General features: G+C 44.0%; 3 protein-coding genes across 3 annotated transcripts; 1 reads left to right on the forward strand and 2 right to left on the reverse strand.

Moving 5' to 3' along the window:
• The first annotated feature begins 22,478 nt into the window (after positions 1-22,478).
• On the forward strand, positions 22,479-23,543 carry LOC119321943. The gene is made up of 2 exons (XM_037595453.1): positions 22,479-23,266; positions 23,356-23,543. The coding sequence occupies exons 1-2, from the start codon at positions 22,614-22,616 to the stop codon at positions 23,435-23,437; spliced, it is 735 nt and encodes a 244-aa protein (XP_037451350.1). The 5' UTR covers positions 22,479-22,613; the 3' UTR covers positions 23,438-23,543.
• A 7,604-nt stretch (positions 23,544-31,147) lies between these two features.
• On the reverse strand, positions 31,148-32,291 carry LOC119326693 (ethylene-responsive transcription factor 3-like). The gene has a single exon (XM_037600312.1). It carries the CDS (start codon positions 32,118-32,120, stop codon positions 31,509-31,511), a length of 612 nt encoding a protein of 203 aa, XP_037456209.1. The 5' UTR covers positions 32,121-32,291; the 3' UTR covers positions 31,148-31,508.
• Positions 32,292-32,873: 582 nt separating this feature from the next.
• Positions 32,874-43,540, reverse strand: LOC119325873 (EH domain-containing protein 1-like). Its single transcript, XM_037599592.1, has 16 exons — positions 43,235-43,540; positions 43,038-43,117; positions 42,890-42,958; positions 42,721-42,778; positions 42,553-42,605; positions 42,412-42,454; positions 42,269-42,330; positions 41,979-42,098; positions 41,741-41,843; positions 41,572-41,621; positions 34,638-34,766; positions 34,312-34,563; positions 34,121-34,200; positions 33,780-33,906; positions 33,544-33,687; positions 32,874-33,353 (listed from the first exon to the last, which is right to left on the reverse strand). The coding sequence occupies exons 1-16, from the start codon at positions 43,458-43,460 to the stop codon at positions 33,168-33,170; spliced, it is 1,782 nt and encodes a 593-aa protein (XP_037455489.1). The 5' UTR covers positions 43,461-43,540; the 3' UTR covers positions 32,874-33,167.
• Positions 43,541-60,726: the final 17,186 nt, after the last annotated feature.

A 60,726-nucleotide genomic window follows, 5' to 3' on the forward strand; every position in this document is an offset into this window, starting at 1 on the left:
GGCGGGGCGACGCGGGCCTCGGGGGCCGGCTGCGGGCCTCCCGGGCCTGGCGGCGGCGAAGTGGGCGCGCGCCCATGTGGCGGCGCAGGATTCGCTGCGGCGGCGGGGCGGACAACGTCCGGCGCGGGCGGACACGTCCGGCCCGGCGCGGGGAAGATGGATCTTTTTTTTAAAAAAAACTAGGGTTTCGGACGGGGGAAGAAGAGATCCGAATGGAGGGGGGTATAAATAGGCATAAGTGGAGTTAGGAGAGTCCAAATGAGGTGCGGTTTTCGCCCACACGATCGTGATCGAACGCTCTAGGACATGGAGTAGAGTTTGGTGGGTTTTGGGCCAAATTTGGAGGGTGTTGGGCTGCAACACCCACGAGGCCTTTTCGGTCCCTCGGTTAACCGTTGGAGTATCAAACGAAGTCCAAATGACCCGAAACTTGACAGGCGGTCTACCGGTAGTAAACCAAGGCCGCTTGGCAAGTCTCGGTCCAATCCGGAAATGTTTAAACCCCACACACGAAACAAGACTAGAAATGACCACCGGAGGAGAACGAAGCGCCGGAATGCAAAACGGACAACGGGGAAAATGCTCGAATGCATGAGATGAACATGTATGCAAATGCAATGCACGTGATGACATGATAAGAGATGCACGAAAAAGAAAACAACACACGGAGACAAAGACCCGAACCCGAGAAATAAATATAACTTAGCGCCGGAGACGGCAAGAGTTGGATACAAATATGGAAAGTATATCTGGGGCGTTACAGGCGTCCTCAAGAGCCGGGGCCGTGGCCGCATTGAGCCGGGCTAAAGCCAGGCCGACCTTGCCCTTGGATACCCAAGTCTGAAGGAGGACGGCACTGTATTTGACGACCATGATTTCACAGCCTGTGTCAAAGCTAGGGATGTAAACGGATCGGATCGGATCGGATAATTCTTTTACCATATCCTTTACCATATTTTTTGGTCGGATTCGGAGCGAAGCAGATAATGACCGGATGCGGATTTGAATGCGCATTATGTTGGACTACGAATTCGGAGCGGAAGCGGAGTAAATTCGGATCGGAAACGGACTAAAATTATCGGATGATACACGCAAAGACATGATTTATTTCTACTAAGCAAACAATATGAAAACACGTTTTCATCCAAGCGCATAACAGTAGAGAGTGGCATTTTAAATTTATAAATCACCAGTATAGCAATAATATGTAGTGCTGATAAGATGTGGATAGCATTACACATAGAGTCCAAGACAAAGGTCGTACTTAATAAATACTTAATTCAATCAAAGTTTTTATTTATTATGAAAGGCAAGTATCCGATCAAGTAGAAGCCGGTAATCATCCTTGATTTCTCTTCAACATGGTGTTCTTCCAATCCATTGGCATCACCCTGTGGGAATGATAAGAGATATTAGATGCTACACTTGACAATCAGAGAAATTATTAATACTTAGCTATGGACAATTAAGTAGTTCGAATACACATGCTTCAATTCTGAGGTGTATATATCCACATGATTAATCTGTAACTTCTTAGTGTGTGTGTGTGTGTGTGTGTGTGTATAGAGAGAAGAGAAACATCAAGCACCAGATATTGCATTGATGCACGTACTATACATACATGACTAATTCAATTATATTGATACCTGATCGGTAACTAGCAACATACATATTCAATCATGAGTACAGATGTATATATAAATGTAAATCTAACCTGATCGGCATGTGATCCGTAACTAGCAAGTAGCAGCACACATATAGAAGGCATATATTAGTAAAACAAATCCATATGTGCAAAGAGGATAGATGCTGGTAATATATACTAACATACATCAGAGAATTGTTGGTATAACTGCATACCTAAACTTCTTGCTCCTCATGCAGTTTATCAGCCTCTTATTCAAGATCCGTTCCTTGATTATCCTATGTATCAGCAGCATGAAATTTAAGGAAAATATTGTTATTACTTAAAATAAATAAAATACCAGTAATGTTCAAGAGGCAATCAGACATACTTGCATAGCTAGCCTCTCCCCTAAAGTTGAAGTACTCATGGTATAATGGAAATTGTCATCATCATTGCCAGCTTCTGCTTGTGACTACAAAGTCCAGGAAATATATTAGCATTAGATGATGTATAGGGAATTAATGATCATGAAGGCAAGTCCCTTGAAAAATTAGTAGAGCGGTAGAGAGGGCAGGGCCTTACCTTTTCGTCAAGCTGTTCCTCAAGACTCATATAGCAATAAGTGTTTCCACAACCTCCAGATCGTTCACAATAGAACCAAGTCTATCCCCTCTTTTATTGTCATTTTTCCTAGATGCAGCAACCCAGTCCTTTGTACATATTAATGCTTCTACCACATGGGGGTCGAGATGACTACGGAATGGATCAATAACACGACCACCGGCACTGAAAGCTGCTTCCGAAGCAACAGTGGATACTTGTATGGCCAAAACATCACGAGCAAGCATTGATAACATAGGATATACATCTTGATGTGTTTTCCACCATGATAAGATATCAAAGTTCTCAAAAGCAATCTTTGAAAGCCTTATTGTAGCTTCTGCCATGTACTTATCCAAGTCAGTGTCGCCATCATTAGACCCATGAGTGCCCTGCTGAGACAGAAAATAATCATCTTCATCTTCTACCATAAGATCAGTCACACCTTCTTGGGAAGTGGTAGTACAGCTAGGTCCATCGGTGCTCTTTGAATACTTAGAAGCATATGCTTGGTACATATGCTTCACAGCAATAATCAACTCTTCTACTTTACCATGATACATTAGTTCCCGATGAACCTTTCTCATGTAATGTTCAATTCCACTTCTCTTGTATCTAGGGTCAAGAAAGAAGGCAACCGCAAGAGAAAGATTTGACTTCCTCCAGTACTTATCAAATTTAGTTTGCATAGAAGCTGCCATCTTTTTAATAGTAGTATCACTACTTTTACGCCAACCAGAAATTAAAGCCTTGATCTCACAGAAGCCTTTATAGAATAAGTTTGCTGTTGGATATTGATTACCTGATAGTAGAGTAGTGAGATCATCAAACTTCTTCAAGCATCTACAAAGAGTAAGCGCCTTGTCCCAATCATCATTTGTTGGAGAAAACTTATCAAACTTCTTTTTGTCAATCTCATGCAACCTATCAAAGGCCTTCTTATAATATAGGGCATCACTCAACATGTGGTATGTAGAATTCCACCTCGTTTGGACATCCAGCCGTAGACCTTTTTCTGTGGACAACCCACACTCAGATGCACACTTATAGAATTCCTCCTCCAACTGAGGCGATGATTTTACTGCCAAAACAAATGCCTTAACACCCCAAACTGCATTTGAAATTTGATCAAGACCATCTCTAGCAACCAAATTAAGAACATGATTTGCACATCTCACATGAAAGAATTCACCATCACATACTAGAGGGGAATACTCTTTCAGTTTACTAATGACATGTTTAACACAAACTTCATTTGAAGATGCATTGTCCAAAGTAAGAGAAAACATTTTTTTTCTCAATAAACCAGCGCAAAATGCAAGCAATAAATTATCCATACATGTTAAGACCAGTATGGCGCCCTTCTACATGCATAAATTTGATGATCCTTTTCTGAATAATCCATTCATCATCAATCCAATGCACAGTGACACACATGTACCCTTTATTCTGATTTGATGTCCACATGTCCATTGTGGTGCTAAAATGACAGTTAATTGTTTTGAAATACTCATACAGCTTATCCTTTTCTGTTTCAAACATAGCCACTATTTCATTTCTAACAGTGTTACGGTTCTTCAAAGGAAATGAAGGGCGCAAGGATTTGATGAAGTCACGGAAGTATTCATGCTCAACAATATTGAAGGGATATTCATGCATGATTATTGCCAAGTGGAGCTTTCTCAAGGAAGACTATTGATCGTACTTATAAGCCTCAACAGCAACAGAACCATGTTCCTTCTTCTCTACTTTGAGCAACTGTTGGCCTGACTTCACACTATGCATCTTAATAAGGTTCAAGAAGACTGATGTCACATTCCTACTATTTCTCTTTGCATCATAAGTGCAGTACATGCATTTATCCCATGCTTCCTTAACTTTCTTGCCATCTACCACCACCATATTGAAAAACTTATCAAAATAGTCCCAACATTCTGATGTGGTCTTCTTTTGTTTCTTCCCTATAGGCTCATTGACTCCTGCATCTTGAATACCGCCCTCCAGATCAATCACTTCATTTGCAACTTCATTTCCACTGCCAATATTCAGCGGATCTTCATCTTGACTTTCAGCTGGGGGTGATACAACCATACTGTGAACTGAACCTGCACTTGTTCATTCAGATGTTAATCTTTTCCCCAATATCTTATTCAGACGATCTATAAAAAGAATAACAATACAAAAGTAATCAGTCACTTTTTAATGTTCAAAGGAATTAATATATGAGAAGGATCAGCAAGAAAGACATTAAAAATCATAAATTCAGTGTTTTGTAGTCTATTAAGATAAAGCCTACTCGACTACTACAAACTTGCCATTGTCGTGTATGGGTGTCGATCATGGCCGTGAGCAACATTGATTTTGCTCCGCGCGAATCTAAACTGAATAGTACATGGGTGCCGAAGTGAAGTGGCATGCTGTAGTTTGCCTGCAACTGAAGCCACCTTACACATGTGCCAGAATGTTTTTCTATCCTGATAAGTTGAACTAGCTGGGTGTGTCGGCTCAGTGTTTAAGTCAGGTTTGTGTTGCCAAGTGGATCTTGCATAAATGTTCAGTAATTTGTTCTATAGAAAAGGTTGGCTGAAAATTGAAGGACAAAAGGGCAAGTGTTGGCCGGAACCAAATACTACTGTCTCTTTCTTCTCCTTTGTTTTCAGTTACTCTGTTTTTCTCTGGAAGTCTGAAGCATACATCTTTCTGAAATACAGCATGTGTGTGAGTCCATAGAAAGCAGACAGAGGCAAGAGAGATTGTGAGGGTCTGACCATAAAAACATTGATTCAGCAAGACGTGTAAGTGCAAGAAGCTAACCCAAGGCCCAAGCAAGCAAGCAATCGGATTGATTTCTAGAGCTAGCTACTGTATTCATTGCTTCCAACCTGGTGAGTTTAGAGGAGTATGTGCGTACGTGCTAATGGTCACGTTCTATTGGCGTATTATTACTAATGGCGAACTGCGTCGACCGTGAACCGATCCATGGAGACCGCCATCAAGACGGCGGACGTTGACCATCATCGCTTCCGGGCTGCCGATCATGGCCGTGAGAAGCGCCGGCCACGCCCGTCGAGGCTCTATGATGTTGGCGTGCATTTTGGCGTGGTGTGGGCGTGCAACAGCTCACGGCGTCCATTGACAGATGACAGCCGGACATGATCATAGATCATCAGTGCTTTACCTTGCGCGGGACTATGTGCATCTATGAATTCACTTACCTTCGTTTTTGGCACCAACTGACTGGCCACGACCACGGGCATCTTTCACCATCATTGAACCACCGGACTATCGGAGAGATCAGAGATGCAGTCGGCGGCCGGGGAAAAGCAACAATGCAAGATGGGCAAATGGCGATGGAGAGACCGAGAGAGGGATAAGTATGCGCTATCGCCGTTGTGCTACCAATTTTACAAGCGGTGATCGCGTACGAGATTATGGTAGAGTATATCCTAGGGGCGACTGCAAGTCAACAATTAGTCAATTACTAACTTAAGTTGGCATATGGACCGGGTCGTCTCGTCTGGGTCTGGGGCTCTAGGCTTATTTTATCGGATATAATCCGGTTTTCTTTCCTCGGATAATCCGCAAAAGATAGCGGATATTCCACATCCGTTGAATACTAGGGATACCATATCCACTACCATATCCGTCGGATATCCATTGATCGAAATTCCTATCTGCATCCATATCCGGTGGTACACATAATTGCATACCATATCCTCAAAAATGGATGTGGATGCGGATTCGGTGCGGAAATTATCCGTATCATTTACATCCCTAGTCAAAGCCATACGTCCCGTGGCAACCTTTATTGGAAACGATACTGACCTTAGCAAGTATGCGCCGGCTTATGACAGTGAGAACCGGAGAATTCCAAACACTCCATATGATCAAATCAGCATGATCCCTCCAATTCGTAAGCATAATTTTGCCCCTGAAGTGGACCCAGCCGGTTTAATAGATGATGAAGCTGAATTTGAAGCTTTGAGCGGCATTGGCTAGGCCTCGTCAACTTTCCAGGACAAAACAGCCGACGGAGAAGCGGAGATGGATAACTCGGAGCCTTCAAACCCGCTGAAGGAATGAATCGCCAAGCGCCTTGCAAAAAACAATGCTTCATTTATTCAGACTCGGGGAGTCTTGTAATAGGGTAGAAAAAACTTCCCAATGCTCGTCATGCCTTCACGCATGTTCCTAGTGCTTAACACTGTCGTAAGCCGCCACTGCTATATATTTCTGGCTTTTACTTCCTTGGCGTTTTAAATTTTGCTTGTTTTATTCTGTGATCCTTTGATAATCTTTCTGGCTCATATGATGTTCACCCGGCACTTAACAACCTGGGGTGATAAATATTAAACCGGAAAGACAAAGAACATCTCATAATGCTTTTCACAAGGTCTCAGGATAATCAAAATACTTTACAGGCTTCTGATTCGGATACGATCAGTAAACCATTCCAAAGGGGTTAAGCTAAGATTCGGATACGATCATATAGCCCCCAGTGGCTTTGGCGATGCCGATCAAGTGGGTATCGACGGCTATGTTCTCTTTGGTTCGAATACGACCTATGTTTGAACAGTAAGCCCCCAAGTGATCATAAAAGTTGTTTAATGACGCTGATTCACATACGATCCACGTCAGACCCAAAGGGGTTAAGCTGTAATTCAAATATGATCAAGAAGCCCCCAAGTAGGTTTGGCAGTATGCCGATCAAGTGGGTATCGACAGCTATGTTCTCTTTGGTTCGAATACGACCTATGTTTGAATAGAAAGCCCCCAAGTGATCATGGCTAGATTCAGATATGATCATAAGCCGGACCAAAGGGAAAGCCGGATTCAGATATGATCCGCTCCCTGTTGGTAGTGTCCACCACCTTATAAAGAATACATAAAAAACATTCTTTATGGGAAAAAAGGACAGAGGTCCTGCTTTATTACTTTATATAATATGTACATCCGATTTAAACTTCAACGCCGGGTCATGCTCGGTGGTTGGTTTCTTGAGGGAGGTCATATCTGCTGGGTCAACATTGTCTTGATAGAACTTGAGCTCCTCCGCGGCACAGGCAGTCTCAGCGTAAGCCGCGTCGCCTTCTTCACATTCCAAGGCCACCTTTCGACTCCCATGCACAGTGATGGTGCCCTTGTAACCTGGCATCTTGAGCTATAAGTAGACGTAACACAGCCGTGCCATGAATTTAGGATAAGCCGGTCACCTAAACAGAGCATGATATGGACTCTTGATTTTGAGCACTTCAAACGTCAACTTCTCAGCCCTGGAGTCATACTCATCTCCAAAGGCCACCTCCAATTCAATCTTGCCAACTGGGTAAGCCAACTTGCCTGGAACCACCCCATGGAAAACAGTGTTGGATGTTCTCAGATTCTTCTCAGTCAACCCCATGCGCTGAAAAGTCTCGTAGTAGAGGATATTGATGCTGCTACCTCCGTCGATGAGTACCTTAGTGAATTTATATCCACCAACCTGGGGTGCTACCATCAAGGCTAACTGACCCGGATTATCGACTCGTGAAGAGTGATCCTCTCTGCTCCATATAATGGGTTGCTCTGACCATCTCAGGTGACGAGGAACTGTCGGCTCAATCAAATTTACAGCCCTCTTATGAATCTTCTGGTCACGCTTGCATAAGCTAGTGGTAAACACATGGTACTGCCCACCGCTCAACTGTTTCGGATGGCTTTGATAACCCGACTGCTGCTGCTGTTGTCCTCCCTGACCAGATTGCTGCTGATTACTTCCACCTGGCTGTCCCTGAAAACCGGAGTTTGAACCGCCACCCGGGCCATGAAAGCCGCCAGCCCCTGAACCTCCGCCAGATCCATGACTGCCATCAAAGGTATTGGAGTTTTTAAACGCCTTCATGATCACGCAATCTTTCCACAGGTGTGTAGCGGGGTGCTCCCGGGTGCTGTGTTTCGGGCAGGGCTCATTGAGTAGCTGCTCAAAAGATGGGCCTAACCCGCCGGATCGAGGCCACTTACCCTTACGTCTCTGATTGTTACCCTGTGTATTAGCGTTGGCTACAAGCTCCGGGTTGCCGTCCGCCTTACGCTTATTGCCGCTTTGATTCACCGGGTTGTGCTGTTGACCCTTTCCATTGCCGTTCCTTTTTCCCTTCCCTGTCTTCTCATCGTCAGATGCGGGATCCTTGGTACTATCAGAATCGGCATATTTGACTAAAGCCGCCATTAGCGTACCCATATCCTTGCAGTCACGCTTAAGGCGCCCCAGTTTCTGCCTCGGCGGCTCAAAGCTGCAATTTTTCTCCAACATGAGGACTGCAGAACCGGCATCCATCTTATCAGATGAATGAATTATCTCCTTGACCCAGCGTACCCAATGGGTGGTGGACTCACCCTCTCCCTGCTTACAATTCGTCAAGTCCACGATTGACATAGATTTCTTATAGGTGTCCTTGAAGTTCTGGATGAAACGGGCTTTTAACTCCTCCCACGAACCAATGGAATTAGGTGGTAAACTTTTTAGCCAAGACCGGGTCGTTCCATCTAATATCATGGTGAAATATTTAGCCATTGGCGCATCACTGACTTCCAACAGCTCCATGGCCATCTCATAACTCTCAATCCATGCTCCAGGCTGTAAGTCGGCCGTGTAATTCGGCACCTTTCGAGGTCCCTTGAAGTCCTTGGGCAGGCGCACGTTGCGCAAAGCCAGTATCAAACAAGGAACACCACCGGTTCTGGTGGCTACTCCCATCTCAATAGAAGTCGTTGGATACTCTGGAATATTCTGATGAGCCGCCTGTTGAGCCGTCAGCTGAGCCGCCCGCTCGTTCTCCTGATGTACTCGGTCCTGCACTGGGTTATGTCCACCATGTTGGTTACGGCGTTGGGCGTTGCTTGACAAAGCTTCAGACTCCATGTGCCTGCTGTAACTCGGGCTCCCGTTCTGACGAGGTGGCGCTAACCAAGGCGGAGGAGTTGAATGAATCCTATCCCGGCTATAAGAATAGGTCTCTTGCTGAGCCAGGGCCGTCTGGACAAGTTCCCTGATCCTCCGGGTCTCCACCGCTGTTGGATCATCACCGTCCACTGGAAGAGCCGCCAAACGCGCTGACACTGCGATTAAATTCTCCACGGGGTTGGAAAAGTGACCCTCCGGTATCGGCACATAATGCGGTGGTGCCATGCTCACATGAGGAGGTGGCATCTCTCGATGCTGAGCCGGTCCTCCTGCTCCGGATGTCATAAACTGATTGGCATCTGGCGGGTTACTTGGGCCGGCTCCGGGTGTAGCAAAAAGAACCCGAGGGTCGTAATTCGGAGGTAACCAGGATTGGGTCTTCTGGTGTCTCCTCCTCATTACCTCATTGGACGCGTTTAAGCTCATCGTGAGCTGGTAAGCCTCTGACTGCAACCGATGTGCCCGGGCGTCGAGAGCCGCCCGCTCCGTAGCTAGTCTAGTATCCTCAGCTGCCAAGGCCTCCTTGGCCTGAGCTATCTCCTCACGTACCCGTGCCACCTCCGCGTCATGCTCATCTTTGTTCACAGGGATAACTATGGCGGTTAATAGGGCCGTAAGCTTGTCCATGAGGTCTATCAGCACTTGAGCCGGCGGGCGCACAGGGCCTCCTGCCCCGGCCGCTCCTATCTCGGACGTAATTGCAACAGCGGTTGTAGAGTTTTGGCCGGGCTGAGTCCCAGCCATGAAGACTCCTACCCAATTCGGTGACTCACAGGGGTCTGGAATACTGAAGCCATCAGAACAGCCCCCGAGCACGCCATCTTGTACTTGATACAGTGAATCTGTTGAACCAGTGGACGAATCACCGTCAGAGTGGACGGCCATCTCACCACCATCTTCAGGTCCTTCAGAAAGCTCTTCTCCGTGGACGCAGCCCACAAAGACAGCTTCATGACGGGTTGAGCTCGGGCGGGTTTCGCATGCTGAGCCGTCTCGACGAGGTCGGTGCAGTTGTCCAGCTTAGGCCCCAGCTCAGCAATGCGGCCGATGAAGACGTGGATCCCTTTGAAGGGGACCCGGTACCCGTACTCAATTGAGTCGGCGTTGGGGCCCCAGCCTTCGTCGTCGATGTAGATCTTGCCGCGACGACTCTTGGTCATCCGGCCCACTACGTATCCCTTGAGCCCTTCGAAGTTGCCCTTCAAGAGCTCAAATCCACCGTGCGCTGGCCCCACGGTGGGCACCAACTGTCGTGGAATTGTCACGTTAGATGTCATCGTGAAAGGACTTAGTTGTGGAGCCATCGCAACTAGGAAGCTTGAAGGGATTAATCGGGACAAGGGACACGAGAGGTTTTATACTAGTTCGGCCCCTTACGGTGAAGGTAAGGCCTACGTCTAGTTGGGTTGGTATTGATGTTTCGATGACCAGGGAGCGAGATACGCTATGCCCGGCTCTCGATGAGTTGTTTCTTGCCCTAAGCCGCCAGCAGGTCGTCCCCTTATATACACGGGTTGACGCCCTGCGGCTTACAGAGTCCCGGTCGGCTTATAAACAGTTTCCGGCTTGGTGACTAGTTAAGTCTACCTTATGATACAAGTCATATTACTATGGCGGTTTATTACAACGGGCCTTAAGTCGCCTGCGGGCCTTAAGCCCTCTATGAACCGCCATCTTCACCTTTGGTCTTGGGCATCTCTCTGGTAAGTCTTCTTTGTGTAACCCGGCCCCTCCTGGGCAGCTTACTCAAATAGTTATATCCCCAACACATAAGATTTTCATTATAAGAGAAATATCAAGGATTAGTCATAAGCTCATGTCTTGCATGTATCCAATGGAGTTTCTACTCCAAGTTTGAAGCATCAATGATGTTCAATTCTCCTCTCAACCTGCAAAACACTTTCTCATCAAGAGGTTTGGTGAAAATATCCGCTAATTGCTTTTCGGTGCGAACATGCTTAAGGTTGATGTCACCCTTAGCAACATGATCTCGAATGAAATGATGACGAACTTCAATATGCTTAGTTCGAGAATGTTGCACAGGATTATGAGCAATCTTGATAGCACTTTCATTGTCACAAAGTAATGGAACATGTTTCACATATATCCCATAATCTTTAAGAGTTTGGGTCATCCAAAGTAATTGAGCACAACATGAACCAGTGGCAATGTATTCCGCTTCGGCGGTGGATAAGGATACCGAGTTTTGTTTCTTGGAAGACCAAGACACAAGAGATCTACCAAGAAATTGACAAGTACCCGAAGTGGACTTTCTATCAACCTTGTCTCCAGCATAGTCCGAGTCAGAGTAGCCAACAAGATCGAAAGAGGCCCTCTTAGGATACCAAATGCCAAAATTTGGCATATGAATTAAATATCTCACTATCCTTTTCACGGCCTTAAGATGACATTCTTTAGGAGCAGCTTGATATCTTGCACACATGCACACACTTAGCATAATATCAGGACGTGAAGCACATAGATATAACAATGAACCAATCATAGAGCGATAAACCTTTTGATCAACCGGTTCACCATCTTTGGTCAAATCAAGATGTCCACTAGTAGGCATGGGTGTAGACATACCTTTGCATTCTTGCATATTGAACTTCTTGAATAAGTCCTTAGTGTACTTCGTTTGAGAGACAAAAGTACCTTCCTTAGTTTGCTTGATTTGCAACCCAAGAAAGAATTTGAGTTCACTCATCATTGACATCTTAAACTTCTCCGACATTAGCTTTCCAAACTTCTCACTAAAATGTGGGTTAGTTGATCCAAATATAATATCATCAACATAAATTTGGCATACAAATAATTCTCCATTAACCCTTTTAGTAAAAAGTGTAGAATCAATTTTTCCAATTTCAAATCCTTTTTCAATAAGGAACTTGGTTAAGCATTTATACCAAGCTCTAGGAGATTGTTTAAGACCATAAAGAGCTTTGCGAAGTTTATAGACATGATTGGGTTTCTTAGGATTGATAAAGCCGGGAAGTTGTTTAACATAAACTTCCTCCTCTATTTCACCATTTAGAAAAGCACTTTTAATGTCCATTTGGTATAAGGTGATATCATGGTGATTAGCATAGGCAAGTAAGATGCGAATGGACTCAAGTCTAGCAACGGGAGCATAAGTCTCACCATAGTCCATACCTTCAACTTGTGTGTAGCCTTGGGCGACAAGACGTGCTTTGTTGCGAACTACTTGTCCATCTTCATCTTGCTTGTTGCGAAACACCCATTTGGTACCGATGATGTTGTGGTTGATGTCGGGCTTCTCGACCAATGTCTAAACTTGATTTCTCTCAAAGTTGTGTAGCTCTTCATGCATAGCATTTGTCCAATCCGAATCTTCCAATTCTTCTTTGACCTTCATAGGTTCAATGCTAGGGATGAATGAATAGTTTTCACAAAAGTTAGCTAAACGAGTTTTAGAGCAAGTGATTCTCCCGGTTTGAATATCATTGTAGATTTGCTCGACAGGATGGTCTTTAGCAATTCTTGCTCGAACTCGTGAAAGATTTTGCTTGGGTCTTGGTTGAACATCTTATTCATCTTGTTCCTCTTCTTGGCCTTCTTCATTATTGGCGTTGTCATTCTCTTGTCGTGGTGGAGAAGGAGGTTGTTGACGTTCTTGATGTACTTCCTCATTTTCTTCATCTTGGTTTGTCCCACTTGTGGATGCCTCTGTATCAACTCTTGGTTCACCTTGTCGTGAAGTAGAAGCTTCCACTTGGACGGACGAGGTACTCTCCTTCACCTCCGTTGGACAAACGTTGCCAATAGACAAGTCTTGGATTGCTTCCGAGGGATCTTTGTCTCCTACATCAATTGGCAATTGCTCTACTTGCGAGCCGTTAGATTCATCAAACTTCACATCTACCATTTCTTCAACCTTTCGGGTGAAATTGTTGTAGACACGGTAAGTGTGAGAGTTTGAGCCATAACCAAGTAGGAAACCTTCATGAGACTTAGGAGCAAATTTAGAACGACGATGTTTATCAAGAATGTAGCACTTTGAGCCGAATACTCGAAAGTATCCAACTTGGGGTTTGTTACCGGTGAGAAGCTCGTATGTCGTCTTGCCGAGTAGCTTGTGAAGATACAAGCGATTTGTTGCATGACAAGCTGTCTCAACTGCTTCTGCCCAAAAGTGCTTCAGCGTCTTGTACTCATCAAGCATCGTTCTTTCCATTTCGATGAGCATCTGGTTCTTCCTCTCAACAACTCCATCTTGTTGAGGTGTGTACGTAGTCGAGAACTCATGTGAAATCCCTTCTTAGTCAAGAAAGGTGTCCACATTTGCGTTCTTGAACTCCATTCTGTTGTCGCTGCGAACCTTCTTGATCCTCACTTCAAACTGATTTTGAGCCTTCCTGGCGAAGTTTTTGAAGATCTTTTGGACCTGCGATTTGTCATCGAGAAAGAACACCCACGTAAATCTTGAAAATCATCAACTATAACTAGACCAAAAGAATTTCCACCGAGACTTTTGTAAGCGTTGGGACCAAAGAAATCCATGTGAAGTAGCTCAAGTGGCCTCCTTGTGGTCATGATGTTCTTCACGGGATGCCTTCCTCCAACTTGTTTACCTGCTTGACAAGCACTGCAAAGTCTATCCTTATCAAATATGACATCGTTAACACCAAGGATATGATTTCCTTTAATAAGCTTGTCAAGGTTTCTCATGCCAACGTGACCTAGTCGTCTATGCCATAACCAACCTTTAGAGGATTTAGCAATGAAGCAAGTTCTAGGTTGAGCCTTTTTAGTGAAATCAACAATGTAAAGATTACCTCTACGTATACCGATAAAGACCATTTTATGATTGTCTCTACGAAACACTTGGCAATCTACTTCAGTAAATAAGACATTGAAACCGAAATCAGCAAGTCTAGATACTGAAAGTAAGTTGTAGCCAAGAGAATCAGCGAGCATAAAATTCTGAATGGAGCTATCATGTGAGATGGCCACCTTACCAAGGCCAACCACACCTTACCCTTTGAGTTGTCACTGAAAGTGACATACTTTCGAGGACCATCATTTTCAGCAAGCTCACGAAACATGTCTTTATCTCCGGTCATGTGATCGGTACATCCACTGTCAAGGACCCATTCCTTTCCTCCTGCCATATATCCCCAAAGATTTGCCATAAGACCAAAGTGTCTCATTGCATCATCAAGATCAAAGTCATCATCATCATCCTCATCATAGTATCCATGTTCAACATCGTCATGTGGTGGATCAATTCCTAGTGAGAGTGATTCATTAGTATGAGTTTGACAATAATCTCCTCTATGAATTCTAGTAGCTTCAGAAATAATATCGCTAATAATTCCAACATTTCCTTTGACACACATAAGGTTTGTAAGTTCAAATAGACAATTACCAAACATAGGATCATTGGAATTCATCTTACTCAAGGCAATAGACTTATGAAGAATTTCATCCAGATTTTTCAAAGAATAATCAGGAAATCGTTCCTCAAGAAATTTCCATATAGTGTAGGCACACTCAAGAGTAGGCAGCTTTCCAATCAAGTTTCTAGACAAGCCTCTAGTGATAAGATTAACAGTTCTAACATTCCTAATCATGTCAACAGACTCATCAATGGTAGGATGCATAGGATCAACATGAGGTGCACAAGGACTAGCAATGTACTTGTTCAAATGATATTGATTAAAAATTACAAGCATCTCATTTTTTCACTCATGAAAATATTCTCCATCAAGTATAGGCACTCTATGTCTAAGACTCCCCAAAGTAGACTCATCCATCTTCCTCCAATGGTGATTAAACCAAAGCAATGGAGACCAATGCTCTGATACCACTTGTAGGACCTTGAGAAGAAGTAAGTAAGTCTAGAGGGGGGTGATTAGACTACTTGACCAAATAAAAACTATGCCTTTTCCCAATTTTAAACTTTGGCAGATTTTAGCTATCTTAGCACAAGTCAAGCAATCTTCACACAATTCAAGCAAGCATGCAAAGAGTATATGAGCAGCGGAAAGTAAAGCATGCAACTTGCAAGAATGTAAAGGGGGGGGTTTGGAGGTTTCAAATGCAATTTGGAGACACGGTGATTTTTGAGCCGTGGTTCCAATAGGTGGTGCTATCGTACATCCACGTTGATGGAGACTTCAACCCACGAAGGGTAACGGTTGCACAAGTCCACGGAGGGCTCCACCCAAAAGGGTCCACGAAGAAGCAACCTTGTCTATCCCACCATGGCCATCGCCCACGAAGGACTTGCCTCACTAGCGGTAGATCTTCACGAAGTAGGCGATCTCCTTGCCCTTACAAACTCCTTGGTTGAACTCCACAATCTTGTCGGAGGCTCCCAAGTGACACCTAGCCAATCTAGGAGACACCACTCTCCAAGAAGTAACAAATGGTGTGTTGATGATGAACTCCTTGCTCTTGTGCTTCAAATGATAGTCTCCCCAACACTCAACTCTCTCTCACAGGATTTGGATCTGGTGGAAAGATTGAGTGGAAAGCAACTTGGGGAAGGCTAGAGATCAAGATTCATATGGTAGGAATGGAATATCTTGGCCTCAGCACATGAGTAGGTAGTTCTCTCTCAGAAATGGTAAGTTGGAAGTGTAGGTTTGTTCTGATGGCTCTCTCCACGAATGAAGAGGAGGTGGAGGGGTATATATAGCCTCCACACAAAATCTAACCGTTACACACAATTTACCAATCTCGGTGGGACCGAATCAACAAACTCGGTCGGACCGATTAACTAAACAATGTGACCGTTAGGGTTTTCAGTGGGACCAAAATGCAACTCGGTAGGACCAATATGGTTAGGGTTAAGGCATAACGTAATCTCGGTGAGACCGATTACACAAACTAGGTGAGACCGATTTTGGTAATAAGCTAACCAGAGAGTTGGTCAGGCAAACTCGGTGGGACCGATTACTCAAACTCGATGAGACCGATTTGGGTATTAAGTTAACCAGCGAGTTTGCATTGTAATCTCGGTAGTACCGATTGCTCAAACTCGGTGAGACCGATTTTGATAATGGACATACACAGAGAGATTACAATCCCATCTCGGTGAGACCGAGATCCCTATCGGTGAGACCGATTTGCCTAGGGTTTGTGGCAGTGGCTATGACATCTAAACTCGGTGGCACTGGATAGAAAGAATTGGTGGGGCCGAGTTTGACTTTAGGTTTAGGTCATATGTGGATATGAGGAAGTAGTTGAGGGTTTTTGGAGCATATCACTAAGCACTGTGGAGCAAGAAACTCATTAAGCAGCACCTCATCCCTTCTTGATAGTATTGGCTTTTCCTATAGACTCAATGTGATCTTGGATCACTTAAATATAAAATGAAGAGTCTTGATCTTGAAGCTTGAGCCAATCCTTTGTCCTTAGCATCTTGAAGGGGTTCCACATCCTTTAGTCCATGCCACTCCATTGTTGAACTTGTCTAAAACATACTAGATAAAAGTGTTAGTCCAACAAGAGATATGTTGACATTAATTACCAAAACCACCCAGGGAGCACTTGTGCTTTCAGCTGATGACAGCAAGCGGCAGCCTGACGGAAAGCACTGTACATGAATCGACTCGGCCACGCCCTGACGATCGACAAGATGGTGCACAGTTCCCCTAGGCACGCGGGGCCCGCGCCTAGGGGAACCCGGCGAACCACAAGCCCTCAAGCGGGACCCAGCCCGGGATCCCAGACACCGACAATACGGACCCACCGACTCGGCATATTACCATTGTAACCCTAGGTGGGTTGGTCTATAAAACCCCCCAGGAACCTGCGCCTACAGGGGCATAGGATATGGAATAGAAGGCAACAGAAGATACACAAGGCTTCCGGAAGAGCAAGCAAGTATAGGACTAGCCACCAAGCTGCAACACCGGAGAGAAGGAGCAGCCTAAGCCTTGGCCAGCTTCCTTCCTCCTCATATAGCTCCAGGAGCAACATTGTACTATCGATCATCCAACTACACTCGACATGACTAGGGGTATTATCTCTCCGGAGAGCCCCAAACCTAGGTATGTTCGGCGTCCCGTGCCCGCTCATGCCAACCTCGCCTCTGGAGCCCACCAGCGCCCTCGAGCATCCTCCTCTCTTTAGCCATCCCTTGGCATCTGCCGTGCGCCCACCACGATATACCTGATAGGAGAATAGAGAATAGGGCACTAGGGTTTCTGGTCACCCCGTTGCTGCCATGCCACCTCCGCCGGCCGAAGCTCACCTCTCTTTCTCCCCGACTCGTCCCTTCTCCCGGAGCTCGCTCCTTGGCCTCCTCCTCGCCCCTTCGATGAGTGACACCGCCGGCTTGGACCACACCACTACCGCTCTTCCCCGCAAAAACCGACCACGCAACTGTTGACCAGGAAGTTCGTCACTAAATTTTAAAACCTTTTAAAATTGTGAGCACATGTTTCTTTTTCATGAGCATTTAAAAACCAGTGCATTTTTTATTTTACAGTTTTTACTATCTTTCTATTTTAGCCGGTCTTTTCAGGAGAAACCCAGAAAGAAAACCAGAGGAAAACCAGTAGTCTCGATCTATGAACTGGGCCAGCCTAGTCGTTGGCTCCTATCCTGTTGCTCGACAACTCGTCACAGCGAGTGTCAAGCAGGAGCTCCGCAATACAGGTTTATTTAGTGTTTGCTATGACTATCACTCATCATAGCAACTAAAACCATAGATGTATTTTACAGAACTCATGGGTATATATATTATGGAATAAATGAAATTTATTTGGAATTAAAGAATATTTTTTCAAAATCCACAAGCATTTTTTAATTTACGAACATTTTTAAAGAAATCGCTGACAACATTTGCAAAAATTCATGAATATTTCCAAATTTAATAATAAGGTGAATATTTTAAAATTTCAAGTATATTTTCAGGATTTCTAAAATTGCAAAAAAAACTCAAATTTGCAAACAGTTTTTTTGTATCACGGACATTTTTAAAATTTTAAAAAGATGAGTTTTTTTTTGTAAAATCACATCTTTTTTTTCCAATATCTAACTGATAATTCTTTTTAAAAAAATCAGTGTAATAAATAAGCCGAAATATAGGCTGGCCCAGGATCTACCGGCCGTGCATTTCCTTTAGTATCCTGCAGACTAGGCGTGTAATAGGTCGATCCTTGGCGCGTGCGTGATTCAGCTATTATGTTAGTCGACCAGGTTGTTGAATAAGTATGCCACATGTGAACATATATGAAACATGCTTACAATGTTGAAAATATCGCGGTCATTTTAACCTGCGGAAGCAATGTATTTGGTTTATATTTTCATATGTGTTCATCCAAATAACTTCCAGCAGTCCCTTTGCCTCCTCTGCCAGCCCAGTAACCAGCATTTGTGCACATGACATGCTGGCACAACTAGCCTCAAATTATTGCATTGCGCTGATATGTACGGATAATGAGCTAAATGAATTCTTGCCCGTTGTCGAGTGTGTTTCTACTATCACTACTTCTTTTTGAGTCGACATTATCACTACTTGTTTTTTTCTTTTGAGGGGGCACTATCACTACTTGTCAGATAATTGATCCGATATTTTTAGGCCCGTCAATAAGTAGACATTAGACCAAAACCCAACTCAACCATCCCAAGGCCAGGCCCTAGGTTCAAAAAAGAGGGCCAGGCCCAGGCAGGTTAATTTGACCAGTTTTTTATTCCTGAGTCGTACGAGAGAGTTCGCAATAACCTACTAGTCCGTACCCGTAGGCTAGGGTAAAACACAAGATTACCAATCGATCGATCTACCAGGATCGAGATCGATCCATGTCTTCCTCCACGGTACGCAAGCGCCCACCTGCCATTACCGCCGCCACCGCCAGCTCCGGGGACGTCTCGCCGTGGACGACCCTGCACGGGGATCTGGTCCGCCTCGTCGGATGGCGGGTGCTCGCCGGGGACCTACTCAACTACGTCCGCTTCCGTGCCGTCTGCACATGTTGTGAGCACATGTTTCTTTTTCATGAGCATTTAAAAACCAGTGCATTTTTTATTTTACAGTTTTTACTATCTTTCTATTTTAGCCGGTCTTTTCAGGAGAAACCCAGAAAGAAAACCAGAGGAAAACCAGTAGTCTCGATCTATGAACTGGGCCAGCCTAGTCGTTGGCTCCTATCCTGTTGCTCGACATCTCGTCACAGCGAGTGTCAAGCAGGAGCTCCGCAATACAGGTTTATTTAGTGTTTGCTATGACTATCACTCATCATAGCAACTAAAACCATAGATGTATTTTACAGAACTCATGGGTATATATATTATGGAATAAATGAAATTTATTTGGAATTAAAGAATATTTTTTCAAAATCCACAAGCATTTTTTAATTTATGAACATTTTTAAAGAAATCGCTGACAACATTTGCAAAAATTCATGAATATTTCCAAATTTAATAATAAGGTGAATATTTTAAAATTTCAAGTATATTTTCAGGATTTCTAAAATTGCAAAAAAAACTCAAATTTGCAAACAGTTTTTTTGTATCACGGACATTTTTAAAATTTTAAAAAGATGAGTTTTTTTTTGTAAAATCACATCTTTTTTTCCAATATCTAACTGATAATTCTTTTTAAAAAAATCAGTGTAATAAATAAGCCGAAATATAGGCTGGCCCAGGATCTACCGGCCGTGCATTTCCTTTAGTATCCTGCAGACTAGGCGTGTAATAGGTCGATCCTTGGCGCGTGCGTGATTCAGCTATTATGTTAGTCGACCAGGTTGTTGAATAAGTATGCCACATGTGAACATATATGAAACATGCTTACAATGTTGAAAATATTGCGGTCATTTTAACCTGCGGAAGCAATGTATTTGGTTTATATTTTCATATGTGTTCATCCAAATAACTTCCAGCAGTCCCTTTGCCTCCTCTGCCAGCCCAGTAACCAGCATTTGTGCACATGACATGCTGGCACAACTAGCCTCGAATTATTGCATTGCGCTGATATGTACGGATAATGAGCTAAATGAATTCTTGCCCGTTGTCGAGTGTGTTTCTACTATCACTACTTCTTTTTGAGTCGACATTATCACTACTTGTTTTTTTCTTTTGAGGGGGCACTATCACTACTTGTCAGATAATTGATCCGATATTTTTAGGCCCGTCAATAAGTAGACATTAGACCAAAACCCAACTCAACCATCCCAAGGCCAGGCCCTAGGTTCAAAAAAGAGGGCCAGGCCCAGGCAGGTTAATTTGACCAGTTTTTTATTCTTGAGTCGTACGAGAGAGTTCACAGTAACCTACTAGTCCGTACCCGTAGGCTAGGGTAAAACACAAGATTACCAATCGATCGATCTACCAGGATCGAGATCGATCCATGTCTTCCTCCACGGTACGCAAGCGCCCACCTGCCATTACCGCCGCCACCGCCAGCTCCGGGGACGTCTCGCCGTGGACGACCCTGCACGGGGATCTGGTCCGCCTCGTTGGATGGCGGGTGCTCGCCGGGGACCTACTCGACTACGTCCGCTTCCGTGCCGTCTGCACATGTTGTGAGCACATGTTTCTTTTTCATGAGCATTTAAAAACCAGTGCATTTTTTATTTTACAGTTTTTACTATCTTTCTATTTTAGCCGGTCTTTTCAGGAGAAACCCAGAAAGAAAACCAGAGGAAAACCAGTAGTCTCGATCTATGAACTGGGCCAGCCTAGTCGTTGGCTCCTATCCTGTTGCTCGACAACTCGTCACAGCGAGTGTCAAGCAGGAGCTCCGCAATACAGGTTTATTTAGTGTTTGCTATGACTATCACTCATCATAGCAACTAAAACCATAGATGTATTTTACAGAACTCATGGGTATATATATTATGGAATAAATGAAATTTATTTGGAATTAAAGAATATTTTTTCAAAATCCACAAGCATTTTTTAATTTATGAACATTTTTAAAGAAATCGCTGACAACATTTGCAAAAATTCATGAATATTTCCAAATTTAATAATAAGGTGAATATTTTAAAATTTCAAGTATATTTTCAGGATTTCTAAAATTGCAAAAAAAACTCAAATTTGCAAACAGTTTTTTTGTATCACGGACATTTTTAAAATTTTAAAAAGATGAGTTTTTTTTGTAAAATCACATCTTTTTTTTCCAATATCTAACTGATAATTCTTTTTTAAAAAATCAGTGTAATAAATAAGCCGAAATATAGGCTGGCCGAGGATCTACCGGCCGTGCATTTCCTTTAGTATCCTGCAGACTAGGCGTGTAATAGGTCGATCCTTGGCGCGTGCGTGATTCAGCTATTATGTTAGTCGACCAGGTTGTTGAATAAGTATGCCACATGTGAACATATATGAAACATGCTTACAATGTTGAAAATATCGCGGTCATTTTAACCTGCGGAAGCAATGTATTTGGTTTATATTTTCATATGTGTTCATCCAAATAACTTCCAGCAGTCCCTTTGCCTCCTCTGACAGCCCAGTAACCAGCATTTGTGCACATGACATGCTGGCACAACTAGCCTCGAATTATTGCATTGCGCTGATATGTACGGATAATGAGCTAAATGAATTCTTGCCCGTTGTCGAGTGTGTTTCTACTATCACTACTTCTTTTTGAGTCGACATTATCACTACTTGTTTTTTTTCTTTTGAGGGGGCACTATCACTACTTGTCAGATAATTGATCCGATATTTTTAGGCCCGTCAATAAGTAGACATTAGACCAAAACCCAACTCAACCATCCCAAGGCCAGGCCCTAGGTTCAAAAAAGAGGGCCAGGCCCAGGCAGGTTAATTTGACCAGTTTTTTATTCCTAAGTCGTACGAGAGAGTTCGCAATAACCTACTAGTCCGTACCCGTAGGCTAGGGTAAAACAAAAGATTACCAATCGATCGATCTACCAGGATCGAGATCGATCCATGTCTTCCTCCACGGTACGCAAGCGCCCACCTGCCATTACCGCCGCCACCGCCAGCTCCGGGGACGTCTCGCCGTGGACGACCCTGCACGGGGATCTGGTCCGCCTCGTCGGATGGCGGGTGCTCGCCGGGGACCTACTCGACTACGTCCGCTTCCGTGCCGTCTGCCCGTACTGGCGGTCCAGCACCGTCTGCCCGCGCGGCCAGGGACTCGTTGATCCGCGGTTTCACCCGCGCCGCTGGATGATGTTGCCCGAGGAGCACGGACTCCATCCCCGTGAAGACGGCAAGAAACGTTTCTTCAACCTGTCCACTGGAGTCTTCGTCCGCCCTCGACTTCCTCTTCTTAGAGACCACTTCGTCCTCTGCCCAGCAGATGGCCTGCTCCTCGTCCTGCGGCCGCGGACATACACCCAGGGCGACCATCCATGCCTCCTCCACCCCTTCACGGGCGACGTTGTGGAGCTCCCGGCAGACATAACTCTCCCAGAAAACTTGAAAAGACGCTTGTTACCGATCAACGTGTTCGCTGCTGTGAGTACAAGTCCAGATGGAGTCCTTGGGGTCATGGTCACGTTTCAGAATACACCATTCATACTCTTTGCTAGCACAAATGACAAGCGGTGGAGTTTATGTGCCTTTCCGGGCTTCCGCCCACACCCACATGCGAGCCCATTATCATTCAAAGGACAACTTTACATGTTGCAGGAGCAGATATCTAGCTTGGAAGTAAATATTCTCCGGTTCGACCCACCTTGGCAAGATCACTCAACGACATTGGGTTTAGCTTCGTCTTCCTTGTTGTCACCCAAGTTGGTTGCCACATGTCCCGCGGATAAGTTCCACTTGCCCGAGCTGGTAGAATGCGACTCCGAGATCCTGGTGGTTGGCAATAAAGAAACTACACATATTCTTATTTACAGATTAGCGGATCTTGCCCAAGGAAAGTTTGTCCCAGTAAAAAGCATCGGAGGAAATGCTCTTTTGATTGATAGTAAAAGGAACCCGAGTTTTAGTTTGTCGGCGGTGCCTACCACCACGGGTGATACCATTGTGCTTGCAGATCGCACCCCTGACAAATATACTTTTCAATACCACCTCAGCAGCGATACCTGGTCATCAAGAGTTGGGGGATGTGCAGAACATGGTTGTAGCATGGAGTGTTGTACTTGTAGCCTCATTGACCATATGTGCAATACCTGTCGATGTGTTTCTAAGTGGTGAGCTACTTGTTGCACCCGCTCAAACTTACTTAGTTCAGACAACTTAGTTGGCATGATAATAATTCCCCTCCTATATATGCATGCAGGGACACACGTGGTGGAATAATCAGTCCGGCCAGGTGGAATAATAATCAGTTCATTGCGAACCATAATGCAGGTCATATCTAGCGGTTAGCATGGGTGGCGATATGCATGGAGCAAGTTCAGTTTGAACTGTAATACCTTCGTTAACCGACTGTTATGCTGTGGCAGATATTCTCTTATCTTCTGCTAGTAAATTGCTCGAGTTATACCTATTTGGCAGTACATACTTCAGTTTTAGCTAGTAGTACAAAATTGTTAATCGTAATTCATTCATCTCATCTCATCTCATAATATTCTGTACCTGAAATTTATTGGTTTGTTCATTCATCTCCTCCTGCTTCAGTTCCTTGTACTCCATCCTTCTTTCCCCTATCTTTACATGCAGTTCTGAAGTCTGATTATTTGGTTCTCAACATTTCAGCACTAGCAGAATCAGAGAAGCCATTCCTTCTAACCACCCCATGAACGAACAAAAAATAGTCTTTTTGGACCATCTATTATTTCAGAGCATTTAGGAATGTTTTTTCATCATGAAAATTTGTACATCTGTAGACTATTTGTTAATGTTTGTTGCAAAAAAATTCAGATTTTTGAATTTTTACAGTTGTTTTGATTTTATGGTTCACGAGGGAGCATTTAAGCTGACGAGCAGAACTAGATGTCCTATTTCACATTTATTTTTCTAGTATCTTGTTTTATTAAGCTGCAGATGGTTCATGTCGTTCATACATATATGGAGGTTTACCATGCCTCGGTTTGGTCTGCACAGGATTCTTAGTGGCCTGCTGCCGGTCCACCTGTGGCCGATCCTTTCTTAATTTGTTGCATTATTATTAATCAGTTACTGCTTGCACAGATAGATACAAGCCCGGGCCAACAGTTGTACAAAGTGTGCGGCCCGCACAGGGCCCATAAATTTGGGGGGCCCAGATTTCTGCAGGCCTAGTATATATTTTGCTGTTCCGCCGGGGCCGTTGGACGCTGGCGTCCGCCGCCGATCCCATCCCACGATGCTCGATCTTTTCTTCTCGGTTATCTAGGGGATCGTAGCACATAAAAGAAAAAAGAAAACATGATCGTTAGACGGGGTTAGATTAGATCGATCGCAAAACAGCGATCGGGGCGATTCGGCGACAATCGATTGAGTTGGCTACTCGGCTCCGCTTCAGCTATTGGTTGCTGCCTACACGAGGATCGATCTGGGCGATTCCGTGACAACCGCTGCTCCTCGATTGAAAACGGGATCTTCCGATCGATCAGCCATCATGACAGTTCCATCTCCGGGTGCTCTCACCATCCCACGGCCTCCATCCTCTGCGTGCTTCACGGCTTTAAACAGGTAGCATGTCGCCGGTGAGTCCTCCTTTCTAATTAACTTCGATTCCTACTTCTAATTACTAATAATATGTAAGACATTATATTATATACAATTGCAAATATAAGACATTATATTATGTAAGACATTATATTATACTCCTATACAATTGCAAATTTTCTCTGCGAGATATATATATACATTATAATTGCTCGTTAGTTTACTTTTTTTTTCTAGTAAGATAGGGCCCTAATTTTTAGTTTTGCACAGGGCCCCGGATTTTGCCGGCCCGGCCCTGGATACAACTAGTAGTATGAAAATGATTTGCATAACTAGGAGAAGGGTAACTGAAGGTTTTTTTTTCGGGTGGAGGGTAAGTGAAGTTGAATTGCCACTTTGCGACGCGTGATCTGCGAGCCCAGTGATAGTTGCGGCAGCACTTAATAATCCCTAGATAGACACGGCACGGCCGCAGTACTCTTCTTTCCTTTGAGAAATTTGCAGTCCCTAGAGCTTAACAAATTTTCACTTGGCCTTGACAGCTCGCTGTGTATTGATGGATCGAATTATAGATGAACGCGTAGCAAACTCCATCGATCACCGGATAGTAGATGCATAGCATATACTCCCTCCGTTTCTAAATATTTGTCTTTCTAGAGGTTTCAATAAGTGACTACATACGGAGCAAAATGAGTGAATCTACACTCTAAAATATGTCTACATACATCCGTATGTTGAGTCCATTTAAAATACGTAGAAAGACAAATATTTGAGAACGGAGGAAGTAGTATAAGTGCATGCATGCGCTTTCCGATAGCTATACCCACAATTATATTGGCAAATGGCAAGACTTACCAACCAATTGGTACGGCAATGCATACTACTCCCTCCGTTACTATATATAAGTCTTTGTAGGTATTTCACTATGGACCACATACGGATGTATATAGATGCATTTTGTGTGTAGATTCATTCATTTTGCTCTGTATGTGGTTCATAGTGAAATCTCACCAAAGACTTATATTTAGGAACGGAGGGAGTACCTGGCATGTATTGTGAATGCATGTCATTTTCATGCAGACAGATCGACGACCAACTTATTAGAGTGTACCATGCATGCTTCATGCTTCAGCTAGCATGCATATACATAGCTGCATATCTCTCTCTTCCGGTTCCAGCATCCAATCGGCCACCCCAGAGAAGGAAAAGACGCATGCAAATTAAGCTCTTGCAAGCAAGTACAGATCACTGAACAGAATTCAGACACATCGCTCAGGTTAATTATGTGCTTGCTGCTAGTTCTAGAATATACTAGTACACTAGAAGTGTTGGGCGTGCTTTTACTGCGCCGTTGGTGTAGTTGTGTTTCTTAAAAATATTACTCACTCTGTTTCAAATATAAGGTATATTATATATTTTTCCGCAAAAAAAAGGTATATTATTTTTTTAAAGTCAAATATTTTTAAGTTTGATCAAATTTGTAGAGAAATATATCAAAATTGATAATACCAAATCGGTATATTTAGATTCATCATGAAATGAATTTCCATTTTTTGTTTAATATTATGGATGTTGACATTTTTGGCTTTGAACTTGGTCAAAGCTAAAGGAATTTGACTTTCAAAAAAACTAATACCCCTCTTATTTTGGAACTCGTGGAATATTTAGTTTGGCGAGGACGGGAAATGATGTGTGTGTTTCATTTTTTTTATAACTCGATGATTTGGTGGGCCTTTCTCGATGTGATTTTGTGTTATTCGCTAAGAAACCCATATTTATGTGGGGAAGTTTCTATGTCGGTAGCTGCATGTACTATATTGGTGCTATAGTATCACATGGTGATGTTTTTTTAGGTGGTGGAAGGTGAGCGGGATTGATATGTTTTTATAGCTGGTTGCTGATGATTGATTTAAAAAATGCTTGGCTCGATCAAAATCGTAAACCAAATCCATAATTGAATACCTCAATCGAATTGAAGAGCTTCAAAATTAGGGTACAATAGTGAATTAAAATAATTGAATAGGAGAGCTCCTCAAGAAATTATTGACCCAGTCAAAATTAAGTGACTCAATTTTAAATGAAGACCTCAATTAATTATGAGGCCTTAAAAAATTAGAAAGCACAATGTATGTATAGTATAAAAGAATTGGATGAGAGAGATTTGAGAAATTGTTGACCCGATAAAAAACGGGTGATCCAATTTTAATTGAAGGCCTCAATTGATTCTATTCCAAGCCCTTTAAAATTAGTGAGCTTAGTGTTATAGAGGATGCACAATTTTTTTTGGTGTTCACGCTTTTTCACTTTTTTGGGGCATCCTTTTTCTTGTTTTTTATTCTATCCATTTTGGATTTTACTAGTTTTTAAATTTTATTTTGAAAAGTCAATACTTTTAAATAGGAAAATATTTCTTTAAAATGCATGAGCTTTTATAAAACCCTTGAACATTTTTTAAGTCTTCAACATTTTTAGTAACCATTAATATTTTGTGTTTATTATCATTTTTTAATATATTTTTACTACAGGAATGCTTTTATAGATTTTTATCAACATTATTTAAATGCACAATTTTTTTAAAAAATGACCATGATATTTGACACGTGTGTGCTAGATAGCAAAATTTACCACATACCTCTTTCTTTCTCCCTAATTACATGCATGATTGCATGCATTCCTTTCTTTAATTATATGCATGTATTAGAGGAGAAAAAGATGATGTCATCCTAGATTCTCCTTATTCCAAAAATTCAAAATATTTTATAGCTCAAACTGTCTGTCCGACGCAAAGACCATTTTCACACAAGAGATTCGTCGTGACGAAATCTTCGAAAGTAGATCTCATACTGATATGTTTCGATGACTTTTTTCAGGTCAAAAGTTACATGCTTGAGTTACATAAATTACCATGTGTGTGGTATGCAAGTTATCATAAATTACCGGAGGCATCAAAATGGTTCTCTCACTCTTCTCTACATACACATGTATATATGCATTAGAGGAAAAAATGTATATCATCCTAGATTCTCTCTATTCCAAAACTTTAGAATGTTTTGTATCTCAAATTGTTGGTCCGATGCAAAATCTTTTTTCACATAAAAAAATTCCTTGTGGTGAGTTCTTCGAAACTATATCTCATGGTGATATGTTCTCGTGACTTTTACTTTCGGTCAAAAGTTATCATAGATGGGCTACATATGTTATCACGTCTGTGCTATACAAGTTATTGTGGTATTTTCACACAAGTTACCGGGTGTATGTTTTTCAACAACTTTTTACACTCTTTGGTCAAAGTTCCCTCGGTGTTTGTATAAAATTTATCGGTTATGCGGTTTGCATATTTTTTTCACATAACTTACCGGGGCATATTGTTCAACAAAAAAGTTGCCTCCTTGGTCAAAGTTACCGTAGTGTTTGTACATAAGTTATCGGGTGTGCGGTTCGTATATTACTGTGTTATTTTCACATAAGTTATTAGGGGTATATTTTTGAACAATTTTTTCCCTCCTTGGTCAAAGTTATCGCCTGCATGTAAGTTACTGGGTATGTGATTTGTATGTTACCATGATATATTCACATATTACCGCCGGTAAGTTTTTCAACAACTTTTTTTCTTGTAAAAGTTAACACGGTGTCTGTATGTAAGTTAGCGGTTGTGCGGTACTTATATTACCATGTTATTTGCTAGATATTACCAGGGTATGTTTGAAAAACTTTTTCCCCTTGGTCAATATTACCGCGGTACTTATACATAAGTTATGATATTTTCACATATTTTTCATGGGTTTTTTCTACAACTAATTTTTTTTGGGGACAAAGTTCTTAGGTACAAAGACTCAAGATCATAAAATTTGCAATAAAATAGTTGTTTGTTTAGATTTTTGAGAAACATTTGTAACTTTAAATACTCATAACATTACAAGTACACTGATTTGGACCTAAGATCCAATAAAATACAAAGTAACTTCTATGACTAAAATTACAATAAAATCTCTTGAAAACGTCTTCTTCGCGGCGTCAATCTCTGCTCGAAGAAATACTCCAAAGACTTCGGTAAAGAGACTGCAATTGCACTGAAGCAACGATGTTGTCACTCTTTTACCTGCACGAACATTACCAATAATGATTTTTGAAAGCGCCTTGAGTTGCCCATCCAAAGAGATGAAAAGCCTGGATCGATGAACGTACTTGGGTTGGGGATGATCCCCTAGATTTGCAGGTCGTCGAATCACTATATCTTCACCATGTTGTCAATGAAAGTTTTCAATTTCACAAAGAATCAGACCAACAAAAAAGCTTGACACAACAACATAAAAAAATCAGATCTGAATAATCTGATCTGCGAGGACAGAAAACTCTCTAACCTCATGACACTGCCAAAAAAACGAGTGGAAATTTATTCTCACAAAACTATGATAATCAGTAGATGATGGCGAAGAACATAGAGATCTTGAAGATACGAGGTCCCCCCACTTCTCAGCGCCAGGATGACAGCCGGAGGCTAGGGGACCTAAATTTCTCAGATGACGACAGTGATGATACAAGAAACCCTTATTGTTTGTTTATTTTTTTGTGGGGTAATTGTTTGTTTAGTATGGTTGTTGGGCTGAACCAAGGGCCTCATCTGGCCTTCCCACGTGCATAACAAGAAGTCGGTAGAAACTTGAGCCCAAATGCTAGATGACTGTTGTAAAACAATCACCGGGTAGGCGGAAACTTTTACCAACAAAAACGATCAAACGCATGGTGACATCCTGTGTACTAATATGGCTAAGAGATCAAATAGTTTGGTTTCCCAACTCCAACAAAAGCCAAAACGCCGGTGAGTTAGTTGCAGGGTCGAGCTCGCTTCCTAGCTATCGGTGTCATTTTCCATCATTTTTATCCTCTGCTCCGAATAGATGGGAGCGTTAGGTGCCGAAAACCGCGTCCGCCAGATGCGGATCGGACGGAGTTGCATGCGTTCGGTACGTCCACCAAGAAGATGTGGTGTGCCACTTAGATTTCCCATTTCAAAAATATGTCTTCTGAAATTCCACACCATAATTTGTAAGTTAATGAATCTTTAGAATATACTATTTTTAAACAAGAATATATATCTAGATCGAACATTTATAATAAATTGACCACCTTTTAAATTTGTTGAATATTTTTAAACTTTATAAATATTTTTAAAATTTAGTGATAAAATTCTACTCTTTTGTATTTTATTTCATTTATCTAAACCGAATATAAATTTTTTGCATCTAAAAGAAAAAATACAATAGATTCTGACATAAAAATGGGCCCGGACCAATTTTAGTCCACGGATACCGGTCCTGGGATTTTGGCCAGCCCAGCACAGCGCCGCATCCGCGTTTACTCGCTATCCCGTGCCTTATGTTACAGGATAGGAGCTCTACTTTCTAAGCTTGAACATTTTTGCAGGAAATCTGTGTGCAAAAATATAAAATAAAGAGAAAACCTAAGAAAAAGGCCAATGCAATAACAGTGAAAAAACCTATTAAAAAACACAGGGAAAAAACTTGTGGGCGCTCAATTATTGTGCTGGCCCAAAATAGTCGGCTGCAGGCGAGCTGTAATAAAATCAGTACTGGCGATGTATAGCCTCTGCAATAGTTGCTCAATAAAAAATGGTATCTGGGATTTTGGCTAGCCCAGCACAGCGCCGCATCCGCGTTTACTCCCTATCCCACGCCTTATGCTACATGATAGGAGCTCTACTTTCAAAGCTTGAACATTTTTATTTTGTCAAAACAAGCAAACCCTCAAAACAAATGTGAACGAAGAAGTAGGGACGTTGTAGTTGTACTTCTGTTCGACAGGTCTGGAACTTGGGAGATCGCCTTAATTAGGGCTATGATTGCTGTTAATTTTTTTCCAACGAGGCATCCCGCGTATGATCGCCGTTATAAAGTTAGCTCGGATGTTCTGATTTTCCTTGTTTCCGCCGGTGCTCTGCTTTTGCCTTAATGGAGAAGGCGCAACGCCCAGGAACTCAGAAATGAAGATCATCAAGCCATTTCTACCGTGCGGCACCACTTTGACGATATCCTGCCCTTGTGGTAATCCTTGCCCAAAGAACAGTAGTAGAGTACATCGGACCTCAACACTCAGCAGAGATTAGCACCATGGATAATGCACCGCGAGAGACAGCAGCAGCCACAGAACGGGAAGCCACACACGGAGATCCAGAGCGGAGCCCTGCATCTGCTGCTTGATTTTGGGTTTCCAGTGTGATGATTTGCTCAAGAGAATACAAACATCAGAGGAGCATTATGATCCAAATTCCTTGAAATTCTTGTGGTGCACATCGATGTTGTATCGTGTCGGCAGGAAGGCCACAGGCCAAAAGCTTTCTGGCCATGCTGCATAATGCAGAGATACAGAACAGCACAATCAGACACTCTTCCAGGAGCCAGAACTTCTCTCTCGCTCAGCAGCCAACAATCTCAGAAAACAAATGAGCCAGTTCACACAAGTTACATGTAAATTTCCTCTTGCTTTCTTCCATTACGCATCATCTAATCAATCCATACTATATCGACAGCAGCTGCTGCAGCAGCCAGTGGATGACACACAAGTAAGAACAGAGAAAGATGGCAAAAATTATCAGTCTATTTCCCGTGGATTACATGATGATATGATGATGATGAACTTATTCACATTATCACATAAGGCAGAGTATCAGATATTCAGAACTTGAGTGGTAGTAAAACAGAGACCAAAAATCCAATTCTATCGAGATAGTAGAAGCAATTCGCAGTAGGCAGCCGCGCCGCCGCGTTAGTCCGGGAGCAGGAAGGGGAGGAGGTGACGCATCCGAAGCAGGCGGGAGGCCGATCAGAGGCGGAGCAGCGTGTCGCAGCGCCAGTCCATCTCGTCGGCGGCGGCCGCGGGGTCCGGCAGGTTCAGATCGAAGGGCAGCGAGGACGAGGAGGGGCGCGGCGGCGCTGCAGCCTCGTCTGCGGCGGCGGCGCCCCCCGACGCGCCGTCCTCGCACACCGCGGACGAGGAGGAGCCGCAGTAGCTGCGGCAGTCCTCCTCGACGGCCGGGGCGCCGATCGCGGCTGCGGCGGCGGCGCGGAAGAGGACGCTGGTGGCCGGGACGCCGCCGCTCCAGGACTCGATCGTGCTGCTGTGGCTAGATGTGGCCGCCGCGGCCATCGTCGCCGGCGCGGCGACGGGGGCGGGGGGCGCCGCGCGCGGCGGCGCCGCGGCGGGGGAGGCGGGGAAGTTGGTGCGCGCGGCGGCGCCGCGGAGGTTCCTGGCGGCGGCGTCGTAGGCGCGCGCGGCGGCCTCGGCGGAGTCGAAGGTGCCGAGCCAGATCGGGGTCTTCTTCGCCGGGTCGCGGATCTCGGCCGCGTACCGGCCCGACGGGCGCCGCCGCACCCCGCGGTACCTCACCTCCTCGCCCTCCAGCCCCGGCCCCGGCGGCGGCCTCGCGCGCCGCATCGCGTCGCCTCGCCTCCCTCGGCGCCCCTCTCGCTCGCCTCGTCTGGTGTGGTCTCTCTCGTCTCGCGCTCGCTCGGCCTTCCCTCGGCGACTCCACCGTGCGCGCCTTGTTTGTGTGTTTGGTCGGCAGCGGGCTGGCCGGCTGACGCGGCGGGCCCGCCCACGACCGGGCGTCGCGTGGGTTTGTTTATGATTATTATTCCATTCCAATCGACCGCGTCCACGTCCCCGTCCTCGGGTCGGGTGAGGTTGAGGTTGGGGTCGGGTCGTCACCTCCCCCTCCCCGCACCGCGTTCCCGTCCGGCGTCAGCGCGACGCGTACCCCCTCTCCCGGCCGCTGGTAGACTGACCGTCTGTCTGGTGCACAGATTTTTTTCCCTTTCTGTGATGGACGGATGGGTGCGGAATCGCGGTGGTGGGCACGGTCGGCAGTAGCGCCGTCGGCCACTAGCGGGGCATATTCGCCGACGCTGCCGCCTGGCCTGCCGGTGCGTGCCGTGCGGTCGATCTTTGGTTGCGCCGTTTATTTTATTTATTATATCACTATATTATATATTACGGGACGCGATTTTAAGCGCACGATTCGTGGATGAGATTGTTGGGAGCCGACACAGCGACACATGGTAGCAGGCGGGTAGCGTCTGCTCTGCTGCCACACATGGAATTCTTCAGAAAATGTTTCTTCCTTCTAAACTTCATTTCTGCAATTTTGAAACTGGCCAATCCATGCATGTTTCTGCCAAGATTGCCGGAAAAAACACAAGTCCTACTATAGTGCCTATTCATCTTGAATTTTCCCACCAGGTATCTATTCCGAACAGTGGTCAAAGATGCATAGGCTACGGCAGTACAGCACTGAAGACAAAAGGAAAGAGCCGACGCATCTCTGAACATTGTGTTACACGTTTATCACTTTTCCCACACAAGGGCAGGCATAACCTTGCACATGCCATGGGTCTCTCACGCTTGCCTACTTCCATCATGAGTCATGGCAGACGAACAACACTTGCGGAATAAGTTGCGACTGACGAGAGGTCAGCAACAAGTTCACTGGTAAGGGTTGCTGAAGTTCTTGAGGAGGTCCGGGATGTCGTGCGCGAGCATGTCGTCCACGGCCTGCACCATCTTGGGCTTCATCTTCTCGAACTTGTCGATGCTGTACCCGGACAGCACCTGCTTGAAGTGCTCCACGTCGGGGAAGTCGCCCGCCGGAAGGTGGTACTCCCTCTGGACCTGTTTCCAATACATCTCAGGCGTCAATGGAGCGGGCACATTGTGCAGAAAGGAGGCAGTTATGGATTAAGATGCAAGCAAATGAACACCATGTATTTGAAATTCATTTGGTTTCACTTTGCGGTGGAGGAAGGTATTCATCATGTATCTGAAATTCATCATGCAAATTCATTGTTTTGCATGTTAATACCTTTGCAAACTCATCTTGCAAGTTGTCAATGAGTCGCTGTTGAGCCTTGGCTTTCCCCATCATTGCAGGCATCTCCTTCTTCAGCTGGCCAATTATGTAAGCATGGATCTTCGCAGCTCTAGCACGCTTCACAAACTCATTGACCTACGCATGGAAATGGCAAGCCAGTCATATTGAAATTCTGCAGTCCATATAAGGATTCCATACATAATTAAGTATGATACATTATTACTTACCCGGCGATCACAAGCCTTCTTAGGTATGTCTTTCAGGTCAGCAAGGAGATCCTCTTGCTCTTTCTCAAACAATTCCTTTCCAATTGGCCCAACAGCTGATTCATTCACAGGTTTGTCATTGAACGACCTGCAAATATTAGCTTCAACATGAGTTTCAGGTTACGATACAAAAACATGAAGACACCAGTCCTGCACCTGGTGCTGGATTCACACTACATTTTGGTCTTCAAAAATATGCAGACTTTTTTTTCTTTGATAGTATACTAGAGCTGTACAACCTTCAATCTCCAGAAGTAAAGATTACTAAAGCATTACAGCATTACAGAGAAGAGGACTATTACCCAATGTAGACACGCATAACCTCAGGGGTGTTTAGAACTTTCCCAAGAGACCACATCAGCGCACCGTACACTCTCATAAGCTGCAGCACACATAAGGGAAAATTTTGGTTTCATATAATCATGTGTGCCGGGTTACACCTAGGGAAAAAAATAGCAGGAACATACAAGTAGATTGCAAGAAAAACATATACCTGCTGAGTGTCAACTTGATCTGCCTTGTTCAGCACCACACGTATTTTGTCTTCATTCCCACGTAAAGAAGAAATGACACGCTTGAATTCATCACTGATATCGAGCTTGTGAGGATCAAACAATAGAAGAATAACATCGCACTTTGCAGCAAACCATGAAGTTACACCAGTGAAATCATAACTACGCTGGGTCCTTTGCTTTTCACCAGAGAGAACACCAGGAGTGTCGACAAAGGTGATATGATCCAGTAGCTTCAAAAAACAAGGCAGCTATCAGTGTCTGAAATGACTGTTTCACATGTATTAGTATCTCAATTAATGCTTACAGGATGTGGCATCTGAGAGCATTCAAACTTTGATAGGAATGCACCCCCAAATGTCGTGAGACCATTGAAAGGCATATCGGCTTGGACTGCAATTGTATTGCCAGGAACAGTCCTTTCATCAGATCCTGACTGACGTGGGGAAAAAATATGAGAGATCAATGGGATAAATACGAGTACATTAACAATAGAAGCAAATAGGGAATGCAAATTGATAAGATTTTTATGTCAAATGTCAGCCACAAATCCTGTCTCAAAAAAAGTGCACAAATATTTTACACGTGTGCATTAAAACTCTAGCCACTAAAGGAATATTTTAATGAAAAGTGGGATAAACAAAACAGCAGTTGTCTTCTGTGTCCCATTGTATTTCAGCAAACTAAGAACACAACACCATCGTGATAAAGAAACTTCTCAAACTCCTGGGTTATTACCAAGTTATGTGTTTATTAACAGCTCTCATCAATTCATGCTTTTGCTGACATAGAAACAAAAGCAACTATTAAATCCTCACATCATGCTACAAAATTGATGAAGCTGGGCAGAACAGACACTACTGTCATTGGTCCATATCTGTATGCCATCTTTGTTTCTTACAAAAGAAAGAGCTGATGTTGCAATTCCCCTCCCCTCAGGTCCGTCCGCTCGTGACGGTTGGTGTTGTTTCCAGCGTCTTCGAGGCCACTCGCCACAGTGTTTCTCTGTCGGCTGCATTGCCGCTCGGCACTCAATCCTTCTTTCCAATTCCACCAAAAAGATCCAGATTTGTTCCGTCCCCTCTCAATCCCCAGCAGCAGGTGGGTGATCTAGCATCTCAGGTGGTTCCCCGTCAGAGTATTAGAGCACACATTTAGGCGCGGCGAAGAAGTCCGGTTGGCAAAATCCCCAAATCCAATCCAAGTATTGAGAGGAACCACCAAATCCCGAGCAGCCCAACAGCGGAAGGAAGCAGTGTGTATCCAGCGAGCGCGACAGCAGTGACCGGCGGCACCTGGTGGATCGGCTTTGTCCCGGAGCTGCGGCGCGAGGCGGAGGTACTCCAAGGCGGCTGATAGGGCGGCTTTGGCCCAGAGCTGCGGGTCGCGGCCAGCATGGGCGACGGGATGGCTCCTCAGGTGGATGGGGTGGAAGGAAGGTTAAGAAATCTCAAGCTCACAGACGCAGAAAAGAAAAGCATCAAGATAGGGAAGAAACAGTCTTGCTCCCCGGAGGTGAGTAAGCTTCAGGCTGTGGGTAAGCTCTTGTCTGAAAAACCAGCAAAAGCAGAGTATTTAGGAAGAGCGTTAAGTGGTGCTTGGTGCCCTTTCTCTAGAGTGGAATGCAAGGGTCTGGGTAGAAATCGCTTCCTGTTTCAGTTTCATGATGATGTGAGCAAGAACAAAGCAATAAGAGGTGGACCCTGGATGTTTAACAAAGATTTACTGGTGATGGAAGATTTTGTGCCAAGCAAAACTATAGATGACTATGAATTTAAGTCGATTCCTATATGGGTGAGAGCATATGGCATACCAATGGGAATGATGAGCACAGAAACAGGGGAACTAGTGGGTGATCAAATTGGTGAATTTTTGGATGTTGATTTGGACGATAATGGAAGTGCAGTGGGAGTATTTATGCGAATCAAAGTGAAGATGGACATAACAGTCCCTATTATGAGGTTTATAACCATAGAAATAGAAGAAGAACAAGAAGAGGAGCAGGGGCAAGTTTTTGAGGAAATGATGGGAGTTGAAGATATAGAGAATAAGAAGAAGAAAATTGTCTCATTTGAGTATGAGCATCTCCCAGATTTTTGCTACAATTGTGGTATTATTGGTCATACAGAAAGGGCTTGCCCGTCTAGGACTAAAAGAGAAGGTGATAGACAGTTTGGTCCTTGGCTGCGCGCAATCATGTACAACGGAAGTTCCAGTGATGAACGGAGTAGGAGCTCAAGTGATCGTGGAGACTTTTGGGCCACACATAGTGCAGGTAGCAAGGGGAGTAAACATGGGAGTGACGGTCCATCCTGGAGGAAGAGCCTACCGGCAGGAACAAATGGAGATAAATCAGAAAGACGAGGAGAAGAGAAAGAAGTCACTAGCCCCCTAAAGCCAGTTAAGGATGATATGAATAGAGGGGTAAGGGGCAAGGAGTTGGTGTTTGAGGAAAACAAGCAGCCAAGGGAGATTACAAATTTAAACCTGAGACCTAGTCCCTGCAAAAAGACAGCACATTCTACAGTTTCCGAGTTGGTGTCCCAGGAAAAGGAAATGCCAAAATCTAACTTAGCAGAATTGAAGATTGGCCAGGAAGAAAAGGAGAGGAGCCAGCAGAAGGAAGATGAACATAACGAAGAAAGCAATAGGGGAATCAGGCCAGGTAAAATCCTGAAGCTTGGCACCTTCAAGCGACGTGAAAGAACGAAGGAGAAGCTACAAAAAAATGAGCCCTTTGAGACTATTCTGAAGAAGAGAAATGCTGATATGATGAATGTAGACTTGGAAGCAGAGATACTGAAGAGAGCTAGAATGGAAGTTGATGGCGAGTTAGCAACGCAAGAGGGAAATGAGGGAAACACAAAAACAGATGGAGAGAACGCTGGGCTGCAAGGACAGCCCGGTGAATCAAAATGAAAATAATAGCTTGGAACTGCCGGGGACTGGGGAATGGCCCGGCAGTCCGGGGGCTTCTGGACCTCCAGAAGCAGGAGGACCCCGACATCCTCTTCTTGTCTGAAACCAAAATGGATGAGAGGAGAATGGAGAAATTCAAGTGGATGCTGGGAATGAGCAATATGGTGGTAAGAGACTGCGAAGGAAAAAGTGGAGGACTAGCTTTGTTTTGGAAGAAAGAAATAAGGTTGGAGTTGCACAACTACTCGAGATATCATATTGATGCAGAAGTGATAGAAAAAGATGGTTTCAAATGGCGCTTCACAGGTATTTATGGGGAACCATCTACTGATAGAAGGAAAGTAACTTGGAGGCTCCTGCGCATTCTTAAGCAACAATTGAACCTTCCATGGTTATGTGCAGGCGATTTCAATGAAATATTATTTAACCATGAGAAGAAGGGAGGGCCAGCTAGAGCACAAAGTCAAATGGAGGGATTCCGAATGGCTCTTGATGATTGTGGCCTTAAGGATTTAGGCTATGTAGGAGATAAGTACACCTGGCGCAATCAGAGTTGGGAGGCTAGCCGATACATAAAGGAAAGGCTAGACAGAATGGTAGGTTCGAGAAGTTGGTGTACAAGGTTCCCACACTTTAAAGTGGTGAACGGCGACCCGCGCCATTCAGATCACAGGCCTGTGATTATCCACATAGATGGATCCATTGGGGCCCAAAGGTTCAGGAAAAGAGCACATAATTTCAGATTCAAAGCAAGATGGCTACAAGAGGAAGATTGTGAGGTCATTGTAAAGAATGCCTGGGCCACAGCAAGGATGAGAGGGGACACTACTACTCAAGGTATGCTAAGCAAGGTTGCAGGCGACTTAAAAAACTGGGATGTCAACATGTTGGGAGATCTTCAGAAAAGAATAAAAAATTTAAAAAAAGACTTGGAAGAAGTGAGAAGGGGCGACATCAGCCAAGACCAAGTTTCAAGAGAACATTTTCTTCAAGAGAAACTGGACCGACTTGAACACCAGCAGGATACTCACTGGAGACAACGAGCCCACGTAAAGTGGCTACAGTCTGGGGACAAAAATACATCATTTTTCCATGCCTTTGCCTCTGAAAGGAAAAGGAGAAACACAATTAAAAAGTTACAGAGGGATGATGGAAGCTGGGCAGAAGGGGAAGATGCACTGAAGGAACATATTGCAAACTACTTTTTGAACATTTTCTCCACCACGGTGACAGGGAGCAACATCGAGGAAGTTATGCATGTTGTACAACCGAGGGTGACTGAGAGCATGAACAATGTTTTGTGTGCTGAGTACACTGAAGAAGAGGTTAAAGCAGCAGTAAATGGTATGGGTGACCTCAAAGCCCCGGGTCCCGATGGAATGCCTGCTATTTTTTTCAAAAAGTTTTGGCAAATTGTCGGAGAACAAGTGGTCAAGGAAGTGCTTCATATTCTGAGGGGAGGAAACATGCCAGAGGGCTGGAATGATACACTTATTGTGCTAATCCCGAAAAATAACAATCCAGTGAAGATTAATGATATGAGACCAATAAGCCTATGTAATGTGGTATACAAGCTGGTCTCCAAGGTAATAACGAATAGGCTCAAAATAATTCTTCCTGATATAATCTCGCCTAACCAGAGTGCCTTCGTGCCTGGTCGCCTCATTTCTGATAATACTCTGCTGGCATATGAACTAACACACTTCTTGCAGAGGAAAAGAAATGGCTCAGTAGGTTATGCAGCAATAAAACTAGACATGAGCAAGGCATACGACCGTGTCGAATGGACCTTCTTAAAGGAGATGATGCATAGACTGGGTTTCGATGAAGGGTGGATGAATTTGATAATGAAGTGCATCTCCACTGTCAAATACAAGATTAAAGTGAATGGGGATGTAACCGAAACAATCACACCCCAAAGGGGACTTCGTCAAGGGGATCCACTTTCCCCATATCTGTTTCTACTTTGTGCGGAAGGGTTCTCAGCCATGCTGCACAATGCTGAAAGGAGAGGGTTAATTAGAGGAATTAAAATATGCAGAGGAGCTCCTAGTGTTAGTCACCTACTTTTTGCAGATGATTCTCTGCTGCTAATGGAGGCTAGTGCAAGCAGTGCTCAAGAAGTTGAACGCATTTTGAACATATATGGAAGCTGCTCAGGGCAAATGATAAACAAGGACAAGTCATCCATTTTATTCAGTAAAAATACGAGGCCTTGGCAAAAGGAAGAAATGAAGAGGACATTGAACATTATAACTGAGGGCCTTGCATCAAAATATTTAGGTCTTCCAACATATGTTGGCAAAGCAAAAGCGAAGATGTTTGAATATGTAAAGGAAAGAATATGGAAAAGGATTCAAGGTTGGAAGGAGAAACTACTTTCGAAGGCAGGGAAAGAAATTCTAATAAAAGCCGTGGCACAAGCTATTCCTGTCTACAGCATGGCGTGCTTTGATCTCACCAAGGGCCTATGTGAAGAACTGAGCACCATGATTAATAGGTATTGGTGGAGCCAAATGGATAAGGAAAATAAAGTGCATTGGGTCAGCTGGGAGAGGCTTACTAGATCAAAAAGAAATGGAGGCTTGGGATTTAGGGATCTACATGCGTTCAATCTGGCAATGCTGGCAAGACAAGCATGGAGGCTGCTCCAAAACCCCTCCTCTCTTTGTGCCCAGGTTCTTTCAAGTAGATACTACCCAGGATGTTCAATTCTGCGGGCGAGACCAAGTAGTGGCATTTCTTATGCATGGCGCAGCATACTAAAGGGTGTTGAGCTGCTGAGAAAAGGAATCATATGGAGAGTTGGGAATGGCAAGGATATTGACATATGGAGTGACCCATGGATTCCGAGAGGTAACACCAGAAGGGTCGTCTCCCATAGGGGCAATAATTTGATAACTAAAGTCAGTGAGCTAATTAACCCAATCACCAACAAATGGGACGAAGAACTAGTGAGGCAAACTTTTACCCCGGAAGATACAAAGTGCATCCTTCAGATCCCAATCCAAGATCATCTCGAGGACTTCACGGCATGGCACTATGATAAAAAAGGTATATTTTCAGTAAAATCTGCATACAAAGTAGCAATAGATTGTGCAGCTCGAGAATCTCTCTCAGGTCTAACATCTACCTCAAGTGCAGCTGAAGAAGATGGTGGATTTGACTGGCTTAAACTATGGACAATGCCCCTCCCAAACAAAGTGCTCCATTTTTTATGGAGGCTAGCAACCAATAGCTTACCATTGCGAACAAAGCTACAAAACAGAGGTATGGAAGTTGACACTCGTTGCCCTATTTGTTATAGATTGGATGAGGATGGGGGGCACTGTTTCATCAAATGCAAGAAAGTAAGAGAAATATGGAGAATGGCTCAACTCGAGCATGTTAGGCTGCAGCTAATCCCCTGTGTTAATGCTTTAAACTTCATCGAAGAAATTATTAATTTGAGGGAGGAGATCAAGTTAAAAACATGTTTATTACTTTGGCTATGGTGGCATGAAAGAAACAATGCAAATAAAGGGAAGGCCATTAAACCATCGAATGAAATTTGCTCTTCTATTGATTATCACTTTATAAATGTCATGAAGGTACAGGAGAAAGGGAAGGGGATGGCCCAACAGCCAAAGCAAAAGTGGACAAGACCAGCTTCAGGAATATTGAAGATCAACACTGATGCAGCTTTTCACAGGATTTCCAATGATGGAGGTTGGGGATTTATCATTAGAAATGATCAAGGTATAGCTGTAGCTGCAGGTGCTGGCAAACTGGAACATATGGCTGATGCTTTCCAATCTGAAGCAGTGGCTATGTTGTATGCAATAAACATTGCTAGCCAAATGGGCTGTGATAGAGTGATGTTTGAAACAGATTCTACACAGTTAAGAAGGGCTGTGTCTACTGAGGAATATGACCTGTCTGCACTAGGGGCCATTTTCAGAGAGATTAAATTTCAGTTACATGTAGGTTTTTCAGATGTATGTGTTGTAAACTGTTCACGAACATGTAACCGAGTGGCGCATAGGCTAGCAGCGTTTGGAGCAACATTAAACTTTGGTGCATGTATTACTTGGCTGGGACAATTCCCAGAGTTTGTTCAGAACCTTGTAGCTGGGGACTTGCCCAGCAATGATATGTAGGAGGAATGCAATCTGTGTTCCGTTTCAAAAAAAAAAAAGAAAGAGCTGATGTTTTCAACATCAACATAAATAATTCAGTTAACACTGAAAAGCAAGCATTCCGAGTAAATATGCTCAAGCAATAATTATCTGAAAAATCTCTTATCCTTGCTGCATGTACATAAATATTCATGCAACACTTACCATCACAACCACAAATCTGTCAGTAGTGGGCTCTGGTCCGATATGAGCTCCTGCATTTCGAAAGGCCAATTAGAGTTGCAGTCCGATGTTATAGAGAAACGTACCACCAAAATAGATGGCGTGGCCAAAAATGAAACTCAGGTTTTCTGTATTAAATAAAGCCCCAAACCTGGGAAGTTTGTTTTCAACAGGTGCTTAATGAATGTTGTTTTCCCTGTAGAATATTGACCTAAGAGCATAACCATTGGCTTCGCATCGAAGTCGCTGTTCGTCTGAAATATGGAAGAATAAATGCAATGACATGAAAGTACCGACTCAATAACACACTTGGGATGAAAGAAGATGGGGTCGAGAACATTGTGATCTGTAAATCATAACGAAACTAGGGTTTAAACAGAAGTCTGTACCAGCAATGGAGAGGCAAAATCATTGAACCGGTATGCAACTTCTAAAGGCTTCAGTTTTTCGATGTACAGTCTTTTCAAGCCATCAATTACAGAAGTAACAGCAGTCAGAGGCGTTTGAATCTACAAAGCACCAAAGAAAAGACTGCTGTGAATACATGCTCTAATTGGCAAAGTCAGCTTCGATGATTCAATAAGTTACAGTGGTTTAGTTAATAACAAAGAGAGAAAATTAATATGTGCTGCAATGACAAAGTTACTGAAAATGGAAAGATTGCACATGAGTAGAGTACCTTCTTTGCTGATTTGGAACTGAACCAGCTGTTTGTAGAAGGTGCTTGCACCTGAGGGGTGCCTGAACAGAACAGAAATGATTAGCATCATACAGGACTTTATTATCATGATTTACCATGGGAAAAGGGGGCAGACTGATTACCATTTTCTTGTGGGCGAACTACATTCACAATAGCCATTGATCTCTAAAAAAGAAATACCCATTACAAAATACCATGTTAGTGTGAGAGGCTGTAAATGCAATTGAATGACACAGGATAAGCTGCACATCTAATAAACTTACAGCAAGCAGCTCATCAAGACCTTTCATCACAGGAGGATCGAAGCTACTCAGATCTGAGAAAACAACCACAAGCAATCCAGCTCAAATATCAGACACAGATGAACTCGGCAGAAATAAAAACAGATGAGGCGCAGTTCACAGCCCACATCATAACAAGGTGCCACCAACCTTCACGCTTGAGACTGTCCTGGGTGATCTCATTCCCCGCTTGAGCCAGAGATACGAGCTGCAGATTGCAACAGACGAAACCATCAACACCACACAGCCACATCTCCTACTACCAGCAGCACAGACTAGCGAACTAGCGCCTAAACGGAGAGGGCAAAAGTGGGCAAACCTGCATCGCGGCCGCGAACTCGCCGAAGCCGAGGTAACCCTGCCGCTTGGAGTCAGCAATCGCCCAAACCTTGAATCGATCGACAACGGACTAGTTAGACTCCCATTCACCAGCGGCAACTCGAGTTATCGGCGGCCGGTTCACTCACCTGCTTGAGGTCGGCGCGGGAGAGGCCGGACATGGCGAAGAACTTGGTGGCGTCGGCGCCCGTGACGCGCCCGTCTCCATCTGCAGGGACAGCCGGGGACGCCGCCTAGAATCAGCAAAGCGTCGGCCATCCCCTCCCAATCCTTAGATTTGGGGGGCGCTGGTGGTGGGAACCGCGAAGGTTGCGAGAGCACGCACCTGGGTCGGCGATGGCGAACCAGTCGGCGTAGATCCTCTGGTGCTCCTTGGAGCAGCCCACGGCGGCGGCGGACCGCGCGATCTCCATCCACGGTTTCCCTCCTCGCGTCGGCGGCGGCGGCGGCTGACGCGAGCAGCAGCGGCAGCAGGAGTGGACAAACGGAAACCTCACAGGGTGCGTGTGCTCGTCTCCTCTCCCCCTCTTCGGCGTGGAATGGGGAGGCATTTGAAATCGGGGACCCCCCCACCCTGCCCTACCGAGCACGCGCCCCTGCGAATTTTTTCAGTTTTTTTTTTGAGACAATTTTTTCAGTTTTTTTTTGGGAAGAATTTTTTTCAGTTTCTTTAATGGGGCTGGACGCTCCCCTTTATTTTAGGGCTGGACCGGTGCTCGGAATTGTTTCGAACGAATGGTGTTCGGCCCATATGACTAGAAGGCCTGTTAGGTCAGTTGTAGGTTGTTTTTTTTTTCTCATCCGGGCTGAATGTATGAACGGCAGAATGGTAAAATGGCTCCCCTAACAAACAAACAAAAACTTACTTTCTCAAAAATAAAAATCCTTAGGGAAGATTGGTTGCAGCATAGAGCTGAGTATTCAAACACCGAGACAAGCATAAAACAGTGGAGGCGGTTGTGAAAGTTAAGGTCCCCTCAAAACTAAAAAACTTTGCACGGAGTTTGGTGAAGTATCATGTTCATGCATTTTTAGTTTGTCACCATCACAATATGATAGGGTCAGGCCTTGTGCTATATGCAATGTGATACGTGGAAGCTGAAAGGATCAATACGATCAAATACATGAGGGTGAATAAAATACTATTAATTTTAAACTTAACTTCTAATTTTAGGGCAATGTGAATAAAGTAGATTATCTAGATATGCAAATGGGTGAACACAATTTATATGGCAAGCAAGCTCAAATCAGAGTATGCTAGGCAACAATCTTATTAGCAAATCAATAAGCATACAAGAGAAGTAAAGTGAGGCCAAGGATTAACCACGAGTGAGTCAAGGACGCAGATTTTATCCCGGAGTTCAAGCTCCTTGGGGAGTTCTAATCTGCATTGAAGAATGTCGAAGGCAAAGCTCGAGAGCGTCACCGGCTCATCATATTCCCAGTTTGAGTCACCCCCTCCCCTCCCCAATGTATGAGCATCAAATCACTCGGGATGGTCTTAAAGGTGAGTACCATACCTTTACAAATTTTCGGAAGCACACCATAAGTAGAGAAGTTTCTGGGGATGACCTCTACCGCCTAGGAGCCCAACCTTCAAGAGTAACAATGCTGATGGAGAAAAATTGAGCGGAGAACACAAATCGATTTGGTGGAAGTGCAGATCGGGTTTTGCTCTCTTTTTCCAAAGAATCAACAAGTTTGAGTGGGGGAATGGAGAGTATTGAGCAAATCCAGGTGTACCAATGGGGGAGGCTTGCTACTTGTGAGTTGCGTTGTGATTTCCCCGAATAGGAGAGGATGATGAAGTACATTAGAAATAAGTATTTCCCTCAGTTAAGAACCAATGTTGTCAATCTAGTAGGAGAACCACACAACACCTTGTTAGCAGTACCTACACACAAAACAACAACTACTTGCACCCAACGCGAACAAGGGGTTGTCAATCCCTCGTCGGTTAATTGCAAGGATTAAAATCTCGTAGTGATAGATATATAAATAAAATACAAAATAAATAAAGTAAAGAAAATTTGTAGCAAGGTATTTTGGATTTTAATATATGATAAAAAGTAGACCCAGGGCCATAGTTTTCACTAGAGGCTTCTTTCTTGAAAATAGCATACGGTGGGTAAACAAATTATTGTTAGGCAATTGATAGAAAAGCGAATAATCATGATGATATCCAAGGCAATGATCATGTATATAGGCATCACATCCGAGACAAGTAGACCGACTCCTGCCTGCATGTACTACTATTACTCCACACATCGACCGCTATCCAGCATACATCTAGAGTATTAAGTTCATAAAGAACGGAGTAATGCCTTAAGCAAGATGATGTGATGTAGACAAAGTAAACTCATGCATGAATAAACCCCATCTTTTTATCCTTAATGGCAACGATACAAATACGTGTCATGTCCCTTTTTGTCACTGGGATTGAGCACCACAAGATTGAACCCATCACAAAGCACATCTCCCATGGCAAGAAAAATCAATCTAGTTGGCCAAACCAAATCAATAGATTGAATAGAAATACAAAGCCATAATAATCATGCATAAACGAGTTCAGAGAAGACTCAAATAATATTCATGGATAATCTGATCATAAACTCACAATTCATCAGATCCCAACAAACACACCATAAAAAGTGATTACATCGAATAAATCTCCAAGAACATCGAGGAGAACACTGTATTGAAGATCAAAGAGAGCGGAGAGGCCATCTAGGTACTAACTATGGACCAGTAGATCTATAGTAGACTGCTCACACATCATCAGAAGAGCAACAGGTTGATGTAGAGCCCCTCCGTGGTTGATTCCCCCTCCGGCAGAGTGCCGAAAAAGGCCTCCAGATGGGATCTCTCGAGAAGAGAAGCTTGCGGCGGCGGAAAAAGTATTTTGGGTGGCTCTCTGTTGGTTTCTCGATTTTAGAGAACTTATAGAGGCGGAATTAGGTCAAATGGGTGAACATGGACCTCACGAGCCACCAGGGACGCGCCTACCCCCTGGGCGCACCCTGGTGCCTTGTGGGATCCTCCTTTATCTTCTGGCCCTCTCCCAAAGCTTTCAGGGTCTCTTTTGTTCGGAAAAAATCTTCAAAAAGTTTCATGGCATTTGGACTTCGTTTGGTACTGATATTCTGAAAAACCAAAAACACGCAAAAACATCAACTAGCACTGGGCACTAAGTTAATAGGTTAGTCCCAGATAATGATATATAATTTTTTGCAGGAAAAAATGATATATAATTGCTTGTAGTTTCATATAAACATCCAAGATTGATACTATAATAGCATGGAACAATAAAAAATGTAGATACGTTGGAGATGTATCAAGGCTCACAAGGTGTTAGGGTTAGGTTTGGAGGTAGAAGAAGGGAGGAATTTACAGTCTCTCCAAAAAACCGTTTGGAGTCTGGAGACCCCATGTGCGCAGGAGTAGACCTTGTGTGCGCGGTAGAGCTGTCCAGTTGGTTTCCCACTCCCGCGTGTGCAAGGGGATAGCCAACCAATGGCTCAATCTTATACTAGGCTAGATATTTTGAAAGTGAATAAGTTTGGGTAGGCTAGTTTATTTGGTTTGTGAAAGGATCAGAATGATCGACTAGAAGGGGGTTGAATAGGTGACTAATAATTTTTAACTTGGTTCTCAATTTTAGGCTCAGCAAAAGGTAGGTTGTCTATATATGCAACTAGGTGGACAACCTATGTGATAAGAATAATGAGCAGCACAAGCTCGCAAGAGTAAAACACAAGGTGGAAGCTACCAACAAGTAAATGTACAAGATAACCGCAAGTGGAGACGATGAAGACGAGGATGTGTTCCCAAAGTTCCCTCATTGGGGGAGGTACGTCTCCGTTGGAGGGGTGTGGAGGCACAATGATCCCCAAGCATCCCAAGGACTCACCTATTCTCCTCACCCCTCGCACGATGCAAGGTGCCACGAATTCACTAGCGGTGCCCTTGAAGGTGGTAACCCGAACCTTTACAAACAAGGTTGGGGCTCTCTCACAACTTAATTGGAGGCTCTCAACACCACCACAGAGCTTCACCATAATGGAATGTGGCTCCAAGGTGATCTCTTCCTTCTAGGATGCCCAAACACCTAAGAGTAACAAGATCAACAAGAAGTGTATGGGGGAATCAAATTTTCTTTGGTGGAAGTGTAGATCTTTTCCTTTGGATAAACTTGCCTCCATTGTTTTCTCTCTTCTCATAAGGACACTCCACAATGAAGGGAGTCACATTCCCATAATTGTGACAAGTCCTTACTCATTGACCTTTTGGCCTGTAGCCACTTGAGTTGTTGGACTTGAAGTTCCTCTTGTTGCCCCAAAATTGCCTTAACTCAAGAGTCATGTGATCTAGTAAGCATATTTGGTGTCCTCGGGGCAACTATCATCCTCTTATTCTTCCTCTTCTTGGATAACATTGGCCTTCAAAGCAAGGTCGGGTTTCTTCAATCATACACGAGCAATAGCATTGTCGACGGTCTTGTTCAAGATGTCCATGGCGATGAAATCATCCAACACATAATTGGAGGACAAGGAATGAAAGTATGGTCTTTGGCGGATCACGGAAGACATTCTCTTGTTGTAAGGCATGACCGCCTTAAGAAACTTGCGCTTGACCCAGTTGACATATGTGTCCTTGCTCCAATGATCTCGAAGGAAAACCGTGGGAGTCGCTGCTACTTGTGAGTTGTGTTGGGATTTCCCCCGAAGAGGAAGGGTGAAGCAATATAGTAGAGGATAGTATTTCCCTTAGTGAACCAATGTTATTGAACCAATAGGATAACCACACAAGTGAACAATACATGCACGTACAAGAGCAAATACTTGCACCCAACAAGGGCAATATGGTTGTCAATCCCCTTGTACTTGTTAATTGCAAGGATTAAATCTAATAGTTGTAGGTAGATAAAATTGCAAATAAAATAAAAGAAGTAAAATTGTAGCAAGGTATTTTTGGTTTTTGTAATATGATTGAAATAGACCTCGGGGCCATAGTTTTCACCAGAGGCATTTCTCTCATAATAAAAGCATACTATGGGTAGACAAATTATTGTTGGGCAATTCATAGAAAAGCGCAAAGTTATGACATTATTCATGGCAATGATCATGTATATAGGCATTAAGTCCATGACAAGTAGATCGACTCCTGCCTGCATCTACTACTATTACTCCACCCATCGACCAACTCATGCCTGCATCTAGGGTATCAAGTTCATGACAAACAAAGCAATGCTTTAAGCAAGATGGCATAATGTAGATAGAATAAAGGGATAATTGGTTTTATGCCCCTAGTTGTGTCCCACTCGACGGGATTGCCCCTAATTTCCAAAAGCCAGCGGTTCTATCCAACCCACTTTGTCGTCTTGTGCTTTCGCCCTTTGACCGTTTGACTATCACTTTGAAAACTTCATAACTAATTCATACTAAACCAGAAAAATGCAAATAAGATACCGAAATGTTTGGAAAAACATCACATGTATGTTAATGTCAATTGCATTCATGAAAAAGTGTTGGTAAGTGCCCATTCGAGTTTTAGCTCTTATCACAGCACCATGAACAGTAAAATCTTAAAAAGTTCAAAAAATCCAAAAAAAATTGGTGCCAAAGAATGACAAATGTTTTAAGCGCTTGCCAAGTTTCACCAGGGAATGACATTTGTGGAAGTCATGGCAAAAAACAATCTATTTTGGAGTGTTGATTTTTTTTGCCATGGCTTCCACAAATGTCATTGCCTGATGAAACTTGGCAAGCACTGAAAACATTTGTCATTCGTTGACACCAATGTTTTTTGGATTTTTTTGAACTTTGTATGATTTTACTATTCATGGTGGTGTGATAAGAGCTAAAACTCAAATGGGCACTTATCAACACTTTTTTCATGAATGCAAGTGACATTGACATACAGGTGATGTTTTTCCAAACATTTTGGCATCTTATTTGCATTTTTCTGATTTAGTATGAATTAGTTATGAAGTTTTCAAAGTGACAGTCAAACGGTCAAAGGGCAAAAGCACAAGACGACCAAAGTGGGTTGGACAGAACCGCTGGCTTTTGGAAATTAGGGGCAATCATGTCGAGTGGGACACAACTAGGGGCATAAAACCAATTATCCCTAGAATAAAACCAAGCAATATGATTAAACCCCATCATTTTACCCTTAATGGCAATAATACAATACGTGCCTCGCTACCCCTGCTGTCACTGGGTGAGGACACCGTAAGACTGAACCCACTACAAAGAACCTCTCTGTTGAAGATAAATCAATCTAGTTGGCCAAACCAAACGGATAGATCAGAGAGAAATACGAAGATCATGCATAATAAAGTTCAAAAAAGACTCAATTACTTTTAGTGAATAATTTGGTCATAAACCCACAATTCATCGTGAAGGAAATATGCCCTAGAGGCAATAATAAAGTTGTTATTATATATTTCCTTATTCACGATAAAGGTTTATTATTCATGCTAGAATTGTATTGACCGGAAACTTAAATACATGTGTGAATACTTAAACAAATACCGTGTCCCTAGTAAGCCTCTACTAGACTAGCTCGTTGATCAAAGATGGTTAAGGTTTCCTAACCATTGACATGTGTTGTCATTTGATAACAGGATCACATCATTAGGAGAATGATGTGATGGGCAAGACCCATCGGTTAGCTTAGCATAATGATTGTTCAGTTTATTGCTATTGCTTTCTTCATGTCAAATACATATTCCTTCGACTATGAATGCAACTCCTGGATACCGGAGGAATACCTTGTGTACTATCAAACGTCACAACGTAACTAGGTGATCACAAAGATGCTCTACAGGTATCTCCAAAGGTGTTTGTTGAGTTAGCATAGATCTAGATTAGGATTTGTCACTTCGAGTATCGGACTCTGGGCCCTCTCGGTAATACACATCATAAGAAGCCTTGCAAGCAAAGTGACTAATGAGTTGGTTACAGGATGATGTATTACGGAACGAGTAAAGAGACTTGCCGGCAACGAGATTGAACTAGGTAGAAGATATCGACAATCGAATATCGGGCAAGTAACATACCGATGGACAAAGGGAATTACGTATAAGGGCTCAACCGATAAAGATCTTCGTAGAATATGTAGGAGCCAATATGGGCATCCAGGTTCCACTATTGGTTATTGACCGGAGACGTGTCTCAGTCATGTCTACATAGTTCTCGAACCCGTAGGGTCCGCATGCTTAAATGTTTGTTGGCGATATAGTGTTATATGAGTTATATGATTTGGTGACTGAATGTTGTTTAGAGTCTCGGATGAGATCACGTACATGACAAGGATTCTCGAAATGGTCTAGAGGTAAAGATTGATATATAGGACGATGGTATTTGGACACCAGAAGGGTTTCAGGATGCACCGGGTAGCCATCGGGTCACCAAAAGGGGTTCCGGACACCCCCGGTAGGTGTCATGGGCTTAATGGGCTAAGGGAGGGATAGACCAGCCCACAAGGAGCTGGTGCGCCCCTCTCCCTGGTTGTTCAGCCCTAGGGAAGGAAAAGGGGGAGGGCTAGCCCCTCTTACCTTTCCCTCTCATGGGAGAAAGGAAAGGGGGCGGGGGTGGGGCGCCACCCTCCCATGCCTTTCCCCCGCACCTATACAAGGCAGGGGGTGCGGCTTAGGAGAGACCCCAAGTAGGATTCCTCCTACTTGGGTGCCCCCCTTGGCTGCTCCTCCCTCCCTCCCACCTATATATATGTGGGAGGGGGCACTTAGCACAGCAACAGACAATTGCCTAGCCATGTGCGGCGCCCCCCTCCACTGTTTACACCCCGATCATATTTTCGTAGTGCTTAGGTGAAGCCCTGCGGAGATAGCTTCACCATCACCGTCACCCATGCCATCGTGTTGTCGGAACTCATCCACTACCTCGTCGTCTTGCTGGATCAAGAAGGCAGATGACGTCATCGAGCTGAACGTGTGCCGAACATGAAGGTGCCGTACGTTCGGTGCTCGATCGGTTGAAACGCGAAGAAGTTCGACTACATCAACCGCGTTGTCAAACGCTTCCGCTTATGGTCTACGAGGGTACGTAGACACACTCTCCCCCTCTCATTGCTATGCAACTCCTTGATAGATCTTGCGTGTGAGTAGAATTTTTTTTTGTTTTCCATGCAACGTTTCCCAGCAGTGGCATCAGAGCCAGGTCTATGCGTAGCTGATATGCATGAGTAGAACACAAAGAGTTGTGGGTGGTGATAGTCATACTGCTTACCACCAACATCTTATTTTGATTCGGCGGTATTTTGGGATGAAGCGGCCCGTAATAACCTTACATGTTCATGCACATGAGATCGGTTCCACCGTAAGACATGCAACTAGTTTTGCATAATGGTAGCTGGCGGGTGTCTGTTTCTCCTACTTTAGTTGAATCGAATTTGACTACGACCAGTCCTTGAAGAAGGTTAAAACAACAAACTTGATAAAACACCGTTGTGGTTTTTGCCGTAGGTAAGAACGGTTCTTGCTAGAAGCACGTAGCAGCCACGTAAAACTTGTTGGAAATATGCCCTAGAGGCAATAATAAAATGGTTATTATTGTATTTCCTCGTTCATGATAGTTGTCTATTATTCATGCTATAATTGTATTGACCGGAAACCGCAATACATGTGTGAATACATAGACCACAACATGTCCCTAGTGAGCCTCTAGTTGACTAGCTCGTTGATCAACAGATGGTCATGGTTTCCTGACCATGGACATTGGATGTCATTGATAATGGGATCACATCATTAGGAGAATGATGTGATGGACAAGACCCAATCATAAGCCTAGCACAAGATCGTGTAGTTCGTATGCTAAAGCTTTTCTAAATGTCAAGTATCTTTTCCTTAGACCGTGAGATTGTGCAACTCCCGGATACCGTAGGAATGCTTTGGGTGTACCAAACGTCACAACGTAACTGGGTGGCTATAAAGGTGCACTACCGGTATCTCCGAAAGTGTCTGTTGGGTTGGCACGAATCGAGACTGGGATTTGTCACTCCGTGTGACGGAGAGGTATCTCTGGGCCCACTCGGTAGGACATTATCATAATGTGCACAATGTGATCAAGGAGTTGATCACGGGATGATGTGTTACGGAACGAGTAAAGAGACTTGCCGGTAACGAGATTGAACAAGGTATCGGCATACCGACGATCAAATCTCGGGCAAGTACTATACCGGTAGACAAAGGGAATTGTATACGGGATTGATTGAATCCTTGACATCGTGGTTCATCCGATGAGATCATCGTGGAACATGTGTGAGCCAACATGGGTATCCAGATCCCGCTATTGGTTATTGGCCGGAGAGTTGTCTCGGTCATGTCTGCATGGTTCCCGAACCCGTAGGGTCTACACACTTAAGGTTCGATGACGCTAGGGTTATAGGGAAGGTATGTACGCGGTTACTGAATGTTGTTCGGAGTCCCAGATGAGATCCCGGACGTCACGAGGAGTCCCGGAATGGTCCGGAGGTGAAGATTGATATATTGGACGAAGGGTTTTGGAGTCCGAAAGTGTTCCGGAGGTACCGGGTAATGACCAGCATGACCGAAAGGTGTTTCGGGAGCCCTGGCAAGTGTTGGGGGGCTTCATGGGCCAAGGGGAGGGGGCAAACCACCCTGCTAAGGGGCTGTGCCCCCCCTCACCTATTCCCATGTGACGAGGGGGTTTGGGGCGCCCCATCTAGGGTTCCCACCTCCTGGCTTGGGGGCCAAGTCACCCAAAGGGGAGATCCCATCTGCCCTGGCCGCCGCCCCCCTAGGGGAAACCCTAGGGAACCTCCCCCTCTCCCTTCCCCCTATATATAGTGGAGGTTTTGGGGCTGCCCAACACATGAGTCTCTCTCTCCCAAGGCACAGCCCTACCTCCCTCCCTCCTCGTCTCTCGTAGTGCTTGGCGAAGCCCTGCTGGAGTATCGCGCTCCTCCACCACCACCACCACGCCATCGTGCTGCTGCTGGACGAAGTCTTCCCCAACCTCTCCCTCTCTCCTTGCTGGATCAAGGCATGGGAGACGTCACTGGGCTACACATGTGTTGAACGCGGAGGCGCCGTTGTTCGGTGCTTAGATCGGAATCGACTGCGATCTGAATCGCCACGAGTACGACTACCTCATCCGCGTTCTTGCAACGCTTCCGCTTAGCGATCTTCAAGGGTATGAAGATGCACTCCCTCTCTCTCTCGTTGCTAGTCTCTCCATAGATTGATCTTGGTGATGCGTAGAAAATTTTGAATTTCTGCTACGTTCCCCAACAGTGGTATCAGAGCCAGGTTTATTGCATAGATTCTATGCATGAGTAGAACACAAGTTGTTGTGGGCGTTGATTTTGTTCAATATGCTTACCGTTACTAGCCCTATCTTGTTTCGACGGTATTGTGGGATGAAGCGGCCCGGACCGACCTTACACGTACACTTACGTGAGACAGGTTCCACCGACTGACATGCACTTGTTGCATAAGGTGGCTAGCGGGTGCCAGTCTCTCCCACTTTAGTCGGATCGGATTCGATGAAAAGGGTCCTTATGAAGGGTAAATAGCAATTGGCATATCACGTTATGGCTTTTGCGTAGGTAAGAAACGTTCTTGCTAGAAACCCATAGCAGCCACGTAAAACATGCAAACAACAATTAGAGGACGTCTAACTTGTTTTTGCAGGGTATGCTATGTGATGTGATATGGCCAAAATAATGTGATGAATGATATGTGATGTATGATATTGATCATGTTCTTGTAATAGGAATCACAACTTGCATGTCGATGAGTATGACAACCGGCAGGAGCCATAGGAGTTGTCTTTATTTACTGTATGACCTGCGTGTCACTGAATAACGCCATGTAATTACTTTACTTCATTGCTAAACCATTAGCCATAGTAGTAGAAGTAATAGTTGGCGAGACAACTTCATGGAGACACGATGATGGAGATCATGATGATGGAGATCATGGTGTCATGCCGGTGACGATGATGATCATGGAGCCCCGAAGATGGAGATCAGAAGGAGCAAAATGATATTGGCCATATCATGTCACTTTTTGATTGCATGTGATGTTTATCATGTTTATGCATCTTATTTGCTTAGAATGACGGTAGTAAATAAGATGATCCCTCATAATAATTTCAAGAAAGTGTTCCCCCTAACTGTGCACCGTTGCGAAAGTTCGTTGTTTCGAAGCACCACGTGATGGTCGGGTGTCATAGATTCTAACGTTCACATACAACGGGTGTAAGCCAGATTTACACATGCGAAACACTTAGGTTGACTTGACGAGCCTAGCATGTACAGACATGGCCTCGGAACACAAGAGACCGAAAGGTCAAACATGAGTCGTATAGTGGATACGATCAACATGAAGATGTTCACCAATGATGACTAGTCCGTCTCACGTGATGATCGGACATGGCCTAGTTGACTCGGATCATGTATCACTTAAGATGACTAGAGGGATGTCTATCTGAGTGGGAGTTCATTAGATGAACTTAATTATCCTGAACATAGTCAAAAGGTTTTTGCAAATTATGTCGTAGCTCACGCTTTAGTTCTACTGTTTTAGATATGTTCCTAGAGAAAATTTAGTTGAAAGTTGATAGTAGCAATTATGTGGACTAGGTCCGTAAACTGAGGATTGTCCTCATTGCTACGTAGAAGGCTTATGTCCTTAATGCACCGCTTGGTGTGCTGAACCTCGAACGTCGTCTGTGGATGTTGCGAACATCTGACATACACGTTTTGATGACTACATGATAGTTCAGTAATGTTAAACGGTTTAGAATTGAGGCACCGAAGATGATTTTGAAACGTCGCGGAACATAGGGGATGTTCCAAGAGCTGAAATTGGGATTTCAGGCTCGTGCCCACTCAAGAGGTATAAGACCTCCGACGAGCTTCTTAGCCTACAAACTAAGGGAGAAAAGCTCAATCATTGGGCTTGTACTCAGATTGTCTGGGTACAACAATCACTTGAATCGAGCGGGAGTTAATCTTCTAGATGAGATAGTGATTTTTTTCCAAAGACATTGCCACCAAGCTAATAGAGCTTCGTGATGAACTATAACATATCAGGGATAGATATGATGATCCTTGAAATATTCTCGATGTTTGACACCGCGAAAGTAGAAATCAAGAAGGAGCATCAATTCTTGATGGTTAGTGAAACCACTAGTTTCAAGAAGGGCAAGGGCAAGAAGGGGTACTTCATGAAATGACAAATCAGTTGCTACTCCAGTGAAGAAACCCAGGGTTGAACCCAAACCTGAGACTAAGTGCTTCTGTAATGAGGGAACGGTCACTGAATCAGAACTACCCTAGATACTTGGTAGATGAGAAGGCTGGCAAGGTTGACAGAAGTATATTGGATATACGTTGTATTAAATGTGTACTTTACTAGTACTCCTAGTAGCACCAGGGTATTAAGATACCGGTTTGGTTGCTAAGTGTTAGTAACTCGAAATAAAAGAGCTACGGAATAAACGGAGACTAGCTAAAGGTGAGATGACGATGTGTGTTGGAAGTGTTTCCAAGGTTGATGTGATCAAGCATCGCCTGCTCCGTCTACCATCGAGATTGGTGTTAAACCTAAATAATTGTTATTTGGTGTTTGCGTTGAGCATAGACATGATTGGATTATGTCTATCGCAATACGATTATTCATTTAAGAATAATAGTGGTTACTCTATTTATTTGAATAATACCTTCAATGGTCTTGCACCTAAAAGAATGGTTTATTGAATCTCGATCATAGTGATACACATTTTCATGCCAAAAGATATAAGATAGTAATGATAGTACCACCTGCTTGTGGCACTGCCATTTGAGTCATATTGGTATAAAACGCATGAAGAAGCTCCATGTTGATGGATCTTTGGACTCACTCGTTTTTGAAAAGTTTGAGACATGCGAACCATGTCTATTGGTATGTGCGCATGAAGAAACTCCATGCAGATGGATCGTTTGGACTCACTTGATTCTAAATCACTTGAGACATGTAGATCATACCACATGGGCAAGATGACTGAAAAGCCTCATTTTTTAGTAAGATGGAACAAGAGAGCAACTTGTTGGAAGTAATACATTTTGATGTGTGTTGTCCAATGAGTGTCGAGGCACGCAGTGGATATCGTTGTGTTCTTACTTCACAGATGATTTGAGTAGATGCTGAGGATATTTACTTGATGAAACACAAGTCTGAATTATTGAAAGGTTCAAGTAATTTTAGAGTGAAGTTGAAGATCGTCATGACAAGAGGATAAAATGTCTATGATATGATCATAGAGATGAATATCTGAGTTACGTGTTTGGTACAAAATTAAGACATTGTGGAAATTGTTTCACAACTAATACCACCTGGAACACCATAGTGTGATGGTGTGTCCGAACATCATAGATGCACCCTATTGGATATCGGGCATACCATGATGTCTCTTATCGAATTACCACTATCATTCATGGGTTAGGCATTAGAGACAACCACATTCACTTTAAATAGGGCACCACGTAATTCCGTTGAGATGACACCGTATGAATATGGTTTAGAGAAACCTAAGTTGTCGTTTCTTAAAAGTTTGGGGCTGCGACGCTTATGTGAAAAGGTTTCAGCCAGATAAGCTCGAACCCAAAGCGAATAAATACATCTTCATAGGACACCCAAAAATAGTTGGGTATACCTCCTATTTCAGATCCGGAAGCAAAAGTGATTGTTTCTAGAAACGGGTCCTTTCTCGAGGAAAAGTTTCTCTGGAAAGAATTGAGTGGGAGGATGGTGGAGACTTGATGAGGTTATTGAACCGTCACTTCAACTAGTGTGTAGCAGGGCACAGGAAGTTGTTCCTGTGGTGCCTACACCAATTGAAGTGGAAGCTGATGATATTGATCATGAAACTTCGGATCAAGTCACTACCGAAACTCGTAGGTTGACACATACTACTTCAGAGTGGTACATAATCCTGTCTTGGAGGTCATGTTGCTAGACAACAATGAACCTATGAGCTATGAAGAAGTGATGGTGGGCCTGGATTCCAACGAATGGCTCGAGGCCATAAAATCCGAGAGAGGATCCATGTATAAAAACAAAGTATAGACTTTGGAAGAACTACTTGATGGTCGTAAGGCTGTTGGGTACAGATGGATTTTAAAAGAAAGACGGACAATGATGGTAAGTATCACCATTAAGAAAGCTCGACTTGTCGTTAAGATGTTTTCCGACAAGTTCAAGGAGTTGACTGCGATGAGACTTTCTCATTCGTAGCGATGCTAAGAGTCTGTTGGAATTATATTAGCAATTACTGCATGATTTATGAAATCTTGCAGATAGGATGTCAAAACATTGTTTCCTCGACGATATTCTTGAGGAAAGGTTGTATGTGATACAACCAGAAAGTTTGTCAATCCTGAAAGATGCTAACAAGTGTGCAAAGCTCCAGCAATCCTTGTAGGGACTGGAGTAAGCATCTCGGAGTTGGAATATACGCTTTGATGAGATGGTCAAAGATTTTGGGTTTATACAAAGTTTATGAGAAACTTGTATTTCCAAAGAAGTGAGTGGGAGCACTATAGCATTTCTGATGAGTATATGTTGTTGACATATTGTTGATCGGAAATGATGTAGAATTTCTGGAAAGCATATATGGTTATTCGAAAAGTGTTTTTCAATGGAAAACCTGGATTAAGCTACTTGAACATTGAGCATCAATATCTATAAGGATAGATCAAAACGCTTAATAGTACTTTCAAATGAATACATACCGTGACAAGATTTTGAAGGAGTTCAAAATAGATCAGCAAAGAAGGAGTTCTTGGCTGTGTTATATGGTGTGAGTATTGAGTAAGACTCAAGACATGACCACGGCAGAAGAGAGAGAAAGGACGAAGGTCGTCCCCTATGCTTCAGACATAGGCTCTATAGTATGCTATGCTGTGTACCGCACCAGAAGTGTGCCTTGCCATGAGTCAGTCAAGGGGTACAAGAGTGATCCAGGAATGGGTCACAGGACAACGGTCAAACTTATCCTTAGTAACTAGTGGACTAAGGAATTTTTCTCGATTATGGAGGTGGTAAAAGAGTTCATTGTAAAGGGTTACGCCGATGCAAACTTTGACACTAATCCGGATTATTCTGAGTAGTAAACCAGATTCGTATAGTAGAACCGTTATTTGGAATAGTTCCAAATAGAGCGTGGTAGCTGCATCTAGGAGATGACATAGAGATTTGCAAAATACACACGGATCTGAAAGGTTCAGATCCGTTGACTAATAACCTCTCTCACAAGCGAGATATGATCAAACGCCATGGGTGTCAATTCATTACAATCACATAGTGATGTGAACTAGATTATTGACTCTAGTGCAAGTGGGAGACTATTGGAAATATGCCCTAGAGGCAATAATAAAATGGTTATTATTGTATTTCCTTGTTCATGATAATTGTCTATTATTCATGCTATAATTGTATTAACCAGAAACCGCAATACATGTGAATACATAGACCACAACATGTCCCTAGTGAGCCTCTAGTTGACTAGCTCGTTGATCAACAGATGGTCATGGTTTCCTGACCATGGACATTATATGTCATTGATAACGGGATCACATCATTAGGAGAATGATGTGATGGACAAGACCCAATCCTAAGCCTAGCACAAGATCGTGTAGTTCGTATGCTAAAGCTTTTCTAAATGTCAAGTATCTTTTCCTTAGACCATGAGATTGTGCAACTCCCGGATATCGTAGGAATGCTTTAGGTGTACCAAACGTCATAACGTAACTGGGTGGCTATAAAGGTGCACTACGGGTATCTCCGAAAGTGTCTGTTGGGTTGGCATGAATCGAGACTGGGATTTGTCACTCCGTGTGACGTAGAGGTATCTCTGGGCCCACTCGGTAGGACATCATCATAATGTGCACAATGTGATTAAGGAGTTGATCACGGGATGATGTGTTATGGAACGAGTAAAGAGACTTGCCGGTAACGAGATTGAACAAGGTATCGGCATACCGACGATCGAATCTCGGGCAAGTACTATACCGGTAAACAAAGGGAATTGTATACGGGATTGATTGAATCCTTGACATCGTGGTTCATCCAATGAGATCATCATGGAACATGTGGGAGCCAACATGGGTATCCAGATCCCGCTGTTGGTTATTGGCCGGAGAGTTGTCTCGGTCATGTCTGCATGGTTCCCGAACCCGTAGGGTCTACACACTTAAGGTTCGATGACGCTAGGGTTATAAGGAAGGTATGTACGCGGTTACCGAATGTTGTTCAGAGTCCCGGATGAGATCCCGGACGTCACGAGGAGTCCCGGAATGGTCCGGAGGTGAAGATTGATATATTGGACGAACGGTTTTGGAGTCTGGAAGTGTTCCGGAGGTACCGGGTAATGACAAGCATGACCGAAAGGTGTTTCGGGAGCCCCGACAAGTGTTGGGGGGGGCTTAATGGGCCAAGGGGAGGGGGCAAACCAGCCCACTAAGGGGCTGTGCGCCCCCTCACCTATTCCCACGTGACCCGGGGGTTTGGGGTGCCCCATCTAGGGTTCCCACCTCCTGGCTTGGGGGCCAAGTCACCCAAAGGGGAGATCCCATCTGCCCTGGCCGCCGCCCCCCCTAGGGGAAACCCTTGGGCGCCTCCCCCTCTCCCTTCCCCCTGTATATAGTGGAGGTTTTGGGGCTGCCCAACACATGAGTCTCTCTCCCAAGGTGCAGCCCTACCTCTCTCCCTCCTCGTCTCTCGTAGTGCTTGGCGAAGCCTTGCTGGAGTACCACGCTCCTCCACCACCACCACGCCATCGTGCTGCTGCTGGACGGAGTCTTCCCCAACCTCTCCCTCTCTCCTTGATGGATCAAGGCATGGGAGACGTCACCGGGCTGCATGTGTGTTGAACGCGGAGGCGCCATTGTTCGGCGCTTAGATCGGAATCAACCGCGATCTGAATTGCCACGAGTACGACCACCTCATCCGCGTTCTTGCAACGCTTCCGCTTAGCGATCTTCAAGGGTATGAAGATGCACTCCCTCTCTCTCTCGTTGCTAGTCTCTCCATAGATTGATCTTGGTGATGCGTAGAAAATTTTGAATTTCTGCTACGTTCCCCAACGAAACTTGCAACAACAAAGTAGATGACGTCTAACTTGTTTTTGCAGGGCATGATTGTGATGTGATATGGTCAAGACATGATGTGATATACGTTATTGTATGAGATGATCATGTTTTGTAAATTATCGGCAACCGGCAGGAGCCTTATGGTTGTCTCTTTATTGTATGAAATGCAAACGCCATGTAATTGCTTTACTTTATCGCTATGCGTTAGCAATAGTTGTAGAAGCAATAGTTGGCGTGACGACCACGACACAATGATGGAGATCAAGGTGTCGAGCCGGTGACAATGGATATCATTATGATGTTGGGGAACGTTGCAGAAAATTAAATTTTTTCCTACGGTTTCACCAAGATCCATCTATGAGTTCATCTAAGCAACGAGTATAGGGGGAGAGTTTGCATCTACATACCACTTGTAGATCGCGTGCGGAAGCTTGCAAGGTGATGATGTAGTTGTACTCGACGTGATCCAAATCACCGATGACCAGCGCCGAACGGACGGCACCTCCGCGTTCAACACACGTACGGGACGGGAGACGTCTCCTCCTTCTTGATCCAGCAAGGGGGAAGGAGAGGTTGATGAAGATCCAGCAGCACGACGGCGTGGTGGTGGATGCAGGGCGTCACAGCAGCAGGGCTTCGCCGAGACTACGAGGGAGAGACGTAACGGGGGGAGGTGGAGGCGCTAGGGGCTGGTGT

The sequence above is a fragment of the Triticum dicoccoides genome, chromosome 6B, assembly GCF_002162155.2.
Source record: "Triticum dicoccoides isolate Atlit2015 ecotype Zavitan chromosome 6B, WEW_v2.0, whole genome shotgun sequence".
Classification (NCBI taxonomy): Eukaryota; Viridiplantae; Streptophyta; class Magnoliopsida; order Poales; family Poaceae; genus Triticum; species Triticum dicoccoides.

Bases quoted from the DNA above. Each gene is read 5' to 3' on its own strand.
- LOC119325873 (XM_037599592.1), bottom strand. From the start codon at position 43,460: ATGCCTCCCCATTCCACGCCGAAGAGGGGGAGAGGAGACGAGCACACG. The intron at 43,118-43,234 runs GTGCGTGCTCTC...CTGTCCCTGCAG, and splicing joins GTTCGCCATCGCCGACCCAG to ATGGAGACGGGCGCGTCACG. The intron at 41,622-41,740 runs GTTTGGGGCTTT...TTCGAAATGCAG, and splicing joins GTTGAAAACAAACTTCCCAG to GAGCTCATATCGGACCAGAG.
- LOC119326693 (XM_037600312.1), bottom strand. From the start codon at position 32,120: ATGCGGCGCGCGAGGCCGCCGCCGGGGCCGGGGCTGGAGGGCGAGGAG.
- LOC119321943 (XM_037595453.1), top strand. From the start codon at position 22,614: ATGGTCACGTTTCAGAATACACCATTCATACTCTTTGCTAGCACAAAT. The intron at 23,267-23,355 runs GTGAGCTACTTG...ATATGCATGCAG, and splicing joins TGTCGATGTGTTTCTAAGTG to GGACACACGTGGTGGAATAA.